General features: G+C 40.0%; 3 long non-coding RNA genes across 4 annotated transcripts in view; 1 reads left to right on the top strand and 2 right to left on the bottom strand.

Moving 5' to 3' along the window:
• The window catches only part of LOC138741921 (uncharacterized), a 35692-nt gene extending 25538 nt beyond the window's left edge, over nucleotides 1-10154 (bottom strand). The window contains exon 1 of one of the 2 annotated variants that reach the window (XR_011343886.1): nucleotides 10080-10154. This is a non-coding gene — a long non-coding RNA (uncharacterized lncRNA). Of the gene's footprint in view, nucleotides 1-7889; nucleotides 8037-10079 lie in introns of those variants that run through there. The other variant, XR_011343885.1, reaches the window with a different exon arrangement.
• LOC138741920 (uncharacterized) lies at nucleotides 9189-11604 on the top strand. Its single transcript, XR_011343884.1, has 3 exons — nucleotides 9189-9336; nucleotides 10488-10566; nucleotides 11369-11604. It is a non-coding gene; the product is annotated as an uncharacterized lncRNA (long non-coding RNA).
• Nucleotides 11605-43524: 31920 nt separating this feature from the next.
• Nucleotides 43525-69190, bottom strand: LOC138741919 (uncharacterized). The gene is made up of 3 exons (XR_011343883.1): nucleotides 68942-69190; nucleotides 53968-54077; nucleotides 43525-43725 (listed from the first exon to the last, which is right to left on the bottom strand). It is a non-coding gene; the product is annotated as an uncharacterized lncRNA (long non-coding RNA).
• Between the last annotated feature and the right edge of the window lie 2899 nt (nucleotides 69191-72089).

The raw sequence follows: 72089 nt of genomic DNA, 5'->3' as shown, positions 1-72089 counted from the left end.
AGAGAAGCAAGAGGATCCCTTCAGAGTCACTGAGTGTCTGTGGATTCACCTCCTGCATCCTCGGCAGCCACACAGACTCTTGTTTGATTCATTGGCAATCAGAGCTCCAAATTTGAGATTATGATCAGGAAATCTTCAGTCCCCGGGATCCTTTGGGAGTCCTTCCTGCCCTTAGAATCATCTTTAATCCCATTTCCAATAGCTGATTGAAATAAGCCAGTCTTTAGCAGCCTGTATGGGTCCCTCCACTGCTGAGCGCTTTGCTGGTCCACCGCTGTGGTCACCGTCCTGTAGCATCATCTCCAATGGTTCTCTTTCTCAATGGTGGCTGGGGAGGGGGGTGATCTTCTCCACTGTACCAGAGAACATGGATAGGAACAAATTTCCTTGTGTTCCTCCATAAAACTACTTGTCACAAATTCCCTTACACTTATGTTAACAAACTTGTTAACATAAATTATAATAAACTTTGGCACCTCATTCTGATTTCCCTATTTTGGTGCTGCTTCTGCACTTTGAACATCTGAAAGTTCAGTCAGGCCAGCAGCTTTAGTCAAAAATGAATCACTCCTGAAAATGAAAATCCTAGAGTATTAAGAAACAATTTATACCACGTTCTTTGGCTACAATTTGTTTCTCCACCATGCCTATAGACAGCTGAAAGTGTTTGTCACAATATTGTGATCACTATTCACTTGATGCTCTCCCCCACTTTTTTTCCTTTAATTGTTCTGCCTTACAGACACTTGTCTGAAAATAATTGGGGTGGATTTGCCCTTTGAACCTTGCTCTAAATACATAATGCAGCAAATCTACACATTTTAGTTCATTGGAAATGAATTCCATCCAAATCCAATCTTGGCATCATGGAGGCATTCAGCATAGAACAGTTAATTCATCCCACCTGATCTACACTAGTCTTATTTTCCAGCACTCTGCTTTTTTGCAGTCAAGCGCTCATCAAAATAGGTTACTAACCTATTACAAATACCCCAACTAAGGGAGAATTACTTTTCATTGAGCCACTCATAATTTTGCATTCCTCTGCACCAAACTAAACAAACTCGATCTGTCCTCACAACATCAATAACTAAAAAGACAGACAGACAGACTCACACACACACCTTTTCCAAAGTCCACAATCCACTTCACCCCATCATTGTTCCTACATTCTGAAAGTTCCTTCATACCCTCTCCATCCCCTTGTTTCACATAGTCCCTCTTTTAAAATGACTAGTGGAAGTTCATCTTGAATAGGTAAATATAAGTGTAATATGTAGTCAAGGGAACCAAATTTCAAAAGTGATGCCTGATTGGCAGCATTTCTCAGAACACATTATTGTGCAAGTTTTGATCAACTCCCTAATTTCTCATTGGAGTCGATGTGTTGTTTATCAATGTAGAAGATCATCTAATTGATAAATTAATCTAATTGTCCACCTAAACTCACATTCCAACTTAAGCAATCCCTAAGCTTAAGTGAGTGGAAAGAAAGTTTGAAAACCACTGTTTTATCATACCTAATTGACTCGTTATGTGCATGGTTTCAATACTCCAAAGGAAATAGACCAATGATATTTTTTTCAAGCAAAATGTTACAGTAACAAATGGGTCTAGAGCAGTGGTTCTCAACCTTCCATTCCTACTCACATACCACCTTAAGCAATCCCTTACCAATCACAGAGAATTTATGGTATAGGGGTTGCTTAAGGTGGAATGTGAGACTAGGGGGCCAGATAGAAAAAATACTTATCTAAATATATCTTTGTGGCTATTTTATAATCAAGGATTGAATGCGCCCAAGCACTTTATATCTGGAATTGTACTGAATTATTAGATAGCATGAGTCATGGTAGATCACAGCTTAACTGAACACTTGGTTTAAAACCTTCTAAATGGTATTATATGAGTAGCCGTTTTGAATAATTAAGTCATTGAAATAATTTACAATGAATCTTGCTACTTCAATTTGTATTTCTGCTCTTAATTTTTGTTTTTAAACAATGAGTTTGTTTTTGACCAGGCGGTGAGGGGTGAGGGATGCAGTGGGAAATGTTGTACCATCTTGATGCTTTAATGGAGTTGAATTGCTATCAATGGAAATGTGAAGCTGAAGATGTCAAAATGGGTAATCTTTCAGTGGAAAATAGAGAGAGTGGCCCACAACACTTTGTTCCATTGTCTGCAATTAAAAGGTTATTTTGTGGGAACACATGAAGGAAATGTACAGTAATCAATATACGGTCATTTCAATTAAGAAAATAAATGGGTCATTGTGTAGCTTCTGCCATATATTTATTGTTATGCATGTAAGATTCAGCTCCCAGAACTATCTCTAAAGGTTTCTCAGAAATATAATCATGCTTAAACAAAAATATCAATAAAATTAACAGATATACTGTAAAATAAACAAACATTGACCTGAAATTAGGTAGAATCATAATAAATCTAAAAAAAAGGAATAATAGATTATATAGTTACTTATGTAGAATTTCTATTAACCAGCATGCAAAACCATAAAACCCAATATTTATTACAACTTATAGATGTCCTAACCACAGAGCATGGTGAACACCAGACTTTTAGACAACTCTACAAGATGTTGCATCTGGATGTGATACTAATGAGAATATGAGGAGTGGCCTAACAGTGTGAGTATGACTGCCTCATAGATTCAAAGATAGGGGTTCAATCCTGATCTCGATTTTTGCCAGTTCTGAGTTTGTTTGTCCTCCCTGGGACCTTTGTGGTTTCCTTTGGTATTCTGGTTTTCTCCCTCATCTCAAAAACCTGCTGATAGACCAATTGGCTGCTGCAAATTCCTCTTTGGTGAAGGGTAACGACAAAATGAACCAAAGAGGTGTTTCTGGTCATTTGACAAGCATTTGTGAGTCTGAATACATTCCAGGGAATTAGAAGCAGGTCAACAAAATAGATGGGATTGCTCCTCTGGCACAGACCCAATAGGATGAATTATAACATAACATAACATAACAATTACAGCACGGAAACAGGCCATTAGGCCCTTCTCGTCCGCACCGAACCAAGCACCCCTTTCTAGTCCCACCTCCCTGCACAATGCCCATAACCCTCCATCTTCTTCTCATCCATAGACCTGTCCAACCTTTTCTTAAATAATACAATTGACTCCGCCGCCACTATTTCTCCCGGAAGCTCATTCTACTTCTGCATAAGTGTTAGATAAGATTGGGGTTTTAAAAAGTGTTGATAACTGGCTGGAATGACAAAGACTGTGAAATAAAGTGAAAGGGAGTGAAAAAGATTTGAAGAGGTCAATATGGAGCGTAATTAGAGGGAAATGGATAGTCGACATTTCAGGGTGAGACCATTCTTCAGTCGAGATGAAGAATCTCAACCCAAAACATTGTCTCTCTATTTTCCTCCTCTGCTACTGTCTGACACACTAGGTTCCTCCAACAGTTCATTCATGCTCCTGCAAGTCTAGTTTCTCTCTGTGGAGTATAATTAGGCTCAGTGTGAATATTATTTTTAGCAAGGAGAATAAGTACAATATATAGGCCCAGACAATAATGCACCAGGGTGTTTGCATATAACATGTACCAATTATCAAATGCGGGGGACTCAGTCTTGTAGATATTGCATATCTGGCACTAGGCAATTATGCATTTGTTTTTACCACTGGAATGTTTTGGAATGTTTGGAGACAATAATGTGTCCTGAAAGTTTCTTTGTTATTTAACTGGTGTCAGATCAAAAATGATAACACTGAGGTGCAACATTTAAAATTAATAGTTCACTTAATTGTTTGTCTCGTCTGTGGTTTAGCAAATTATAAATAGGCAGGACTGTTCAGCTCAATGAGAAAATATGAAGCTATAATTATCACATTGCAATTGGCTTATTAAAGATCCTTCAGCCAATCCAATACCTATGAAAATGCCACAAAATCAAATGTCAATCTAAATTTTAATGTAGTCAGTTAAGTTTAAGGTGCCTTGTGAAAAAACATTTTGTGTACATGTGAATAGCGTAACCATCATATTATTCTGCTTTTATGCCCATGATTTAGGAAAATTGTGTTGGTAACATTGCAGGATGATTCTAAAATTAGGGCATGGTCAGTGGGGTATCTTTCTCAAACCACAGAAATATATTTCAGTCTTATCATAACAAAAAGCCACAAAAAGTTAGAGTTAAAGTGGGTCATTTGGCCCCTTGAGCCTCCTGCCCCATTTCCGCTGATCTTTTACCTCAAGCATCATTTTTCTGCTCTAACTTGATTTCTCACATCGAGAAATCTATTATTTCCTATTTCACAATCGAGAACCAAGCCTCCATGCTCCACATTGATTCCTAGAGTGATACAGGAAAGAAACAGGCCCAACCCATCCATGCCTCCCAAGATGTCTTCCTGAGTGAATCCCATTTCCCTGCATTTGTCCATATCTCTCCAAACTTTTTTTTATCCTACTCAGAGAATTCCAAAGACTCATTTCTGAATGAAGTACTTTCTGCTCATTTCATTCCTCAGTGGCCTACCCCCTATTTTGAGATTGTGGCCCTTTTTTCTCGACTTCTCAGTCAAGAGAAGGATCTTTTCAGAATATTTTTAAAATCTTATTATGTTTTAATGATGTTAACTCTCTTTCTTCTAAACCTGAAAATAGATGTTGAACCTAAACCTCACATGACAGGACCTAGCCTGGTGTATCTTTGGTACAATTCCTGCATAGCTCCAAGTCATTGTCTAAGGCATGGCAGAGAATGAGGCAGCAGTGATTCATGCCTCACTGCAACAAGGACACTTAGACTAGTCACTTGAAAGCACTGGAAAAAAGTCCCAGCAATATTCTCTAAATCTCCGGACAGGAAAAAAACAAATCATCTTCAGTGTCCTCTACCAAATCAACATCTCCTGCGTTGTGTCCTAACAACATTCCATTCTGAGCACTGTTACCACGCAGAGAAAGAGAGAGAGAGAAATTAATTTTAGGATGTTCTTAGAGCCTCCTTGATAGTGTAAAGTTCCAATTGACTAGTGAGAATTCCAAATTAAAATTAATGACTCAGACTTTCTGGTTCAGAGAAGCTCTGTGGCCTTTGGATTGAAGCTAAGGATGATAAGTTCCTCCAAAGGGGATTTAGGGTGGCAGTGAGAATCTCGTCCATTCATTGGGAGGGCATAGAAGCCCAATGTAAACAGCAAAAGAGCACATCATCTCCCAAACTACCCACCCGCCCACCTTTTGAAGGCCAACTGACAACCCACCTTCCTTCCCTCACTCATCGCCATCAGGCTATCTGCAGCACCTACATTGGTCTCTTCAATCATTAAGCTAAGGTGGAAACGTCAAGATTGGCACCAAAGGATTTTCAAAGGAGAAGACATTCAGGTAATTTGATGCAGAGCACTCTGTCTCTCTTCTCTCCCTTCAGGTTGCTGTGTCTTCTAATGTGTCTCTACAGATTCCCTTTCCCTGATTTGCCCTAAACATTGTGACTTTGATTCCATTCCTACACTCAGCCCCAAATCTGTCTCGCTCTACAAAACAGATGGCGTCTACTGATGATTTGCCAGTTCTTTGTGTCTCTGGTCTTTCATCTGTTACATTTTATTAGATTCCTTAGAGCATATCACATGGCAATTAACGCCTTTTAATAGGACTTGGTTAGGAATGGACTGTAGATTTTATGGATAAACACAGATCAGGATAACTCTGCTCTGTGAAGCATAAAGGTTCTTTAGAAAAGGCTATGATTTTCGATCAGGCAGAAGTTGGTTATGCACTAATTATAACTGAGACTGTTCAAATGTTTCCTGGGTTTACCTTTCAAGGTCTGTGTGAACCTCTGTGGAGATGTGTTTAAATTGAGGTGAGGTTTTTGGGGGAACTTGTCATCCTTAGCTTCGATCCAAAGGCCACAGAGCTTCTCTGAACCAAAGAGTCTGAGTCATTAATTTTAATTTGGTGAGATGATGATTCAACAGCGGGTTTTAGAATATTTTGTTTTTCGAACAAAACTGTTGGTGGTAGTGATTCTGTTGTCACTTTCACAATCAAATAATCCTGAGCTAAATAATCTTCACTGCTTTTCAGCTTACTTTTAGCCCCTTGCTCTTCTTGATTGTGGGTATGACAACAACACCATCTACAAATTCGCTGACAATACCAGGGTAGTGGGCTGTATAAAAAGGGGCAATGAGTCAGCGTTACAGGAGGGAGATTGAAAACTTGGCCGAATGGTGCACCAGCAACAACAATGTCGTACTCAATGTCACCAAAACTAAGGAGCTGATTGCTGACTTCAGGAAGGGAAAACCAGAGGTGTATGATCCATTTATCATTGGTGAAATCAGAGGTGGACAGGGTGAGCAAATTTAAGTTCTTGGAAGTCACAACCTTGGAGGATCTTTCCTGGACTCAACACACTAATGGCATTGTGAAGAAAGCTCATAAGCGCCTCTACTTCCTCAGGAATTTGTAGAGGTTTGGTATGACATTGGAAACCCTGGCAAATTTCTACAGATGTGTGGTGCTGCATCATGGTCTGGTGTGGCATAAAGCCCTGCAAAAGGCAATGGATACAGCAGGACATCATAGGCAAAGCCCTCTCCACCAGCGCGAACTTCTACAAGGAACACTGCCAAAGATCCACATCACCTAGCACAGGCTCTGTTCACACTGCTACCATCAGGAAAGAGGTCTAGGTGCCACAAGACTTGCACCACCAGGTTCAGGAACTGATGTTACCCCTCCACTTTCAGACCTCTCAACAACAAACTCATTAAGGTATCTTATTTTGCAGCTTATTGATACTTTTCTCTCTATATTACAGTCAGTTTGTTTACTTTTCTTTTATTTGTTTATGTGTACGTTGAGTTTTTTTGCACTACCTACAGGAAAACAAAATCTCAGGGTTGTGTGTGATGTCATGTATATCCACTGACAATAAATCTGAATCTTATACCAAATTCACAGATTATCCTTGTGCATGTGACATGGAATTGAGAGTTATACTGCACAGAACAGACCCTTCGACCCCTCATCCATGTCAGTCAAGTTGGCATTGATCCCATTTTCCCACATTTGATTCATATGCTTCTAAGCCCTTTGTATCCATATTTCTGTCCAAATATTTTTTGAATGTCAAAATCATACCTGCTCCTATAGCTTCCTCCAGCAGCTCATTCCAGATATGGACCCCTTCCCCTCCCCCCCCCCCCCCCCCAGTTAAAGAGTTGCCCCTCAGATCTCCCTCAAATCTTTTTCCTCTCATTTTACACCTGTGATCTCTAATCTGGGATTGTTTATCCTGGGAAAAGACTGTGGGCATTCACTTTATCTATGCAACTGTTGGTCTCAGTCTGCTTTGCTCCTGGGAATAAAGACTCAGCCTTTCTTTCTTTCTAACACAAGCCCTCCAATCGCAGCAACATTCTGGTGAATCTCTTCTGTATGCCTTCCAACATTGATATCCTTCCTATGGCTTGTGGTCTCAACTGTACATAGCACCCCAAGCATGGTCTCACCCATGTCTTGTACATCTCTTTCGTGAGGTCCCAATATTTTCCATGGCCCTGATTCCATCCTGACATCCATGGCCATCTGTGAGAAGCCTACATGTTCTCACTGTGATCACACAGGTTTTCCCCGGGTGTTGCAGATTTTTCCGGTATCCAAATAATATGCTGACGGCCACAATAAAATTTCCTTCATGTGTAGACGAGTGATTGAATCGAGGTGGAAATTGATGGGAAGAATAAAGTAGGGTTGTGTAAAGATAGTCGGTGCAGACTCAATGGGTCATAGAGCTGGTTTCTCTGCTGGGTCACCCCATGACTCTAGAATCAGCTTTAAGGTATTGGAAGGAAAGTTGATATGTACAGGTACCTACTTGTTACCCACCAAAAGAATGAAGGTAAGTGGTGTTCCTTCCAGTTGCTTTCAAAACCTGTGCCAATTTTTCAGACTTCTTCACCAAGATTTGTTTTGATATTTTCCACAAAAAATTTTCATACAAGAAGATCATGTAAAATAGTTTAAAACAATAGAAATCTGTAATAAAAACAAAGTCAGATTTTGAGTTGGGGAAGGAATCTCTGTGACTCGTCAGTGACCCATTCTGGCTTGCAAGGAGGTAAGGACAGAGGGCTAGAATCCCTCTTGGGCAAGAGCCCAAGAGGTCTGTTATCAGAGGCAGGCTGGTTTGAGCAGCAATTAAAGCCATTTCACACATCTGTTGGCACACATTTGTTTCCAAAGCTGCTGAAACTTATAGAAGCAGAGCATCTCACTATGGCTGCAAACCAAGATGATGGGTTTGATTTAGCAAAAGACTTTGTCTGAAATTACTAAACGTATGTTCTTGCAAAGTTGAAGAAAATTTAATTAATGGCTATTTATCCTGATCAAGTAATGAAATCATAAAAGCTCCATCTTTTAACCTGTTCTAAAGGACACAACAATGAATCCAATATAATTTGAAAATACAAACTATTTTGCAAATATGCAAAATCTGTTTTTAATTGGATTTTCTTCTTAACAAAAAATAACATTTTTTGCAATTGTCAACATTAATGATACTTCAGTAAATTGTCTAATCTGTGCATATTTAACTGTTGTGAATCTCATTGGCACAGATACAAGACTGGGACTTGGTAGCAGTCAATCCTTGGCTGGCAGATAGGGTCAGGTATGATAGATTGTACTTAAACTGTCAGAATCTGAGTACTGCATTGTAAGGGTGAAACTCATGCACTACTTTTGTGTGCTAACCTAAGCATTTCAGTCTTAAGAAAGAGATTCAATAATAAAGGATGGTCATGGGCCTACTGCCACACGGGGAGTGAATTTCCACCCCAGGTTCTCTGTATGTCATTCAGATGTTGAGGATGTCATTGAGATCGAACAGAACACAAGGTGATGGGGAAAATCCATCAATCTGCAGATGGAGGAAAACTGAAATAGAGACATTCAAGAACAGTTAAAAGTGAGCAGATTGTAGCACGTCGAAAGACTCAGACTTGTTGACTCAAATTAGCAAAAGACTGGAGCGTATTACATTGAGATTGACCAGTCCAAACTGACCTGGGTCTGGTTAAGAGCAGCCCTTTATGACCTGGCAGTAGGCGTGGCTATGACTCTCAGCCAATCACTACTACTGTATGTAAATATATACAAATGTATACATTGGTGATAGTATCCTGTACTATCACATAGATCTAGCAGGCTGCTTGAAGAGAGGAACTTGATATTTGAGGCATGCATGCTTGCCACCTCTGTCACTATCGTTCATTTACATCAGGCCTGTGGACACTACGGAACACTCATGCGAAAGCAAGCTTCCATGCTTGTGAGTCCTGCTTTGTCATTAGTTCAGGAGTACAGGACTGGTGATCTCCCTTGGTGAAGTCCATTATTTGTACCCAATCTCAGGTCAATTAAATGACATACCAATCACTGTGACCATCCCTCAGGCTCCTCATCCCTTAGTCATGTACCTTAGTATCTCCTCCTCACCCCATCAAACCTCAAGCCTGACCATCCACTGTAAATCACATTTCCCATTTCCAATACCCCAGCCATCTTAAAGTTGACCTCACCACCCTCCCAGACACCCTTTCATATAACTTAATCAGACATTACATTTAGAGCACTGATCTTCTTTAACTGATGACCTGACTTTCACCACCACACTTCTATGCCTCCTTCCTCCATGATCCCTGTGACCACCATCATGACCCCCTTATCCGTTTTCCTTTATGAGCTCGACATCCTGCAGCCCTCCGTGCTTTTCCATTTCTAGTCTTCTGAGCATTCTTGAATTTATTCTTAGATGTCACCTCAGATCAAGTCCAATTAGTGACAGATATTGAATGCAGGTATTGCCAGTTATTTCCACAACTAATGAAAAATTATTTGTAGAACTTCGCTCCCGGCACTGTGAATGCATTTCCTAAACACAAAACAGAAATTCACCCGTACTTCTTGCTTTCTTTCTCCATCATTTTTCACATCCATATTCTCACTGCTCTTTGTGCTTGAATGTCACTTTCAGATCACATATAAAAAAAATCTCAGTAGTGACACCCCTACCTTGCAAACTTTATGATTTTCAGGTTGTCAGACATCCCATGAACAGAGAATAATCTGTACATTGGCAGATAAAATATACATCTGTTGAAAAAAAACAAGAACAAACATTAGAACTATGCTCCACATAACAAAATGGAATAATAAATTCAATAGTGAAAATATATAGGAATCCAGTAGTCTTACAAAATTTGTTGCATTTAAATTTACTGTCTTCCTTTTATCACTATCTGAAAAGAAAATCTTGAAATGAAACAGTTTGCAGAATTTAAGGCCTGACTGTATAATTTGGTGTCATTGATGAGTGTTTTTTTTTGTGGGAATATGCTTTTCATTTGGTTTGTAACCCTAATATCTCAATACCAGTGTCCAAGCCACTAAACCTTCAACCTCACTCCTCTGTCATTACAGCAAACCAGATTCAGAACCACGATGAGGTGTCTGATACAGCTCCAATCAAACCCAGCTATGTTCTGCAGGCTCTAAGCAGGTAGTTTTCTCAAGCTTTCTGGCTAGCCACTTAATTGTACTTTGCCTACGACTCTCTTATAAAACAACATTATTAAGAAGAGAAATATGTTCATTGCTGCAATCCAGATTGTGGCAAAGGTGGCATTGAAGCTTTGCATTTGATTTATGTGAGATTGATTGATATCTTGCACAACAACATACTCAGTAATTGATGTCAATATAGTTTCCTGTTTATGGGTGAAACTTATCTTTCAAGAAACCAGATAACTCTAGTTCATGTTTTGTTATAGCTTTACTCTGGATTTCTTTCAGCTTGATGGAGTAACGTGGCCCTTTTTGTAATGGCAGATGGAATAATTGTTGTGAAAGCCATCCTCCTGGTATCTTACTAGTCTGACATTCAACCGAAGGGCAACATGAGGAAACTCAAGTTATTTTCTTGTTGGTGCATCTAAGTGGCATGTCTTGAATTTACTGAGCTCTTACTATTTTTTTGCATTTTAAATTTATTTTTAGAGATATAGCACGGTAACCGCACTTCCGCCCCATGAGCCCATGGAACCCGAATACACCCAATTAACCTTCCAACCCTGTAGGTCTTCAAAATGTGCAAGGAAACCAGAGCACCCAGGAAAATCTCACACAGGCACAGGGGGAACTCCTTGCAAACAGAATCAAACCCGAGTCACTGGCGCTGTAGCAAACGAGTGATGCAGGGCTGTCACCTTTTGTTCTTTTTGCTAATTACCTTCATTCTATTTTCTTTGATTATTGAACCTTCCATTTAATGAGAACTGTTTCTTTCTATTTATTCTGTCTAGATAATTCCAGAATCATGTTTGCAGATGACACTATGGAGGTTGGCCTGATTGGAGGGGATGATGAGACAGCCTATGGGGACGAGGTTCAGCACCTGGCCATGTGATGTGCTGACAACAACTTGGCACTTAACACTCAGAAGACCAAGGAGATCATTGTGGACTTAAGGCGTGCTGGAAGCCATACTCATGGCTGTATTTATTTCAATAGAGTTGTGGTGGAAGGTGCATCAAGCTTTAAATTCCTTGGTGTCCACATGATCTCACAGGGTCCCTGATCAAAAAATCAACAGCGCCTTTATTTCCAGTGGAGTATGAAGAAAGTACACCTCTGTCACAGAATATTAATGGATTTTTACTGCTGCATCACTGAGGGCATACTTACCTATGTCATCTCAGTGTGATATGACAATTGTCTCATATCAGACCGCAGAGCACTTTAGTGGGTGATGAAAACTGCCCAGTGGATTAGAGGCATCCAATTGCCCACCATTAAGAACAACTACCAGGAACATTGTCTGGGCAGGGTGAATAGGATCAGCAAGGATGCATCTCCCCCTAACTATGGACTTTTTACTCTTCTCCCAACTGGTAGGTGCTACAGGAGCCTTCAATCTCAAACCAGCAGGCTCAATAAGTGCTCAATGAGGCTGTGACCCTGCTGAATCTTAAATCACAGCACTGAGTGGAACTGCACTCACATTGTACTGTGTTACGAGCCCAGAGGACCCATAAACCCAGCAGCAATAGACATTCACCAAGACAAATGGTTACTTAAACAAAAGTTGCTTTTCATTATCTTTAAACATGAAAACAGAATCACACGTTAACTTATCTCTATTGACTTATTTAACCTAACTTAACCCCCTTCTAATTCTAAGCGCACATGTGTGTAATATGTCTGTAAGTTCAGAAAAATTCTTCGTTTCACAGTCCAGTCTCACTTCTCATTTCTCCAAGTTCACTGGTTGCAGGCAATTCCTATACTGTGCACCGAATTTAACATGCATAAAGTTCACCAACTTTGATGCTTGAAAGGAAATGGTTACCATTCAGGAAGGTTCGTGTTGGTTTTCAGAGAGAAATTTGTTGTTCCAGGACATCCACAACTGATGTACTTCCATCAGCCATTCCAATGTCTTGCTGATGAAACCTGCCCCTTCAAGATTCTCCAGATGATAACCTCTTTCTTTCAGGTCACCACAGAGTTCTTCTTGGTTTCTCTTATTCCAAGTGAAACATTAGACAGGCAGTCCTCTCTTCTTGCATGAACCACAATGGCTTTGACCAGGCCATCTTCCAAATGGGCTTGCCAGCTTGTCCTGTTCCAGTCCCAGTTACTTTTGCTGGCTGTAACACTATCCAAGTGATCTCCCTCTCTCTCTGAGGGAAAGCCTGTTTGACTATCTCTGCTTGCAAAACCACATGACCCTCTTACAACAGCAAGCTCTCCTCCAGAGAGCAGTGGCTCCAGCATGCTCTTTCATCTGTTGCCTTTTGCAATCAACAATCCATTAGTGAAGTCTCTTGAGAAGTCGTCAAAGTTCTTACAAAAGCTGTTGAGGTCCCTATATGTCTAGCATGGGGCAGAGCTCCGGTATTTCAAATAAGATCTGTTTAAAGTGTTTGTATGTGACCTACTCTAACAAACCTTTTCCAATTTATCTCCCAAAAACATATCTCTATACGCGAGATACTCTGTCACAACTGTCAGTATTTTATAATTGTTTGCTTGCTGAATTCTCTTATTTTTATTTGCATGGAGTTATTTGTATATAGAACTATTTTTAACTTCTGGTTGGATGCTAATTGTATTTCATTGGCTTTGCATTTTACTTGGTTCAATGACAAGAAAGTTCAATCTGATCTAGGTCCTTCATTCACTTAACTACCTCCATTAGATTCCCTTGGATACTTTTTTGATTCAAAAGCAACCTGAGCTTCTCCTGTCTATCCACAGAAGTTTCTCTTGATTACTTGTTCACAAATCATGCAGAAACATAAGTAGAACAACTGTTTAACAACTCCATTTGCATCTTTGCAAACGCAAGTCTTTTCAAGCATGTCAGTTTAACACCTTATACTTCACTGAAGTTGCAGTTTGTTTAGTGTAATTCACAGGGTTTGCAATATTTTCCAAATTATTGTCTCTTGTGATAGCAACTAAACCCAACTATGTGAAGTATTAGCAATGGTGAGAATAAACCAAATGGAAATTTAAAGTATTGATCTGTTTACAAAATTATCAAAGATTTAATGGCAACCCAACCAACCTTTTTGATTTGAGCAAATGCAAGCCCAAAATGCTGTTCTCTCATGGAAATTTTATTTCCAAAGCAGCAAATGAGAGGATATATCTGTTTTCCTAGTTGTCCATTACAAGTGATATGGATTCCCCCTTCTCTGCCTCTGCGCCCCCCCACCCCGCCCCCCCCCCCCCCAGCCCTTCGGTTTTATCTCATTCCTTATTGTCACCTTCTCTTCTTATTAGATTCCAGTATGGGCAGCCTTTTTCCCTACCAATCTCTATGTTTCATTTTCCAAGACCTAACCCCTTTGCTTCTCTCTTCCTCTATCTGAATTCTGCCAACAGCTGCTTTTGTCTGTCATCCTTTACTTCTCCCTAGTCCTCCAACCCTCCACTAGCCCAGGTCCTACCCCTCCCACCCTGACCTCATTATACCATTACTCTCCCCTCTGTGCTTTTAGTCATGAGGAAGGGCTCTGGCCTGCAGATTAACCATTTTATTCCTTCCATTGATGCTGCTTGACTCGTTGAGCTCCTCCAACAGATGGTGCTTAGCATGGAATTATTTTGTTAGTTTGGAGCATCTTGAAGATATTTTTTTCTCTAGAGATTGAATGAGAGATTTACTAATAATAAATCTGAGCTTTCACGATTATGAAAATAGCTGAGCAGATTTATTTTAATTGACTTATGACTTTAAGAGCTGAAAATTGACAAAGTATTTTGGCTGTAATGATTCTTGATAGCATTTTGAAAAGGGATTGTCATCAATTTAAAAATAAAGTCTGACACAGTTTGATAATGAGTGCATTTAATTTGTCAAAGCAATGATTTTTTTCAATCAGCTTCCAATTTAACCAAGCATTGAAAAACATTGCATTTACTGCAACTAAATGAAAAAAAAATTACTCTGAAACTTTAGTCCATATTTGAGTTGTTTATTCACCTCCAAGAATCCAAACATTTTATTGTAGCAGCAACCATAGAGTGACCAAGACTCCATGGGTAAGAAAATCTTGGTCCTATTCATCACATGTGTATTGATGCATCTACATCACCACCCTCCCTGACTCCGATTCCATCTAATACCTCCCACCCTCTGTCCCACCCCTCCCTCACACTGTAATTGACTGACAGTCTTTCCTGTTCCCTCTCTTTCTTTTTCTGGGTCTTGGCCTGAATTGTCGACTGACACCTTTTGCCTCCACAGATGTTATTTGACCTATTGAGTTCAGCTTTTTTCTTGAATCTTGTCTACCCAGACTATCATGGCAGAGGAACCATTAAATTAGTAAAAAATCAAAACACAAAACTAAACTTTAAGTCACCATAATTGGGGTCTACTGCATGTTGGTAGAAAGTAGGAACCAACATCACATCATCGAGAACGCGAAGGGAAAGTGAGGTTCATATAAATAATATCAATGAACTGTTGTTCCTTCTGCTTGGCCTTGTGGTCTCCTGAACCCTTCCAAATGACAGCTTTGAAACAATCCTTATTGCTGGCATCAATACACATGTGCGCTGGAGAAACTCAGCAGGTCATGTGGCATCCTTAGGAAATAAAGGGAAGCCAACATTTTGATCCTGAGCCCTTTATCAAGGTATGAGCAAAAGAAAAAGGCAGGTGGCTGAATAAAAAGGTGGGGGGAGGGGGCAGGGGATGGGAGAAAGAGGAAGGGATAAGGGGAGGAGCACAGGCCAACAGGTAAGATGTATATATCCTTACTGCCTGGTTTTCTTTTATATATTGTACTTGGTGTCCCATAAGGATAATGAGACAATAGGTGGCCAATACCTCCTCCACCTTCACAACGTTGTGAACAAAACATGTCCCTTCTTGGTGCAGGTCCTGTTTCTGCTTGTGAGGGAGCTCAGAACAACCCCAAAGCAATGGAATTGGAGCAAGGATCTTTTTCCTTTATTGCTTAAATCCATCCTGAACCTATTCAACGCTCACATGCCGTTGCACGTTAACGTAACAGTAAAGCATCTAACGTTCTGCAGTTGTCAATGTGCCTGCAACCAAAGCAAACTATTGGAGGTGTTGTGGACAACAAGGAAGGGTTTAAAAGCTTTCAGAGGGATCTGGACCAGCTGGAGAAATGGGCTGAAAAAATGGCAGATGGAATTTAATGCAGACAAGTATGACGTGCTACATTTTGGAAGGATAGCATGGTAAATGGTAAGGCACTGAGGAGTGCAGTAGAACAGAGGGATCTGGGAATACAGATACAAAATTCCCTGAAAGTAGCATCACAGGTAAAGGTAATACTACATTTCTAATGTAACATACATGAAATTTTTAAACTTTTGTCTACTGTAAGGCAGATGGAGAATCATCACTTTGTCCGGCGCCTTTCACAGAAACCCGCAAAACTTGGGGTTCCTAAGCAGTGTTCCCTCCAAGAACCAACTAGCCCTGAGCCTGCTTAGCTTCTGAGATCAGACCACCTACGAACACCAGGTGCTGCTAGATAGTGTTGTAAAGAGAGCTATTGGGCACACTGGCCTTCATAAATCAAAGTATTGAGTAAAGGAGGTGGGTGTGTTTAAGACATTGGTAAGGCCAGATTTGGTCACCTGACTTCAGGAAAGATATCAATAAGACTGAAAGAATGCAGAGAAGATTTACTAGGATCTGAATTACAGGGAAAGGTTAAACAGGTTAAGACTTTATTCTGTGGAACATAGAAGAAATGAGAGAAGATTTGATAAAAGTATTTAAAATTATGAGGGCTATAGACAAAGTAAATGTAGGTAGGAATTTTCCACTAAGAGTAGGTGAGATATAAAGCAGAGAACATGAGTTAAGGGTCAATGGAAAAAAATTTAGGGGGAACTTCTTCACAGAGTGGTGGAAGTGTGGAATTAGTTGCCAGCTGAAGTGGTGAATGCAGGTTCAATTTTAAGATTTAAGAAGAATTTGGACAGGAACATGGTTGGGGGGAGGGGGGTTGGAAGGCAATGGACTCGGTGCAGATCAATGAGAATAGGCAGAAAAATAGTTCAGCACAGACTAGAAGGGCCAAATGATCTTTTTAATGTGCTGTAATGTTCTATGGTTCTAAAAGGCTGCCCTTGCTCTAGCTTGGTGGAGCAGTAAAAGTTTGTGTTTATCCAGAGGACTGGACACCAATAGACATGATCTTCTTTCAGTATTTTTCACTATGGAAATAAGTTTTATTGGAAGATCATTGTTTTATTCGTCTTCATTTCAGGATGAAGGATGACTTATTTTCACTCTGGCTTTTTGCATTGTGATGTGGCTAATGAGGTTAATGTGGGAACCACAGGCTGCTCCAGAAATGGGCCAGGGGATGGTTGACAAGGTAGATTGGTAGTTTGCAGCATACTCCTTCTGCTGCTCACACAATCTCTCTGTGCTCCTGATACATGGTGTGGAGGTTCTCACCACCATTCCAAATGTTCCTTTCCACTTTGATGGGTCATGAGGCAGAGATTCTCAGGAATTGATGAGGTTTTGAGGACATCTTTCAACCTTTTCCTCTGTCTGCCTGGTGATCTCTTCAGAAGACAGAGCTCGAAATAGGAATATGAAGTCTTTGCAAGAAAGTGATGTGGCCTGCTCATCAGAGCTGCCCAAGGCCTTAACACCCTTAATATGACAGAACATCATGAGGTTTGTCTCAACTCAGATTATAAGGGAATATTAGAGTAAATTAAACAGTTTAGATAGAGCCTAAAAAAAAGAAAGGGAGGGGATGAGGAGGGGGAAAGGAAGGGGGGGAAGAGGGAAAGGAAGGGGGTAAGAGGGAAAGAAAAGGAGGGGTGGGCAAAGAAGGAGAAGGAAAGAGAAGGGGTAAAGGATGAGTTTTGGAAAAGATTTCCACTGCTTAAAGTTGAGATATTGTCTCCAGTATGAAATTAATAAAGTCAGACCTAAGCAAACATCTATCATTGAGTGAGAATGTGCAGTCCTCTGAATGACTTTCATGGGTAGATGTGATTATAGATATCAGTGCAATTATGGTTTTTAAGTGGTTTGAGAATGACAATTTTAACAGTTTCAGCAACAAATGAGCTGATGCAAGAATAGGGTTAATCAAGTAGGGACAGGTAATCATTGTGGATGATCAAGATGTTTAGCAGATCTTTTCTCAGTCAAATATGACATAAAGGTCATGAGAAATGAGATGAGGAGAGATTGTCATCTCAGTCTGTTGGTTATTTTTATTGAGCATCCTTTCTGCTTTGGATGTTATGTGGCTGGAATTGTAACCAACACACCCTTTATATCTGCCAACATGAAGTGGCATTGGGCAGCTGGGTTTCAATTGTGTTTTTATATACATTCCATCACTCCTTACAAATTAAAGAAAGAAAGGCTAGCATTCAGATATGTGGTTCCAAACAATATTTCACTGCCTGGCTTAATTCTAATCATGTGGGGCAGGCCCCAATTTTTCCTGAATTTGAAAGTACCCTCTCTTAGCAAACCTTATAAAAGCCCAATGGAAATCAGATTTCTCTTCACTTCCACGCCCAAACAGCATAAGTAAAGCCATTTCTTTGACAAACTTGCATCCAGCAAGTTGGACTGTTTCCCTTATTTTGACATGTCATTGACCTGACTCAAAATTGCTTAGTGTGAACATTTACAAAATGATTTGGGAACACAACAGCTACCTTAGCCAGAGGAGTGGCCAATCTTTAATGGCTGAAATGGTATGTACGATGATTGGTAGAAAGAGCCACTTTCACAAATGATTCTACAGTTGGCCGCAATGGGTTCTTCCGGGACCAAAGCTGTCCAATTAACACCAAAATCAGATAGATGTGTCCAAACAATAATGAAAGCAATAAACTCAAAGATAAATACTTTGTTGAGGTTTTAAAGAAATATTATCTGGACTTGTACAGTATCTTAACAAATAAAGAATAGACTTGCTCATACCATGAATTAATTTAAAGTCCAAGGAGTATTGTTCAGGTGGGAATTAAATGTTTCTTAAACGTTGTTGTAGCTATTGGTGGCTCTGAAATTTAAATACACACACAAGCAATTTGCTTCAACCACAGCACAAAGTTTACAGTTTGTAACTACAAACTTAGTTTGGTCCTCCTTTGCACATTGTCTTCACCTCAGAATCAGAATTTATTGTTATGAACAGGTCATGAAATTCAGTGTTTTATGGCAGCATCACAGGGCAAACATTGATTTTTTAAACCATCTTACAACATTACTATAAATATAAAAAAATAGTGCATGAAAAGTAAGGCCATATCTTTTGGTTCATTGATTATTCAGGAATCTGATGGCAGTGGGAAAGAAGCTGTCCTTGTGCTGCTGAGTGCTCGTCCTTAGGCTCCTTACCTTTATCCTGATGGTAGGAGAGTGAAGAGGGCATGGCCTGGGTGGAGGGAGTCTTTGAGGATAGAGGCTGCTTTTTTAAGACATCGCCTCATGTAGATGTCCTCGATGGAATGAAGTCTGGTGCCTGTAATGTCACAGGTCGAGTTAACAAGCCTCTGGAGTTTATTCTTGTCCTGGAAGTTGGCACCTCTGTACCAGGCAGTGAGGCAACTAGCCAGAATGCTCTCCACGGTATACCTATAGATGTTTACAAGAGTCTTCTGTGACATACCGAATCTCCTCAGATGCCACAAATAGCCGTTGGCAAGCTTTCTTGGTGATGGCATCAACATGAGGCTCCAGGAATATGAAGTTTTTGACCCTCTCCACCACTGAGCCCTCGATGAGGACTGGGTTGTGTTCCCCTGAATTCCTCCTGAAGCCCACAATCATCTCTTTGGTTTTGGTAACGTTGAGCCCAAGGTTGTTGTCCCTACACCATTCACCAAGCTGATCTATCTCCCTCCTGTACACGTCCTCATTGCCGTTTGTGATTCTGCCAACAACTGTGGTGTCGTCGGCAAACTTTTAGATAGCATTGGAATTGTGCCTGGCCACAGTTGTGGGTGTATAAAGAGTAATCAGAATCAAAATTTATTGTCATGAACAAGTTATGATATTTGGTGTTTTTTGGCAGCGTCATAGGGCAAACATTCATTTTTTAAACTATCTTACAACATTACTATAAATATTTTTAAAAAGTGCATGAAAAGTAAGGCCATGTCTTTCGGTTCATTGATTATTCAGGAATCTGATGACAGCGGGGAAGAAGCTGTCCTTGTGCCATTGAGTGCTCCTGTACTTTTCTCCTGAAGGTAGCAGAGTGAAGAGGGCGTGGCCTGGGTGATGGGGGTTTTTGAGGATAGAGGCTGCTTTTTTAATACACCACCTCATGTAGATGTCCTTGATGGAGTGAAGTCTGGTGCCTGTGATGTTGCAGGCTGAGTTAACCGCCCTCTGGACCTTGTGAAAAAGTTGAAAATAAACTGTAGCTACAGGTTCAGTATTGTAACTTTTCACAGATAGATCGTCCAAGTATATTTTTGTGTTGTTGCACACAGGCTGCAGAATTCAAAGAGTTAAAAGCAGAAATAAGCATGCACGATTCTCAGTTTGCACTAAGATGATAAAAATGGAGAGCTCACGGAGCCAGTCACTCAGATCTGAACAACTCTGATACACATTTGATTTATGAGAAACTAGGCAGCTGTATATCAGCACAGAGCTAGCCAGAGATGAACAAGATAAGCAAGGCAGGAAATTGTCTGAGAACAATGTCACTAATTGTCAAATTACCAGAAAAGGTTTCGCAGAGAATGTAAAGTTTGTTTTTGCAGTTTTGTGTTTGTGTGTGGGTAGTTTGTGATGTTCTTTACTCTTTCTTCTTACCTTCAACTCTAGCCAGTCTGTTGGCTGCAAAACCTGCAGTGCATATACAGTAAAAGGTTACAGCAGACAGGCTCTTGTAATATTTGATTGATTTGGGCCCAATGTTACTGAATTAACATCCAATAGTTTCATTAATTACACTTGACTGGGGACTCATGTTTCAATTGTTCTTTAATGTCCCAAGATTCTGTTCTATTTCGAATTGGTGTTGTTATGGGATGCAACTACATAGAGAAAGAGCTGTATGGCACAGAAACAAGCCCTTCAACTATCAACTACCCATTTACATTAAACCTATGTGAATCTTTTTTCATTCCTCCCACATTCTCAACTCCCTCCAGATTATAACACTCATCAAGACACAAGGAGAAATTTACAACAGCCAATCAACCTGCACACCATTGGGACATGGGTGAAATGGACCATCAAAAAGGAAATTCATGCTGTTACAGGAAGAACAAGCAAACTCCACGCAGTTGGGATTAAGCCAAGGTCTCCAGGGCTGTGAGATTCAGGCTCTGTCAATTTTACAACCCTGGCAACATGAACTCAATTGGCGAACTACTGATGTAGGTAAAGGTCTTGAAAGTAGGAAACATCACATGTTAAATGTGCATGCCGTCTTTTGAATCTCCATGTAACATGAACAAAAATTACAGTTTTGAGTAAATTATCGGCATTTGTTGATGAATGATATTGATTTGCTCAAATATCAATGTGCCAGTGTGAGAGAAGTTCATCAATTAGATCACAGACTGACCTAAAGGACAAAAACAAGCTCTTTGGCTCATCGAGTCTTCACCAACCTACTTTGCATTCAGTTCATTTTATTCTCACCACAATCCCATCAAATTCCCCCAGATTCTACCACGCATTGCACACTAGAGGAATTTACCGCAGTCGATTAACCCACCAACCCAAGTCATTGGGATGGGGGAGGAAACGAGATAGTTCAATTGATTTTTGCTAATTGGTGGGAGCTTCATTTGTGATTTTTGATCACTGTTAATTAGCACCGGTGTAAAGTCGCATCAGTATAATTCTTCCAAACCAAAATATCATCTTTTAGAACTGTATAATTGATGGTAAGCTCATTCACTCCCATATTATATTCCTGATAGTATTCTGTACTGCTAATTCAGTCTCAAAACTTTATCTCTAAACCTTTTTTGATAATTTATTTAAAACGCTTAGTTAAAAATCATCTACATTTGAAATCCTGATTTCTTTTAATTCTGTTCCAGTTTGAGGGTGAGGATTATGTTCCTTATGGAGAATCATCTTCAAATTTATTTGCTCATTAATTTGGTCAACCTTCATCTACTTCAGTACTGTGGCACAGATTCTTTGCCATCCTTTATTAGGATACTTTATAGTTAGCACTTCCTTTATGTTTCTGTAGGTGTAGTCAAAACACCACATTCACTGCCAGGTAATGTCCAACCTCTTCCTACAACCCCTCGGCCATTTCTTCCTACATTAAGGAATCCAACTGCGCTGGGTAGGTCACGTCTCCAGAATGGAGGACCATCGCCTTCCCAAGATCGTGTTATATGGCGAGCTCTCCACTGGCCACTGAGACAGAGGTACACCAAAGAAGAGGTACAAGGACTGCCTAAAGAAATCTCTTGGTGCCTGCCACATTGACCACCGCCAGTGGGCTGATATCGCCTCAAGCCGTGCATCTTGGCGCCTCACAGTTCGGCGGGCAGCAACCTCCTTGGAAGAAGACCGCAGAGCCCACCTCACTGACAAAAGACAAAGGAGGAAAAACCCAACACCCAACCCCAACCCACCAATTTTCCCTTGCAAACGCTGCAACCGTGTCTGCCTGTCCCGCATCGGACTTTTCAGCCACAAACGAGCCTGCAGCTGACGTGGACATTTACCCCTCCATAAATCTTCGTCCGCGAAGCCAAGCCAAAGAAGAAAGAAAGGAAGTGAGGATATAACATTTGGGGTACAAGTAGTGCCGGGGCTACATTACTAGATTTGTAATTCAGAAATCTATTCAAGAGATCCAGGGCCAGGAACTCAAATCCCACCTCAGTAGCTAGAGAATTAAGATTCAATGAATTAAATAAATCAGAATGAAAAGCTAACACTGGAGATGATGAAACTACAAGACAGTTTAAAGCCCATCTGCATCACTAATATCCTTTACAGAGGGAAGCCCTCATCTGCTATGGCCATTAGTGACCTAAATTAATATGATTGGCTTAAACGCACTCTGAAATGACCCAGAGAGCTACATTCTTTTAAATTTTAAAAATTTTAATTCTTTTTTTTTATTTCAATTTTGACATACTGCAAGATATCAGGCCATTTCGGCCCAAGAGTCCGTGCTGCCCAATCCCACCCAGTTCACCTACAACCCCCAGTACATATCAAATGGTGGGAGGAAACCAGAGCACTTGAAGTAAACCCAAGCAGACACGGGGAGAATGTAAAAACTCCTTAAAGGCAGTGCAGGAATTGAAGCCCGGTCCCAATTGCTGGTGCTGGAGCTATGCCAACCATGCCACCCCATGGGTATTTCATGATGGGCCTATTCATTGTGATCTCACCATCAGTATCCCTATCTACATATTGAATAAAAAAAGAATTACAACTTTGAAAAGATATAGAATTATACCATAAATCCTGATAAAAGTATTAAAAACCTTTTAGTCAAATATTTACAGACCAATGTAAAATGCTGTCTACATTCACTGCAGGCTCAAACAAGGAAGTCACTTAAATTATGAAGCAGAGAAATCGGCTCTTCGGCCCACCATGTCCATGCTAGCACTCCATGCTTGGCAGTTTAAGTGCTTGCCGAGATATTTGTAAATTTTTTTGGGAGTACCCATTCACCCATTGAGTCGGAGCGTTAAGATTCCAACCAAGCTCTTGATGGAATATTCCTCCTCAGATTCCTTTGAAACCTTCTGTAAACCGATTCCTAATTCAGAAACCTTTGCTTCCAGAAAACAGTTTTCACTTTCTGCACTACCTGTGCTCCTCGTTATTGTGTAGGCTTCATTGTCCACTTCCACCACACCAAGGAAAATATCCTTCGTATCTGAAATGATCCATCCCAGTCTAGATCCTGGTTACTTTCTTCTGATCCCTCTCCAGTCCAATCACATCCTTGTGTAGCGACCAGAGCTGCAGACAATATCTCTAATAACCTATGCCCTGCCTGGAGAAGGCAAACTTTTTCTGTGTGTCTTCACACATTATCTCTCCCACTGTCTCTTCAGTGATTCTTAGACTTAATGCATCAAGGCTCATCAGTTCCTTAATATTACCTCGGGCACTGTACATGCACTGTACATGTCCTAACATTATTATTCCTCCCAAAGTGTATCACCTCAAGCATGTAAGGATTAAATTCCATCTGCCATTGCTCTATCACATTATCAAATCAATATCATCCCATAGACTACAACCAGCCTCTTCATTATCTGCAGACTTACCAATCAGACTGTGCTACACTCGTATCCAAATCATTAAAGTATATTGCAAACAGTTGTCCCAGATCACTTCAGTCCTTGAATAGCAAAAATAAACCTGCACAATACCAGGCCAATTTTAGATTAATTTTGCCAGCTTGCCCTGGATACATTGACTATTTGGACCAGTTTCTTGCAAGGGACATTGTCAAAGGCTTTCCTGCTCCTTTTGCTTATGTTTTAATTACTGTGCATGTCAAGACCAGCAGCAACTGAAGCAGAGCCCTTTGTGGCACTGTTCTCAACCCCATCAGTGTGTCATTCGCAAATGATCAGTTGCTTCAAATGCTTTGGACTCCAAATTACAGGACTTCCTTTTCCAGAAGGCAAATCCTTGGACGATGCAAACCCAGAGCACAATGTAGAATTGCCCAACAGTAGATGCCTGCGAGTCCTGTCAGGAATAGATTGCTTTTTGTCATTGCACAGGATTCTAAAAGTTCTCCACAAATTACGGTAGATGTACCAGAAAGCAAGTGTGGTAAACTAACTAAGGAGTTTCAGATGTGGCAAAAAGCCATGCAGCTAACACACTTGCAATCTTAGTTTCCGTAGAGAATATATTTCAAAGAAGTCAGGGGTTAAAAGGTGTTCATGATATATCAGCCCTTGAGACAGCATGATGGTAATATTTTCTGGAGTTATTTCCATGTAACACTGAGTAAGGAAACCAAATTAGCTGCACCTTTATTATTGTGCCCAGAGACTCAATTACAATGGGCATAGAGTAAACTGAAGAACAACAATTGATTAATGCTCGTTGTGGAAGCAGTCAGTCATGGTGCAAAATCTGATTTGGGTAGTATTAATGGAATGGTTCTTGAAGGGGCTAAATTCATTTAAGACAGATGATCTATCAGCTCAAAACTGGGACCAATGAGACCCTGTTGACTATGATCAGTTTAGTTCTGATGGAAAATTGGAGAATAAAATCTGTTCTTCCTGAAGTGGAGGTGGTTTGGTGGGTGGGGCGGGGGGGAGGTGATGTGATTAAGGTACAGTAAATAAAATTATGAGAGATATAGAGAGAATACAGTGAAGGAAACTTTTTTCTACATCAGATATAAATAATATTGGAGGATGCTGGTTTAGGATGAGAGGGAGGAGGTTTCAAAGGGGACCAAGGCATATATTTTTCACACAAAGAGCAGTTGATATCTGAAATGAGGTACCAGAGGAGATGATAGAGACAGGAACAGTAATAACATTGAAGAGGCATCTGGACAAGTACTTGAATGAGCAGGGCATATAGGGAAATGTAATTAATACAAACAAGTGGGATGTGTGTAAAGGGCCTATTTCTACTCTGGGTAACTCTATCTGACACCAATTACTCTGGTTGAGATGTGGTTTGGTATCAGTATCCAATGAAATGACAGCATCCCCTTCACATCAAATCCCCTTGATTTCATGTTGTCCATAGTTAAGCATTGAGTATAAAATTGTGAACTGAAATTGTGATCCCTGTAATTACAAAATCATTCTCCTGGTTCTATATGCACACTGTTACCTGCAGCTGTTGCAATAGGATTGCTTGGTAGAAGTGAAGCTGTTTACGTTGGTAACTAACGACTTATCCTTCCAATCTTCATATGATTTAGAAGGGAGCTGATATTAATGATTGATTTAAATTAAAGCATATCTGGGAGAAAGGTCATTACAAACACCAATTATACTGGACAATGAAGATTAAGCTTCCTAAACACTTTTGGGTTTATTTTATGGATCTTGGGATGCCTAATCACAAAAATCACCAGAAAATGTTCCCGTCGCATACCTTTTTTTCTTAGGTATAACATATTGTTGAGATTTCCTGTCATATTTTAAGTCTACTTCAAGCACACAAAACCATGAAGTGTAACATGTCATTGAAAATTCATTTTCTGCATTTGCACTTGGACTTATTCCCAGCTGATCTTGGTGAAGTCAGTGATGAACATGGTGAAAGGTTTATCTAGGACAATGCTACATGGAAAAGCAGCATCAGGGCAACTGGAATCCATCAATGGTGGATACTGACACTAAAGGCTTCAGATGTTGAGTACAAATGAACATCAGCAACAAAACACTTTTAGGTCAGTTGAACTAACACAAAGTGCCAGCATCATTATGCGAGTAAACATGCAAAATTCAATAAAATTAATTAAATGTTTCTCCAACTTTCTACTGACAAACTCAATCAGGGACTTACTAAAGGACTCTTAACTTTAGCACTTTATTCATTTTTTTTCTCTCTACGTTTGTTTACATTTCTTTATTTGCTTACATGTATACATGTAAGTGGTAATTCTGCCTTGCCCTCAAGAAAAAGAATTGCAGGGTTGTCTATAATGTCCTGTATGTACTCTGAATCTGAGAATTGGATTGAAGATTATAGGAATTTGGAGCACATGGCTGTAAGCCCTTTAGTGGAGAGTACAAATCCCCCAATTAATTCCCATATTAAAAAAAGACTATCTGACATGATAGACCATGTTGATTGCCTAATGATGTCTGCCTGTCCCGCATCGGACTTGTCAGCCACAAACGAGCCTGCAGCTGACGTGGACATTTACCCCTCCATACATCTTCGTCTGTGAAGCCAAGCCAAAGAAAAAAGAATTTATTCCTTGAGAGGTAAAAATCTTACAAAACTAAAACCAATAAAATCAGCAAATATAAGAAGCACTCAGTAGTTCCGGTAGCATCCATGGCGAGAGAAACGATTAACTTGTTGATCGATGAGCTTTCATTGAATCTTGATGCAAAATTAGAGATAAAAACAAGTTTTAAAATGCAGAGGAAAGTTGAAGAGGGGATCCAAGAAGGTCCTTGTTTAAAATCACAGGGGATTTCCAGCTTGAGACAATTCTACTCTTATCTTTTTCCCCCTTTCACAGCATCACCGATGCCTTTTCTTGTCTTGTTCACATCCCACTTTTTCTGAATTTATAACTTATTTTATCTCTCTCTATTTCTAATGGTAGGTTATGGTCCTGAAATATTAACCATTTTTTCTTCGAAGCTGCAGACTTGTTGTTTTCACATTTGATTTCTGTGTCTGAAATATAGTCTGTAACACAAACACGCTGTGAAATTCAGCTGGTCATGCAGGATGCGACCTGCTGAGTTTCTCCTGTGCTTTTGTGCACTACATTCGACTCCAGCATCTGCAGATTTTCTTGTTCACCTCCATTTGATTTGTTTTTAGTCAGAAAAAAAGCAAAATTCGAGGTGGGCTGATGCATCATTCCAGACTGCACGGCACACATCATTGAAAAGCCAAGGATGGCAGATGTTGGAAATCGGAAATAAAGCGAGAAACTGCTGGAGGTAATCGACAGGTCAGAGTGCATCTGCAGGAACGAAAAAAATGGAGTTCCTTTTGAAGACTAATGACCACTCATCATTTCAATACTGCTGTTGAAAAGTTTGTCTCTGTCTCACTGAGCCCTGACTAACCTTCAGGATGTCCCCAGTATTTTCTATTTTTATTTCATACCTGGTAACTTTACTTCATTTTCAATATTGTTATTAATGGCAAAGATTTTCTTCATATTCACATTCTGATTTCTGAAATTGCCTTTAAAATGCTTGCCAGCAACCCCAACACAAGACACGTGACTTCAGTGAGGATCCAAAGTTGATGTATTGCAATGGTCTGCATTTTATTTAAGATACAATGTGCTCTTTGTTGGCCTGTGTGTAGATTTCAGCAACTGCCAAAAATAATTTGATCTATTTTCTTTAATTATCCTTTGCCGCCTTGCAAAATTAGGTCCATGAGTAATTTTCTCAAAGATTAATTGCACATTTTTTTCTGTTGGCCATTGTGTCATAGGTTTGACAATTCTGAGTATCTTATATTGTTTTGGAACAATATTTTTTGCACCTTTTCATCCAAGCCAGAAAAAAGTTGATAAGGAACTGGGTGGAACGATGTGTTACACTGCCCTTTTCACCTTATAAACTACAGTTTGACCCGGACAGGAGACATAATGGTTTCCTTTCAAGCAGTGAAGTGTGAAACTCAAAGTTTGTGGGGTAAAATTTGAGATTCTAATTGAGATGAAGTAACATTACAAAGTTTCTATTATACTCAAAGAAAAGGCTCCAGTTCTGATGAATTATTTCCATTTCAATTAATATCTAGAATTTTTCAATTAAAAATATCTTATTTCTACTCATTTCACTGTCACTAAAAAGAGAGATTGTTGGGGGTGGGAAGATCTCTCTGCAGCCAAGTGAGCTGTGCTGCTTTGTTCATCTTGTTTGATATCAGGCAAGGTAAACCATGCATGCCTATGCTCTGCTAAGTACAATACTGCAGAAACTCAGCAGGTCATGCATCATCCATTGGAATTAAAGGGTAACTAATACTTGGGTCTGAGCTCTTCAGCAAAGTCTGAGCAAGAAACAAGCAGGTGTTTGAATAAAAAGGATGGGAAGAGAGGGGCAAGAGGAAGGGGAAGAGAGGGGCAAGAGGAAGGGGCAGAACATTTCTGCTAACCCTTCCCCGTCTCTCTCTTTCCCTATCCCTCCTTTAGCTCTCCACCCCATTCCCTCTCTTATCAGAGAGCTACCCCTCCCACTATCACTTCTCAGCTTTTATCTCTTCTACCCTCCCACCTGTATCCTCCTATGACCTCTTACCTGTTAGCTTGTGTTCCTTCTCCTGACACATTCTCCCTCCTCTCCTCTCCCCCCCCCAACCTTTTTATTCAAACACCTGCCTGTTTTTTTTTTTTGCTTTGACGAAGGTCTCAGGCCCGAAATGTCAGTTTCCTCTTTCCTTCCTATGAATGCTGTGTGACCTGCTGAGTTTCTTCAGTGCTTTTATGCATTGCACACAACCCCAGCATCTGTAGACTTTCTTGCTCAACTTGGTGCTCTGCTAAGAATGTCTTCAAACTGCAGCTGGGCCACAAGCCGGCAGATTTCTTTGCAAGCAAAGCATGTTAAACAATAAAAAGCTTGGCCAAAAAAAAGCCCTGATTACTCCAAAGCAACTTTGGTGCTCCTCATGAATTATAGTGTGCCTTTGAGTTTAGTCTGCCCAAGGTTGGGATTTTAAACCAGCTTTCTCCTCATTCCTGCCATTGAAAAGGTGCCGCCTCATCCTTGGATGAAGTTCCCAAACTCCCCTCTAGTGTTCCTCCAAAGTGAAATCAGAAGTTTTCTTGTGTGACTAAAAGCTGCTCAAGTAAAAAAGGAAACTTAGTTGTTCTACCTTCTTTCTAACTAGAACAAAGTAAATTTGGATTTTTAATGTTCTCCTCTGAAATGTATGCCTTTATTCTTCATGTACTAGTTATAGTTGTACGTGTTATATGGCGAGCTCTCCACTGGCCACCGAGACAGAGGTGCACCAAAGAAGAGGTACAAGGACTGCCTAAAGAAATCTCTTGCTGTCTGCCACATTGACCATCGCCAGTGGGCTGATATCGCCTCCAACCATGCATCTTGGCGCCTCACAGTTCGGCGGGCAGCAACCTCCTTGGAAGAAGACCAGAGAGCCTACCTCACTGACAAAAGACAAAGGATGAAAAACCCAACACCTAACCCCAACCCACCAATTTTCCCTTGCAACCACGTCTGCCTGTCCCGCATTGGACTTGTCAGCCACAAACAAGCCTGCAGCTGACGTGGACATTACCCCTCCATAAATCTTCGACCGCGAAGCCAAGCCAAAGAAGAAGAAACTAGAAAGGCAAAGCATTTTATTGAATTGAAAATACCTTCAGTTCAGTTTGAAGAAAGGAAGAAATACTATTTCGTACAGGGAGAAATTTTGTTCAGCGTTTCTTATAATCTCAGAATGTCCCAAAGCTCTTTGCACCAATGAACATTGTCAGTGCTGTTATGGGAGAAGCACAGCACCTGATTTGTGGGCAGCAAAGTCCACCAAAAGCCATGTAATAATAATAAGATTTGTTCTAACCATGTTGCCTATGTGATTGTTATCTGGAATTCAACAGGCAAAATAAATTGAGGAAAATAAATAAGTAAAAAATACAGGAAGTTTCAAATTAGTGTGCTTTGTTGTTTGTTCACCAATCACACAATATGCGATCTCAAGTAACCAGAAAATTCACTTATCTGGCATCTACCAAGTTCCATAGTAATTGGATACCAGGGGTTTTACTGTAACTGACTACTGCAGGAAAAATTTCCACTAATGCAGTAGATTTTTCCAGTACATGTGAGAAAGCTGATGTTGCCATGAATGTAAAGATTCACAAGATCTAAGAGCAGAAGTAGACCAATCAGCCCATCAGGTATGCTCTGCCTTATCACTCAGCCCCAGTCCCTGGCCTTCTCCCCATAACCCTTGATGCCCTGACTAATCAAGTACTGCCAATTTCTGTCTTAAATACACCCAACAACCTCACTTCCACTGCTGCCTGTGGCAGCAAGTTCCACAGACTCACAACCCTCTGGCTAAAGAAATTTCATTGCATTTCCATTTTAAATTGACACACATTTATCCTAAAATTAAATTGATATTAAATTAATATAAATTATGGCCTCTTGTCCTAGACTTAAAATGTAACTGAAACAACCATCACCACACCTATCCTTAACCCTATTGAATCTGACTTGAACGTCAGTGATAGCGTTGCTATAAGCAATCAGCCTTTACACAATCTAAACTTTGTTAGCCCATTTATGTTTAGCAGTCTATATAGAATTATGGAATTTACACAGCAGCTGCGTAATGGGAAATTTTCACAAAATTCCCACAATGCAAGCTGTTTAAAAAGTTCAGAATGGAAATGAGTGACTCATTCCTGTTCCAAAATTTTTCCTGCCATACCCCTACACAATTTTCTGGACAGCCTGCAATCTAAACTGAACTGTAGGCGATCTGCAATAATGGGCTAATGAGTACATGATGACAACATTCAGTTCACGACACTGCAATGAGGGATTTTTAAATGTGCATGCATGAAACGCATGATATTAAGGTTCACTTGAATAATGCTATGCATACTCGCTGCTAACTTTAACATGACCTGTGGACCGAGTGCCATTTTGCTCTTCTGTCTGGAGGCTTTTTTGGATGCAGATGAATGACGTCACTGACGACGTCGACGCAGTGATGATGCTGTATGTTGCACGCAGGATCTACATTAAGGTCGTCGTTGACCCATGTCCAGCCTACGAAAATACTGCACCTTAGGTATTTAGGGTAACATCCTTCCTGCGTGAACAGCCAGTCCGGAAGGCAAGTGTGAAAATTATTGATGGGAAATTATTACAGCGGCTATATAAAAACCATAAATGATAAATGAATCCTGAATAACAGAATGAGAATTATATCAGCTTCATAAATCTCACACCATACAGTTCTGAAACAAAAGGATATAAGCAGTTGACAGTTAGAGATAAAGTGGATAACATCTTCATAGGAAGGAAAAGGAACAGACAGCATGGACTGCTGGTATAACTGCCTGCACGTATAAAGCATAACATACCTGCCAATTAAAAGCACTTGTCTAACTGACAACCACATATAATTTCAAATGTTTATTTCAATCTGAAGGAGCACTTCTAACCCTCCCCACCACACTACATTTATGACCATTCAGAGCAAGCAAGGCTTTTGTGTCAATTTTCTGTCAGTTTGTCTCAAACAGAAAACACTTTCTTTAACATCTATCATATAAAACCATTAAATAATTGGTTAACAGGCATGGAGACACCAGGATCCCAGGGTCCTGTGCTCAAGGAGCAAGAGGCGAAATGGCGCTGCAACGGGTAGTGCTATTTTCTCCCTGTTCCAGTTTCTTGTTCTTATATTGCTGAGATGCATTTTTACCTGAAGGAATTTTGTAATAGTATTAACACAGAGTGGAAAAAGAGCCTTTATTTGCTTCTAACAGCCACTTTAACAGGCTCGATAAACCATTCACGCAAACAAAATGTTGCTGATCAGAATCTTTCATGAGGTAAACCAGAATTTCAATACTGGTGGAAGGAAAAGCAGATAGAAAGAAAAATAAATATAACTGGATGGATTGTGCAGCATGAAGTCACCTTCAATTGATTGGTTCTGCTGTATTTCATGAAATTTAGATCTCTTGTTTTGATTTTTAAAAAGTACATACTTCCAGAATTGGAAAATGGCACATGACTGTTAAAATTATTGAGTTTAAATGACATAGAAATACACATATACCTTCAGTACGGTAACAGTCCCTTTCAGCCCACGACCACGTGCTGCCAATTACACCCAATTGACTTACAACCTCTGGTTCTATACTTCGTGATGATTTTTATTCTAGGTATGAAATGAATGCCATATTCAACCCCAGTTAATTGTTGAGAACTATGCTATGATTTACTGTTTGGGTTATTACATTCAGGTGGTTCAAATCATCAACGGACAACTTCTCATCCATCCTGATCCATCACGTAAGAATCTGCAAATATCAATTTAAATTCAAATGAGCTCCAATTATCCCATTTACGAAGTAAGTAGGTTCCAACAGACGTTAGAAACGCTCTGCAGGTAAGGCAGTTGGCATCTTTACATAGAAACTTTGGAATTATTCTGAAAAGAATTAGCATACTTACCTCCGTGTGTCCCGATGTGGTCATTTACACAGGGGAACTTTTAGGGCACTTATACACAGCCTTCCTGTGTTGCAGAATTTGTCAGAGGGGGTATTCATTAGGAGTGGCTGCAGTCAATTTACACTGCAGCCGCTACGTAAAAACGTGTAGGAGTATGAGTGGAAAAATTACGGGATGGAATTTACATAAAAAATTCCGTCCTGACATTTTAACACTGCCACTGGAGCAGAAACTTTCCACTGTTCAGTGGCTGTGTAAAAGTGCCAAGTGTCTACGATTTGAGAAATCGTTCTCATTCATTTGCAGGTCTGTAACTAGTGTTAATACCAGTTTTTCTTCATTGCAGATTTGTATTTCCAACCTTTATCATATTGCATTGCAAAATGTCTCCAGTTATTATTTGAGATAAATTAATCATGTGATAATCAGATTTTCAAAGAATTAATCCAGTGTCAAATTTTTCAAATTGAAAATTAAAGTACCAGATATTATATTTGTCTCCTTGATGTCATTTTCTAAATTTGAAGTTTCTGTGCATCAGAACAAAGATATGATATTCAGAATAAAAATTAATTGAATGGTTCTCCCCTTCCCATCCTCATCAGTAAAGTGCTTTCCTGAATTTTAAAGAAAATCACTTTAATTTTCCTACCTTATTTCTCTTTACCTCTCATCAAAACAATGGTAGTACCAGTGCGACAAAATTTAACAAGTATATTACTGATTATTTTAATTTCTACTGTTGGTTATACCATTAAAGAAAATCAGAATTTATTGCCATGAGCATGTTACAAAATTTGTTGTTTTGCAGCAGCGTTCAGAGAACAAATATTCTCATAAACCACCTTGCAACAACAAATACAAACAGTGCATGAAAAGCCAAAGTAGGGCAGTGTCTGATGTTCATTCGGAAATCTGATGGCAGAGGGAAAGAAGCTGTCCTTGTGTCACTGAGGGCTCATCTTCAGTCTCCTGTACCCTTTTCCCTCATGGTAGGAGAGTGAAGGGTGAGGGTCTTCGAGTACAGAGGCTGCTTTCTTAAACCACTGCCTATTCCTCGATGGAGTGAAATCTGGAGGTCGTGATGTTGCAGGCCAAGTTAGCAACTCTAGTTTTTTTTTCTTGTTCTGAGCAGTGGCACCTCCAAACAGCCAAAATAATCTCCATGCTACCTGTAGAAGTTTTCGAGTGTCTTCGGTGACATCCTCAATCTCTCCACCAAGTACATCCTCCGGCGAGCCCTCTTGGTGATTGCATTGACATGTCGGCTCCAAGATATAACCTCAGAGATGTTGACACCCAGGAATTTGAAGTTCTTGACCATCTCCACTCCTGACTCCTCAATGCAGACTGGTTCGTGTTCTCCTGACTTCCTCCTGAAGTCCACAATCATCTCCTTGATTTTGCTAATCCAGTACAGAGTAACATTTTTCCTTAATAATTGGACAATTTAATCTGTTGTTTCAGTTGAGGCTCCCTTTCCAAATTCATGCAATTTTTAATTTGTTTCCCATTATTTGTCTTTTAATGTCTGCTGGGCATTGGGGATAAGAGGGATTAAGTGAGCTTTTGGCTGAGAATCTGGTTAGTGGTTAAGGTTTGTTCTATTCCCTCATATTTGAAATTCAGAGGTGGTAATATATTAAAAACACATGCAAAGGAAAATAACTAACTATATAATGTAATTAATACATTGCTTAATACATTGAAACACCAGGAGAGGTGACATGTCATGTAGGCAACATTCAGGATACCTAGAGCTTTAGTTCAGTCATTGAGTTGGAGTCTGAACTGCAGGCACTAAGTTGCTAAGGGTTTTGGGAAGTGGGGAAGTTACCTGACTGCATTTTAAGGTACTATTTTCTGCTTTGGTCAGTGGTCAGGGAGTGAGTACAAATGAAGCAAGTCAGTGGATCAAGGCAGCAGAAGTGGAGGACCATTCAATTTTAAAATTAACTGATAGGTTTGGAAATTTTTCAAACTGGTTGAGAATGGAGCTTCATAGTGGGTGAGCTTATTGACAAATACATCATGGGGCAGCTCACCATTCAAGTGGCAGAGCATAGGATAATGAGGAGCAATGGCAAGAATTCTGGCATCTTCTCGGAGAGGATCTAGTCCTCAAAGTACATATAGGCAGGACAAAGAAAGAGGTTGTGAGTAGAGTCAGAAGAGCCAAACACCAGATTAAGAAGCAGGGCTTCAAAAAGAAAAATTTCTGCGGGAAGGTAGAGTTGGAATAATCCATATCTGAATTATGATGAGACTAATATTCAAAACACATAGCTAGGGAAGTAGAAAGGACTTTAAACTAAATAGCAGGGCAGGGCAACCCATCAGTTGCTATGAGGTGATACGTCAAAGAGCGGAAGCAAGGCTGGAGGGTAAGATATTCATATGGGAAATCATGAACAAATTGCGATGGGAAGTGATAATGAGTACAAATTTAAAGTAAACCAGTAAACCCGATGCTTGAGGTTACAAAAATAATAAAAGGACAAGATATAGACCCTGAACCCATGTAGCAGTCAAAACAATACAGATGAACTGAGTGCTCAAATAGAAATATGCAATTCTGATCTGATTGCCATGGCTGCAGGATTACTGAGTATGGGTCCTGAATATTGAAAGGTGCCTGATAGATGGGAAGGACAAGAAGCAAAGAAAAGGTGGAGGGATGGTTCTGTTCATTAGTTATGGACCTAGAGTGAGAAAGAAAGGTGATCAAAGTTCAGGAAACTCGCAGCTTCTTTGCTTATATTTCTCAACTCCACCCTGGTGGTTTGGGTGGGGGTGAGATGTAAAGGCAGGAAGTTACTTGTGGGGGTAGCGCTCGTGCCTCCCAACAGTGGCCACATGGTCAGACCGAACATACAAGTAGACATAAAGAAAGCTTGTTAGGAAGGTACAGAGATGAACATGGGACATTTTCATTTACATATGGCAACGAAAAATCAGATGGGCAAAGGTAACCTAGATGGTGTGCTCAGTGTTTGGTGGATTGATTCAAAGAACAGCCAATTATAAAGTCCATAGGGAGCAGGCTATATTCAAGCTCATTAGTGCAATGAGATATGATCAATGAATATCCTTATCATCATATGATTGAATTTTATTTTAAATTTAAGGTGGGATGGGGGTGGGGGGGGGGGTGGAGGAGAGAAGAATTTGCCCAAGCAAACTTAAATCAGAGAATATATCAGGACAGGAAAGGTGGCTAAAGTACAGTTGTGAATTAGAATAAGGCTTAGACTGTTGAGTTATGACAAGGCATACAATATCTTTTAGATTCAACAGAATAGATACAATCCAAAGAGAATCAATAATTCCAAGGGAGGACACACTATTTTGCAGTCAACATAGGGTGGTTAACTGCAATGTCAACTAAATATCAAACTTTAAGAAAAAGTATGTTATTTAGGGTTTTAAGATTATCATCTCTGTAATGTGTTAGTAATATTTTCACAGCTAAGAACTTGTAATTTAAAAGGAAGTCATGCCTAATCTAGGAATAAATAGATTTTAAGAAAGTTCAAACAGCACAAGTTAGTAGGACCATAAGACCACAAGATATAAGAGTTGAAATCGAGTCTGCTCTGCCATTCCATCATGAGCCCCACTCTCCTGCCTTTTCCCCATAACCCTGGATAACCCAACTATTCAGTAAGGTGGATAGTAATCAAGGAAATGTCATCAAGGAAAATTTAAGGTATTTTGTGGCATTAAAATTAAATGTGCTGCTTGATTTGTGGATTGAGAACAGAGCATTATTCTGAGGTGTGTGCAATGATGGTGACCAATAGAGAACAAAGGCCACAAGCAATCATTTTCAATTAAATAAAAAATATGTTTAAACATAAAATTGTCCAACTGTGGCTTATCTGAACCAAAGACTGAAATACAGATTAAACGTGATAGATATTTGTTGCCTTGTGATTCATTTGCCCACAGCCTACGTCCATTCTATGCACACAGGCTTTTCACAGAAAAAGTGACTCAGAAATTAGATTAACAGTGAAAATCAAGTAGTATAGAGTGGAATATCTTTATTCTTTGTGTCAGCTAATGGGTAAAGTCACACAATAATGTAGATTTGGGAACTAAGATAGCAAGTAACAAAAGAAACATGTTGTTTCAACATGTGACGAGTCTGGTGGATTATTGAAAAGCTTGTAATTATAAGTTGTAGCTTGCAGGTAATAATACCTGCAAAGGTTAATATGATCAAAAATTATATTACAATGCATATCAATGCAAGCCTTAGTTTGAGTGATTACTGGCATAATGCTACTTATTAGCTTTCGTTGAGGCAAGAAGGATCACTGTCTTAAGTTCTAAATTTTAGTTGGTTACCCTAAAATTGTGTGCCTTCATCAGTGTATAAATTCTTTAAAGGGAAAAAGAATAATAATTTTAATAAGAATAAAGCAACTATAGTCTTGGAAATAAAATGGAAATTAAAGAAACGTTTTTGTACAATATCTTAACAATCCTGTTGATGATTTCGGAAAATAACAAATATAGATGAGAACAACGAGAAAGACCAGGATGGAATAGATTTGGTTTGTTCCAGTCCTAATAAAAGAGCTGGACAGGATACCTGATGTAAAAAAAAATTAGAACCCCAGTGGAGCCACTGGTGAGATCTCTTCTTCATTTTCGGAATGCCCATGAAGTTGTAGATGATGAGCTTCCCTCTAAGCCCCCACCCACCCCATCTGAGATGAAGTGACTGAGAAGCCCAGTATGGAACCTGTAGCCTTTGATTAAGAGTGAGTGAGTCGTTTGGGGGAGCAACCGATTCCTTCCTTTGTTGGTGCTAGGTTTCTCTGTTTTCATGAGAAATAGATTTGAGGTTATATCTCCTTTTTGAACAGCCATTGGCCAAGATTCTTGCACCATCTATATCCTCATGGATCTGCCAACAATGAAGATATCTCACCCATGGCTCCACAGTGCCACTGAATATTTTGACATCAGTCATTCAGACCAAATGAGATTCACCAGCCTAACTCCTATTGAGACGAATGTCCTTTTGAGACTGGTTCTGTATTCTTTGAAGTTTTGAAGGGCATTGAGACTTAGCAGATGCTGAGGAAGGATTAATGTCAAGCTGTTTTCACTAAGGCAGTCTCTAAATGAGAGGACCCAGTTACAAGATAAGGGCCCAGTCATTTACAATGAAGGTGCATACACATTTATTTTCGCAGAGAGCAATGAATTTCTTACCTGTGATGGATTTATGCTAATATTAATCTTTAGATATGTAACATATATATTTCTTAGTAAAGTTATTTTGTGGATTGGATTCAGGGCACACTTACAGACAAACACAATTACACTCAGAGAATCTTTTGAAATGGCAGCTGGCAGATTTCAGAGACCATTTGTCTGCTTATTCATTGTTCTGCTGGGAGTCTGCTTGCTTGAAGAGACAGTGTGACCACTAATTCAAAGCTGTAAATAGTCATAAAAGTCTCATGACTATTCTCCATTGAAAACTCAAAACAATAGGCGTTTGCTCAGAAATATCTATGTACTCACATTGCCATTCTGCTGTCTGATCTCAGCAGGCAATTCAGAGTCATATCCACTTATAGAATCTTCAAAGACAGCAATGATGCCACATGATTAAAAACATTTTCAGAGAACATATTACTGAAACAGGGACATTTTGAAATCAGAAGGTGTTTGATCATTCTTGTAAATAACACAGGATTGAAATGCAGTAACAATCCTTTGGAGAAGGAAGGCTGCTTGTGTTCTTATGAAAAGGAAGAACACTGAAAAATTGGTTGAAGGATTTAGCGACTTCAGCTGTCTCTTTGACAAGAGGACCTGTAGATTCATTGTGACCATTTCTATGTGGCCTCTTTGGGAAACCCTTACCTGGGTTTGTGAAATAATCATGGAAGAAAAACAAGTTCTGAAATTTTCCATGAAAGAGAGGAAAATCATTCGGATGAAGAAACAATTCTTTAAAAACAACTCTGCAAGAAATTTGTGAGTTTTAAAAATTCGATCCCTCACACTTATGCCATAATTGCTTTTGAACGGCAGTAAACACTGAATTTCAACACAAACTTTCTGAGACTGAACTTTAAAATCATCTCTTCAGAATTAAGCTTAAACTGTTTGGGTTTTTTCCCCACACACAAACACATTTGCGCAAGGTGGGGTTAAATTAGAGTTAAGTTTAGAGTTAAGTAAGAAGTGTTATCTTATTAGTAGTTATTTATAAAAATCATTGTTTTGAAGATACCATTATCTTGGTAATTTCTATTGCTGCTGGTCTGGTACATAATAACTACCCCAGAAGATTATGAATGCTAGATCGTTAGAAGCATTTCAATTAGAGATAGATGAATTTTACTAAGATCAGGGAATTGAATGTTTATGGAAAACTATCATTAAACAGAAGATGAGAATTGAGACAGACCAGGATGAGTGAGTGGGCAGTTTTGAATGTCTGTAAGATGATTATACTGTTACGGGTTATATGATATATTATATATAAATATATTTTTAAAAGAGAGAGATTGTAGGGAGTTTAACGTAGGTCACTTCACAAACAGATACTTGCACTTCACATCTCATTTAAAATGAAGAGCTTTTCTGAAGCCAGACAAGCAGGCACCAGGGGCTTGGCAAAAGACAACAGAATTGCTTTGGAAGGAACTTCAAAGCAGGTGCAAATGAAGAAGTCCAGCCTCAAGTGCAGATAAAGATCTTTCAAGGATTAGATTTGGAGCCTTGGTTTTTTAAAAGCAGAGAGAGAGAGGAAAGAAAACAGGATTTATCTCTTAGAGAGAAGGAAAGAGAGAGAGAGGGAGAGAAAAATAAAGTCAGTTCTACAGTGGCTTTTCAGGCTGCAATATGATAATCTGGCAGGCTTGTTGAAAATCCCATTTTGAAGATGGATTGTGAGTTCTGAGTTCAACCCCTTGCAGTCCTTACAAGTGGAAATGGCTGGCTAGAATCTTTTTCCTGAAATAAGGGAAATGAGGAACTCTGTGGTGGCCTGGAAGAAGTTATCATTTGGAAAGGCCATGATGGGGCAAATTTCTTCAGCAAGACACTGAAGTGGCTGATCGGAGGAAATCAGTTTGTGTGTGTGTCCTAGAAGCAACAAACATCTCTCTGAAACTGACAAGAACCTTCCGGAGTGGTAACCATTTAACTTTAAGCACCAAAGCCTGCTGAAAATTCATAAATGTTGAATTCTATGCAGGGAACTTGGAGGAGTGAGAAGTGAGATTGGACTGTGAATCAAAGAACTTTCCTGAGCATATACAGTGTACTTAGAATTAGAAGGGTGTTAAGATAAGTTAATAGTAATAAGTTCAAGTTTGATCCTGTTTTTATGTTTAAAGAAAATTAAAAGCAATTTTTGTTTAAGTGACCATTTGTTTTGGTGAATTTCTATTGCTACTGGGTTTTGGGGTCCTCTGGGCTTGTAACAATACGTTTTCCTTGTAATCTGCATGGGTTTCCTCTAGGTTCTCTGGTTTCCTCTCACTGTTCAAAAATGTACAGGGATTGTAGGTTCATTGGTGGTATTTTGGCAACAGGGGCTCCTGGGCCTGATGGGCCTGTCACTAGGCTGGATATCTAATTTTTAAAAATAAATAAGTTGTGAAAATTCAAGTATCTCAACCAGCATAAGCATTTTGTTTATTTTATTTACCAGCTTTGAGTTGTGCATCTTCAATCTGTTCTGGGATATTTATTAAGAAACTGGGAAGTGCTTGTTGAGTACTTGACAAGGCTGTTCAGAAAAGCCTCAACGATCAGCTGAAAAGACCACATCTTCAACGTGATACTGAATGGAGATTTGGGGACAGAATATCAAGTGTAAAAAAATTGGGAAGGTTTAAACTCGCTGACCCAAAAAGAAACCCAAAATATGAAAATGAAGGAGAAGTTGCCTAAATACAAGGCCACGTTCAATTTCTAAGGATAGAACATATGAATATGGTGTCTGATGAAGTTTAGAGGATAATCAAAGATGGTGGGAAAAGAGAGTGAACAAAGTCCGTAGATCTAGCTGCAATTTCATAACATCCTCAAGCTATTTGAAACATGTAAAATATAGAAGATCCTGTGATGGTTAAATGGCTTTAGGCCTAATTAAATAAAAAGGTATGTACTGACAGCTTTTCTCACCATTGCCGCATTTAGCTGTCCCTTTTGTACACCAATTGCAAAAAAAATAGGGTAGAACTGAAAGTTAGGGGACAATTTGGGAGAACGGAGAAGGATAATAATTCATATTAATTAGCATTCCAATGTCAGATTGCTCTCCAATAAAACCAGTTGAAGAGTATGCACATGTCAATTATAGTTAGAGCATGGTTTATTTTAGGTCCAACCTACTGGGAAGTCAAGAATTGGCAATATACAGCATCTTGTCACTGGCTGCAAAGAGCCTTATGCACAGAAATACATTATATTTAACAATAAAATCGTGCTTTGTATACAGAAGGCATTCTATTTGAATTCCTACAAGATGAGTTCTGCTACCAAGAAATTATATCAAAAATCACCACCTTCCCCCCCCCCCCCCCCCCCACCCTCCACCCTCCACCTCCCCACCTCCCCAAGGTAGGAAGGAGAAGACAATCATAACGTATAAAAGCCTGGAATTTGGAGCTGATTATTATGTCAAACTTACAAAGGATACTTTGGACGTGCAATCTTCTCTGGGTGAAATTACACCCAACAGATAATTGGATCGCAGTCTTCTGTGAACCGTTCACATTAGTTCACCTGACAATTTTCTGGCATCAGACATGCACCTAATGACTTCACCATTCACACAACCTCCATTTCCAGCATCACCAACATAATTGGAACAAACTGTAACATTTTGAAGTCATGTCCAGCACAACTAGGAGTACATGTGATCTTGTTGTTTTATGCCATTTCAAAGGTCACTCTGATGCCATCAGTTCTCAGACTAAGCAGCTTCAAAATGTGTAGGGAATGCTTTATACAACACCTCTCTGTGGCATCTTTATTCATCGTGTTACAGTGATGAAGCTCAAATACACATCACGTTGGAGAGGGTGTTCAGTGATGTCAGTATGTGCCACAGTGGTATTACTTATGGGGATGAGATTTGGTCTAAATAAAGATGAATTTCAACTGAACTAATGTAATTAGAATTGGTTACAACAGCACAATATCAAGTCATGCTAAAGTTTAAAAAAAACATCTGAACTTTATCATCAAAATGTCTTTTCCATTTTATAGCTACATTTGAATTCTTTGTCTAAAGATCGCACTGGCCACCTGTGACTATAATCTGGCTGCTTTCTTTCCATTGAGTGAGCAGTCTAGCGTGACTAGGTGTACATCAATGTGTTGCCAGAGAGGTTGAATTAGTGAGGTGGGCAGCAGTGTGATTAAATGTGAAATCCTTCATGTTGGCAACAAACATTAAAAATAGTTGCATATTTTCTCAAAATCAAGAGATTGTACTCTCTATGGGGTGGGCCAAGAGCATGACTTGCTAAAGGCTTAAGAAAGCTAACAGAATATCAATGTTTATTGCAAGAGGAATTGAAGGCACAAGTAGGGAATGTTATACTTCACTTACCAATCAATGAGACCACATCTGCAGAGCTGTGTACACTTTGTTTAAGGAAGCATGTTAAAGCATTGAAAATAATTTAGATAGGGGCTTACTACTGATATTTGTTTGGACAGGTTTTCTTATGAGGAAAGGTTGGACAGGCTAGTTTATTTAGAGAAGAGTGAAAGGTGACCATTGAAATATATAAGCTTCAACCATATTGGATGTAGGGATGATTTTCCCTCATTTGAGAGAATCTAGAACTGAAGAGTTAAAAATAGAAACCATTAAGACGGAATTAAGATGTTTTTTTTCTCCTCAGCAATTTACGAGTGTTTGGAACTTTTCTGAGTAGAGGAATTGAAATTGAGTCTTTGAATATTTTTAAGTCAGAGGTTGACAGACCTGCTGATAAGCAAAGTGTCAAAAGGTTACCACAGGTTGAGGTTGCAATCAGATCAGTCTTATGGAATGGCATAGAAAATGTCAGTTTTCAATTGGTTGATTCCTGTTCCTACTTCAACTAGCTTTTTCCTTTAATTGCATGTTCATAACTGCATCAGCTTTGATCTGCATCCAATCTGAGCTTTCTGAGAACAAAGGGATGTGTGGAGACCTGCTCTAGAGAGTTCCCACACTGGGTTCCTGAAATTTTGTGGCAGGTCACATTCCACTTGTCCTAGCTTATCTCCCTGTCATCTAAATCAATCTGCATGTCCCTCAAGTGCCAGACTCAGCTGCAGCATCCCAATCATGTATGTACACCCTTCAAGTTCACTCACAACCAAATCCATAACTTCATTTTGAAGCTAAATCATCCGACGTTTACATCGCATTGCGCTGCCAGTCCCATTACTCAATGGCTTAAAGTACATGCAACTGTGTCGGAAGCTGAATTAAGGGAAGAACAAGGAGAGCTTGCTGCCAATACTGAAAGACTGTTCCAATATTTAAAATTAAACTAATTGTGTCCCGAGTCAATTTTAATTGGACAGCAAGATTCTTGGGGCAGATCATTTCCTGGCACATTCCATTCCAACCCCTGGCTGCTCAGATCAGTTTCTAGAGCTGCAAGATTGTTCTATGTTTGATTACACTTGTGGGCGTCACTAGCAAGGTTGTTATGTGTTGCCCATTATTTGTTGCCATTGAATGTTGTGGTGAAGGCACACCACAGTGTGTTGTGATTTTGATGGAAATAAATGCTTGCTAGGCACCTTCAGGGGTCACAAGCCCATACGGTCACGACTTGGTAAGAACAGATTTCCTTCCCCGATCTTCTCAGTCTATTACAGCAGAACCTTCCATGAAGGCGGTGTTTGCATATTTCAGTTTTGCTGGAATTTGCAAAGGTGACAATATCTCATTTAGGATCAACCGTAGCGGCTAATTATACAAGGCAGTGACTGTGAAATTAACTTCACACACAGAATCCAAAAGTATGAGACGAGCAATTAAAGCAGGCAATATTGTTTGATGAACACTATGTCCATTCATAAAACATTCCTCTGCTCTTTTATTGCAAGTGTTAAAGAAATATCACATGGAACCATTCACTGCTTACTTCGCAAAATACTACAATCAGTATTTCATGGGTCTGTGACAGCCATTCCGTCAATGTGACCAGTTCTTCAACCACTGGTACTTTGCTGGCCAAATAGCTATATTGTAATTCTTACATCAAAAGTGAATCAGCTTCAACATGTTCAGAATCTAAGGAGAACAAAAGGATACCGACAGATAATTCTATTAAATAATTACCAAAATGTTCTGAGAATTCATTTCTACTTTTTTTTCCCTTTTAAACTTTAGAAATAATTCAATTTGCATGTTAAATTGCATCTTTGCACCTGATCTTGATCATGAATGTTATATTGATAATCAAACAAAAATGACAGAGCCACCTGAATTGAAGGAAATGAAGTATTCAATAAAATTTATTTAGCAGCTACTAATGGAGAAGATTCACCCCCAAAAGGAAACCAATGTTTCTTCATTTTACAATTTAATTTTTTAATTTAGACATAATTTACCCCTGGGACCTGACAGTTCCTGGCATATTATGGTTAATGCCAACTTGAGTAAATATGCCATAATCTAAATTTGTCCTCCCAAGCAGCATATAACATGGTCATGGATGCATGGCGCAACTCTGTTGCATCGACTTCAATGAAGATGCAGATAGTATATTTATTGGGCTGCTGACCACCTCACCGACAAAAGGCAAAGGAGGAAAAACCCAACACCCAACCCCAACCCACCAATTTTCCCCTGCAACCATGTCTGCCTGTCCCGCATCGGACTTGTCAGCCACAAACGAGCCTGCAGCTGACGTGGACATTTACCCCCTCCATCAATCTTCATCCATGAAGCCAAGCCAAAGGGAAAGAGAGAATGAGGATGAATTTCTACCCCAATAGCTCTAGTTGCATGCATAACTATTATATCTTCAGAGTTTTTAGTTATCATTTATCATCTCAGAAATGCATTTGCATTTAGATCATCCAACCATTTGTTACTCATCAAAATAAGAATTGCTAAAGCCTCATCTAACTGATTAAAGTCTAGCAAGGTGCAGTAAACTTCTGGTTTGAGATGCACACACTGCCTGAACTTCAATGATACACAACAGGCTCATGCAAAGGGCCTCATCTCTGAAGGAGTTAAGTTCTGAAGCGTGTTAAATTTATTTAGCAACCATTGATAGACAATAGGTTATACAAAACCAACCGTTTCTTCTTAATGTCCTTGTGACTACACGAGTGGCAGTTTCCCATGATTGCCACTTAAAATAGATGACTGTAGCAGCATATTGAAAAATGTTCATTATTTACAAATTATAATGCAGCAACATACAAATGACACAAATTAACTCCCCCAATGCAAATCGATGAAAATAGTTATATTCTTTTTTATGAGTTTGTTTATTGTGCATTGGGGCCTCCAGGTGCGTGCAGACCTTCACTTCTGCGGTCAAGGATGTGGTTAGCAAGCAGGCTCGATCGTTTTTGCAGGCAAGAAAGGAAGCAGCTCATTTTTGCAGTGCAGCAGGCTCAGTTCTGAACTGCTTTTTTTTTTTTCGCTCAGCTATCTTCGATTCAGGTCACCTGATACTGGTGGCCCAGTTTCGTGACAAGGCAGCAAGGGCCAATTTCCGGAGCAAGAAGAACTGATGACGTGTACATGCTGGCAGAATAAGGAACGAGCTGTGAGAAAGGAACCGGTGCTCTCGTGCTTAGACCCTTTCCAGTAAACGAGTACAGCTGCTGTTCATCAAAAGCGATAACAGAACTGGCAGGCGTCTGAGAAATTAAAAACTGTTCCATTTTGCACAAAATGGTCCTTCCAGCAAGCAAATAGATATAAAAAAATTGACATGCAAAAAAATTGAAATGCAAAGCATTTCGAATGTAGATTCTATTCTCTCTTTTTTTTTAAAAAAAGAGATACAGCACAGTAACAGACTATGCCCAAATACACCAAACCCCATACTTTTTTTTGGAGGGTGGGAGGAAACTGGAGCACCTGGAGGAAACCCATGCAGATACGAGGAGAACGAATAAACCCATTACAGACAGCGCCGGACTGAAACCTGGGCCGCTGTTACTGTAAAAGCGTAACTCTGACTGAACAACCTGTGCTATCAATACTTGAAATATAAAAACACTCCCAATTAATTGAATTTCTAATTCTGCTATTGAATTAAAAGTCAATGCCTTCAAACTATTTTTCCAAGTGTTATGTGCACTTTTATTGCAGAAGTTGTCAGTTGAACTACACTTTTAACATGCAGTTTTTACTGTATTTGATCACATCAACTACTCAACCGTACTCCTTCTCTTTGATATACTGTAGTGATTATCTCTGGTTTCTATTCTCCATCAAGACTGTCAATGTAGGAATATTCTTCTTTGGCTTGGCTTCGCGGACGAAGATTTATGGAGGGGGTAAAAAAGTCCACGTCAGCTGCAGGCTCGTTTGTGGCTGACCAGTCCGATGCGGGACAGGCAGACACGATTGCAGCGGTTGCAAGGGAAAATTGGTTGGTTGGGGTTGGGTGTTGGGTTTTTCCTCCTTTGCCTTTTATCTACTACAAAATTAAAATTGATTTATCTTGTGACAGTGAACCAGAAAGGCTGATTTTTCAGCCACTTTTTCACCCAGCGATGATGTTGGAATGACTTACTATCCTATGATGTCCCAATCCCAGTGTCGAAAGAGAACTGAAAATAATTAAGTACAATAAACTTTGTTGACCATGAACACTTGTTCAAATGCTTGAATTCACCATGGTTTCTATGCTTTCTTGGGCCACAATGCATGATAGAGTAGACAATATTTCTAGATACAACCCTGATGTTAATTTCATAGTAAGAAATTGCAGGATTGTGCAATCTTGGAGATCTTGGTGCTCATTGGATGGAATTTGAGATCATAGGATTACATGACAAAGTGGCTTTAAAATTCTGAATGGACATTTTGAAAATCATCTCATGTCACTGGTTGGAAACAAATATGGTGAGAAGTTTGCCAAGCAGGCAAGAAGTTAACCCATGTTTCCAATCACTTGCACAAGATCATTTTAGTATACATGTGTTCTGTGATTTCCCAAAGTTTTGCTCTTGTCAGTACATTCTCTATGTAATTTAGAAGGATCATGGATTCACATATTGGAGGATCTCGCCAAAAGCTAACACATTGAGGAATCATGAAGAAGGCAGTTCAATATATTTACTCTCTAAGAAGTCTGAGGAGATTTGGCATGTCATTAAAATCTCGATCAAACTTCTACAGGTGTAATTATGAATTTGTACCAACTAGTTGCATCACAGCCTTGTTTGGAAATTATGTAAACAGAAACACAAAGTTGCAGAAAGTGGCAAATCTAATCCATTCCATCACAGGCATCAACCTAGCATCCACTGAACATGGGACATTGCTCATAAAAGGCAGCCAACATCACAAGGGACCCCTATCACACTGGTATGATCTCTTCTTGCTGCAACCTTCAGGTAGAAGGTACTGATGTCTGTAGTCCAGCACCTCTAGTTTAAAGAACATTCCTTTATTCCATAGAACATTACAGCACAGAAACAGGTGCCTTCAACCCTTCTAATCTGTATTGAACCACTTTTTTGCCTAGTCGCATTGCCTTGCACCCAGTCCATAACCCTCCATACCTCTACCATCCATGTACCTGTCCAAATTCTTCTTAAATGTTAAAATTGAGACCACTTCATCACTTCAGCTGGCAACTCATGCCACACTCCCACCACTACCTGGGTGAAGAAGTTCCCCCTCATGTTCCTCCTAAACATTTCCCCTTTCACTCTTAACCCATGTACTCTGGTTTGTATCTCACCTACCCTCAGTGGAAAAAGCCCGTCTACATTTACTCTGTCTAAACCTCTATAAAATCACCCCTCATTCTTCTATGTTCCAGGGTATAAAGTCCTAACCTGTTTTAACCTTTCTCTGTAACTCAGTTCCTGAAGACCGGGCAACATCCTAGTAAATCTTCTCTGCACTCTATCTTATTGATACCTTTCCTATAGTTAGGTGACCAAAACTGCACACAATACTCCAAATTTGGCCTCACCAATGTCTTATACAACTTTACCATAACATCCCAACTCCTATATTCAATACTTTCATTTATGAAGGCCAATATACCAAAAGCTCTCTTTACAACCCTATCCATCTGTGACACCACTTTCAGGGAATTATGTATCTGTATTCAATGTCCCTCTGTTCTACTACACATTGTTCTACCATTTACTGTGTACGTCCTTTGTTAGTTTATCATTCCAAAATGTAACACCTCACACTTGTCTGCATTAAATTCCATCTGCCATTTTTCAGTCCATTTTCCCCAACTGGTCTAGATTCCTCTGCAAGCTTTGAAAACCTTCTTCGCTGTTCACAACACCTCCAATCTTAGTGTCGTCAGCAAACTTGCTGATCCAATTTACCATATTATCATCCAGATCATTGATATAGATGACAAACAGTAGTCCCAGTATTGATCCCTGAGTGACACCACTAGTCACAGGCCTCCTGTCTGATAAGCAATTATCCACCTCTACTCTCTGGCTTCTCCTGTCCAGCCATTGGTGAATCCAGTTCACTACTTCTCCATGAATACCTAACGTCAGAGCCTTCCTGACTAACCTCCCAATGTGGGGCCTTGTCAAAGTCTTTACTAAAGTCCATGTAGACAACTTCCACAGCCTTTCCTTAATCAGCTTTCCTGGTAACCTCCTCAAAAAACTCTACAAGGTTGGATAAACACAACTTCCCATTCACAGAGTCATGTTGACTAATTAGTCCATGGCTATCCATATTATTGTATATCCAATCTCTTAGAACACCTCCCAAAAATTTACCTACTACTTACTTCAGGCTCACCAGCCATAAATTCCAGGATTACCTTTGGATCCCTTTTTAAACAACAGAACTATATGAGTTACCCTCCAATCCTCCGGCACCACACCCCTGCAATTTCTACACTAGCCTCCTTTAAGGTCAGAGGGAATATCTTGTCAGGCTATGGGGATTTAGCTACCGTTATTTGTCTTAAGTCATCAAGCATTTTTTCCTCTTTAATCTGTATAGGTTCCATGACCTCACTGCTTGTTTTCCTTACTTCCCATGACTCTGTGCCCATTTCATGAGTGAATACTGATGGAAAAAAATTAAGACCTCCCCATGTCTTTTGACTCTGTGCAAAGCCGACCACTCTGGTCTTCAAGGAGATCAATTTTGTTCCTTACTACCCTTTTGCTCTTAATATACAGGTACACAATCCTTTATCCGGACATCTAAAATCAGGAAAGCTCCAAAAACCAGCATTTTTTCCCCTGGTACTGGTAGAGTGGAGAGAGAGAGAGAGAGAGAGAGAGAGAGAGAGAGAGAGAGAGACAGAGAGACAGAGAGAGAGAGAAGTGTGACTAGGTTGATGGGGGAGAGACAGGAGCGCGCCTAGGTTGGGCGGGGGAGGGGGAGATGGCAGTGCGACTCCGGTGGGCGGGGGGAGAAAGACGGCAGCGCGACTCAGGTGGGCAGGGGGAGAGAGACGGAAGCGTGACTCGGGTGGGCAGGGGAGAGAGATGGCAGCACGACTCAGGCGGGTGGGGGGGAGAGAGATGGCAGCACAACTCGGGTGGGCAGGGGGAGAGAGACGTCAGCGCAACAGGAAGTGGGTGGATACAGCAGCTCAATTCAGGTGGGCTTAAATCTGGGGCAGCTGGCTTTTGTTCTAAAATCCAAAATTCAGAACACACTGTCCCCCAAGAGTTCCGGATAAAGGATTGTGTACCTGTACCTGTTAAAACCCTAAGATTGTCCTTCACATTTCTGTCAAAGCAACTTCATGACTTCTTTTAGCATTCCTGATTTCTTTCTTGAGGTTTTCCTGGCAATTTTAATTCTCCTCAAGTACTTCATTTTCTCTATGTTGCCTATACCTGCTTTTTACCTCTCTCTTCTTCCAAACCAGATCCCAAATATCCCTCAAAAACCAAGGTTCCCTATACCTGCTAATCTTGCCTTTAATTCTGACAGGAACATACAAACTCTGTGCTCTCAAAATTTCACCTTTGAAGGTCCTCCACTTACGTCGTACATTCTTGCCCAAAAACAACTTATCCCAATCCACACATTCTAGATCTTTTCTTATTTACTCATAATTGGCTTTTTTCCAATTTAGAATCTCAACCTGAAACCCAGACTGATCTTTCTCCATAATTAACTTGAAACTAATGACATTATGATCACTGGATCCAAAATGTTCCCCTATACATATTTCTGTCACCTGTCCTGTCTAATTCCCTAATAGGAAATCCAGTATTGCATTTTCTCTAGTTGGTACCTCTATATATTGATTTATAAAACTTTCTTGAACACATTTGACAAACTCCAAGCCATCCAGCCCTTTGACAGTATGGGAGTCCCAGTCAATATGCGTTAAATTAACATCACTCACTATCACAACCATAAGTTTCCTGCAGCTGTCAGCTATCTCTCTAATTCTTGTTGACTATTGGGCAATCCATAATACAACCCCGTGAGTGTGGTCATACCTTTCCCATTACTCAGCTACACACATATAGCCTTAGTTGGTGCACCCTCTGATCTGTCCTGCCTAAGCACAGCTGATGATAGTTTTCCTGATGAGAAATGCCACTCCTCCCCTTTCACCACCCCACCCCCCCCAAATTCTATCACATCTAAAGTAATAGAAGCCCAGAACATGGAGCTGCCAGTCCTGCCCCTTCTGCAACCAACCTTCACTAATGGCCACTATGTCACAATTCTACATGCCAATCCACACACTGCTCATCTGCCTTTCCTACATTGAAATAGATGAACCTGAGAACATTTCCACCACGTACAACCTGTTGACTTCTAATGGTGATGCAATTTTCACTTAATCTTTTCCCTCATCTGCTCCTCTATCTGCTCTAGCCCTCTGGTTCCCATCCTCCTTAAAATCTAGTTTAAACCCAATGGGGCAACACCAGCAAACCTACCACAAGGATATTAGCCCCCCTCCAGTTCAGATGCAAACTGTCCCATTGGAACAGGTCCCACCTTCCCTGGAAGAGAGCCCAATTCAGAAAACCTGAAGCCCTCCCTCTTGTACCATATCTTTAGCCACATGTTAAGCTGCATTATCCTCCTGTTTCTAACCTCACTAACACATGGCATGGGTAGCAATCCTGAGATCACAACCCTGGAGATTGTGTCATTCAACATAAACCTAACAACCTGAGCTCTCCTTGCAGGACCTCCTCACCCTTCCTACCCATGTCATTGTTCCCTCTATGGGCCACAACATCCAGAGGCTTACCCTGCCTCCTGAGAATGCCATGAACTCGATCTGAGATATCTCAGAACTTGGCACCAGGAAGGCAACGTACCATCTGGGATACTCGATCTTTTCCACAGAACCTCTTATCTGTCCCCCTAACTATGAAATTCTCTTTCACTACAGATTACCTCTTCCTCCATTCCCTTCTTAGCCACAGGACAAGATTCCCTGCCAGAAACCTGATCACTGTGGCTTGTACCTGGTAGGTCATCCCCCCAACAGTATCCAAAATTATGAGGGGAACAGCCACAGGCATACTCAACAGTGCCCGCTTGTCCCTTTTCCCTCTCCTGAGTGTCACCCATCTACACCTCTGCCTCCTAGGTGTGATAGTGTCCCTGTAATTCCTGTCTCTCATCCCCTCTGGCTCTCAAATGATCCAGAGTTCATTCAACTCCATCTCCAACTCCTTAACTCAGCTTGTCAGGAGCTGCAGCTAGATGTACTTCTTGCAGATGAAGTCATCAAGGGTGCTGCTGGCTTCCCTGACGACTCACATTCTGCATGAGAAGCATTCCCCTGGCTGCCATTCTTGCTGTTTATCACTAGAAGGAAAAAAGATGATATATAAAACCTGTGCCTAACTGCTGAATCATTTATGTTCCTTGAAAAGGGTGGCGCTTTCTTACTTCCACTCCTACAATCTCTCGCCTCTTACCAGTTCTCATGAATCCCGTTGAGCCAAAGTTTTACCACTCTGACTCAGCCCACTCCGATAATGATCGTTCCCTCAATTCCAACGGCTATCCAGCTGAACTACCCTAACCAGATTCGTTATTTCTTTTCTTTTCTTGCATGTTGCAACTGTGATTTTTTTCTTGTACCTATCCTTTTATCTTTATCTCTTTTTCTGCCTTGGCATAATTGTGGAAATGTAATTTATACTACGCTGGTTGGCATACTGTTCATTATACTTGTGTGTATGACATAAGCTTTCATATCATATGCTATCCTGGTTAAGGACTGCATTGTTCATCTAGTAAATAGGACAGCTATTATTCCTGAACCTACATATTTCTCCAGTTATTGCTGAAAGCCAACTGAAAGATCCAGAAATATTCCGCATGTGTCTTGAGTCATTCCAGGGTAAAGATTCAGCAAGCTCCAAAGGCCTTAATTCTCTGAAATTCATTGTCCTTAAGGTTTGAAACTCAATAGTTTTACTGGGCAAAGCAATCGTAGAATGGGGAAAAGACATATTCCCATCATACACTCTAGAAGGCAAATACATGTGAAATTGATTATATCAAAGCAATTTCAGATACCAGAAAGAATTCTTTGCTGAAATTCAAGATTAGCCAAAGCATATTCTGCAGAGCATATATAAATATTAATTACATCAAGCTCAATGTACAATATCTTAAATCTATATATAATGTTTGTAAAGCAATATTTGCATTTCATGGTTACCCAATCAATCAAACATTGGGAATTATGGTAAAAATACAATGCTGGAGAAACTCAGTAGGTCAAACAGTGGACTTTATGCAAGCAAAGATACATCACCAATGTAAAGCCTGAAACATTATCTATGTCTATGCTACAAAGTTCACTGTTTGACCTGCTGAGTTTCTCCAGCATTGTGTTTTTACTTCAATCACTGTGTCTTCAGACTTTCATGTCTTACTATTGGGAATTATGGGTTTTTTTTCACAATTTAATCTAAAGATCTTGGAAACATCTTTGAAACACTGTGAATATTCTTGTCTATAAATAGTTTGGTGAGCTAAAACTTTTGCATTAAAGCTAATCTGATTCAATAAAATAATTCAATATTGAGCAAAACCTAGTTGGACATGGTGTGCGGGTGATTTACACTCGTAAGGAAACATTAAAATGGTACCTGTACAGTTCTCAATAACACCAGGCTCCACTGAATGTAGATGGCAACATTTTTCTGGGAAGCTACCACAGATGAACATCAACCCTCAATGATACACTGCCAAAGAGTAGCAATGGCTGCATGGACAAAAGACATCCTGCAGGGGAGAGGATTAAACCTCCCATATTCCTCATAAAGGATATTGAATCCCATATGAGATAGATGCCATGCACTTGTGGGAGATGGGAGAGGTTGGCAAGAGACCCACTTAGATCACAACTAGGACCCTGCTCAGAATACTATTGTTCCAATCTAGAGAAGCAATTACAGCAGAAACAGGAGGTACAAGAACAAGGGAAGAACTGAAAGGAAATGAGTGGGGTGATAAAGATAACAGTGACTTATTGCACCTCATATCCCATAATCTCAAACTATACCATAAGCGATTGGTGGAATAGGTCAAATGGAAGAGAGTTGAAGGGAGATTTGTTTGGCCCTAGTGCTCTGTGGCCTTGCATGAGATATGGTGTTTTGGCCATCCAGTGTCTAGATTCAGGGTACAGATGATGTAATGATCAAGTCAGTTTACATCACAGCCTCTCAGGCAATGCACTCACTTGTAGCCCACAGGAAGCCATCCTTCTCCAATCGGCCCTACTCAGCACTTTGTAGCCTGAAGCCTGTTGAACCAGGTCAAGAATTCCTTCTGGTTCATCAAGGCCATGTGTGACAAGCTAATTTAAATGAAAGGTTACTGTGATGTCATAGCTAGACATCAAAATCCACAAAAATATTATTAAATGGAAAAGTGTGTAATATATTATTTCAATTTGCTGTTATAAGATACTTTGAATATACTGGCAGTTTGAAAATGAGTCCTAGTTCAGTGCAAACAACATATTTAAATGAAAGAAATAATTTAGCATGTTGTGATGGCTCCTGGGAGTGCCTAACCTTGAAAAACTCTTAGCATCACTCATGTCACAGAAATGTACCAGAGGGAAACCTTGTCTACAGTATGATATAGAACACGGAATATAGAACATTTCAGCATATTACAGCGCTTCAGCCCTCAATGTTGTGCCGACCAATGTATTCCTTCCAAAAAAAGTACTAAAATCTTCCTACCTCATGACCCTCTATTTTTCTTTAATCCTTGTGCCTTTCTAAACATTTCTTAAATGCCCCCAATGTTTCAGCCTCTACTGCCAATCCAGGCAAGGCATTCCAGGCATCCACAACTCTGTGTAAAAAAACTTACCTCTGATGTCTCCCCTTAACATTCCTCCCTTCACTTGTAGAGATGTCCCCTTTGTTAGCTATTCCAGGCCTGGGAAAAAGGTGCTGCTGTCCACCTTAGTGAGACTTTCCCTTGGATAAACAGAGCCAGCAAATTATTCATCAAATATGTCCAGTTGGTTGCACTATCTTGGAAGGCTCTCTTCGAGAAGGCACTTCACTGACAGGCATTTATTTGTTTCCTGCCAATAGAACCCAACTTTCCATGAGTACTTAGCAACTGCCATAATCAACCCTTCCATAGCAGGTAACAGACCCTTCCAGCCTTCAAGTCCATGCCACCCAATTATATCCAATTAACCTACAAGCCTTGTACATTTTTGAAGGGTGGGAGGAAACCAGAGCACCCATAAGAAACCCACACAGACATGGGGAGAATGTACAAACACATTAAAATAATGCTGGGTTCAAACCCGTGTCACTGGTGCTATAACAGCATCACACTAACCGTTCCACTAAGTGAGCTGCCCTTATTGTTGGCAGCAAGACTGCAGAGGCAACCACAGTAGGGTAATCTCAGCATCTTTTGTCAGAGGAAATACTCCTCATCAGCTGTTGCATACTTTGTAGACTTTAGACAGTGTTTCAGCAGTTTTCTGCCCATTCCAGAGCTGACAGTTGAGTCTCACAGTGTAAGCAGTGTCCCTTTGACAACAGCAATAAACAAGCACAGAGGGAATATTGTTGACCATTTTGTTGATAATGTTGCAGGGCTACAGTGAAAGAATGAGGGGGAGGTACAGATTGGAATGCTCCTCAAGAAGCTTCAGTCAATCAACTAACAAAATGATTCTATATTTCTACAAACCACAATGTTCAAATGTGTTTTTGTGTGTGCACCCTGGTCTGGAGAAATGCTGTTTCAGTGGGTTGTATATGTACAATCAGATGATAATGAACGTGAACTTCAAATTGAAATATGTACTTTTAAAGTATTGAGTGAGTGACTGGGAGTTGTATATAGTGGGCAATTATGGGTTTAGATGTGATAATTGGCTCTTTTACATAGATACCTCACTAAATTTGCGGGTCAACGACCCATGTTTAAAACTAGGTTGGATTGGATCAGAGCATTCACACTGAACCAAGAAAAGCTGGATCAGTGTAACCTTTTACATAGGGACCCAGCATCCTGGTCCTGCAGCTTTATAGCGTTGGATTCCCTGGAAGGTGCCGAAGCCTTTTACACTGGAGCCGATATGAAACACATCAGTTCTGATTCTACCTACCTTGGTGGGTAAGTACACGGATGAAAATGACTCCCTCCCACCCCATACCATGTTTGTTGCCTTCACACAGGTAAGTGAAGTGGTTAAAAGGTGGCCAATTACCATCTTTCAAGGGCAGTACAAAAGGGCCTATAGAGGCTCAACACTTCTTCCTGACTAGTAATATCTCTGAATCTCTCTCAGCCTCCAATCTGCAGGTTTTCAAACTGGAGTCATAGGTCCTCAGAGGGTATTGCAAAAACCCAAGAGAGTCTGAGAGATTTTCTTTCTGTTCCAATTTGGCTGACTTGCATTTTCTATGATAAAAGCCACTTTTTCTTGTCCGACAAGGTTTTTCAACCATTGGATTTTCAGATTGCTGTAATTGTGTCATTATTATGACGGTTTCTCCCACCAAGAAAAATTGGGAATCGGCTAACTTGCTGAAATTTAAAGTTGTAAAGAGCACATTTTCAGAACTGAGTGATTCATTAATTTTTACAGATATTCATTCAATTAAACTTATATGACTAAAAATTAGAATTTTTCTATCTTCTGCTTTTTTTTAAAGTTGTGAACTGTAAAAAACACAAGGTCAGAAAAACGCACAAAGTAGAAAATATTTACACTTTGTTACACACTCCACCCTCACTATCAGCTTTTCAGTTGTTTCTGTTACCTACTCCACCCTCCAACCTTATTTTTAATCCATTTACAATGTTGTCTAAATTCTGCTCAAATTTTATGCAAAAGCTTTTGATTACGCTGAACTTGCCTTATACCATGATTATTTTCAATCATTTAAGTAAACATCACAACATACAATTTATTGGTCTTGTGGTTACTCCACATTCCCATCCACTTAATAATTTATTTATCTGACGGGAATTACAGAGTCATTCCCATATGGAATGTTTAAAATGGATTTCTATTTTGACACCTAGATAGTCGCGCAGACTCCCAGACTGTGCACTGGAAAGGAAATCTAATCTTAAATTCTTACTTATAAAATGATGTCTATGGTTAAGAGTCACCTTGTTGTAGAACTCAAAAAGAGTGTCTGTAGCAGTTTTCCACACTAAGAATCACCTTAGAGTTTGCAATTAGAGCCAAACAAATGAGCCTGAAAGTCAGTAGAAAAAGTCTTAGTTGAAAGTGTTCTCCAAGGTGGGATAACAATAACTAACCTCCATACTAACTTCACAATACGAACTTCAGTCACTCCTAATACCCCTACTTCTTGTCTGGATTAGAGCTGCGCTGAAAAATGCATCACATCCATGTTCATGCCAAGAGCCGGTTCTTTTTCAAGGACACCAGTCATTGTCAATTAGAAGAACACATTATTAATTTGTAAATACATATATATGCAAGTGCTTGTGTATATGTGTGTGAAAATACATGGGTGTTTACAGATAGAGAGAGATAATTGAGGGGGAGGGGAAGGGGAGGGGAGGGGAGAGGGGGAGGGGAGAGGGGGAGGGGAGAGGGGGAGGGGAGAGGGGGAGGGGAGATAGAATCAAAGAGAGATTGAGAAATAGATATAATGATGTTTCTATCAGAAAGGCTATTTTTAATACATGTTTGTGTAAAATTGGATTGACTATTTTAAAGATGCAAAAACCTCAATAGTGAGCAGAAATTGCATCATAATGAACTTTTAAAAATCTTTAAATTAGAAATTCATTGAGATATATAGCATGAAAAAGACCCTTCAGACCAACTCATCCATAGCAAACAGGATGCCTTCCTATTCTAATTCTGATTGCCTGCTTTTGCCTTATATCCCTCTATAATCTATTCATGAACCTGCCCAAATGTCTTTTAATGAATAACTAAACTATTCTGATCACAGTCAGAGATACCAATTTTAAAATACTGTTGTGTTCGAATACCGCAAAAGCAAACCAAATGAAGGAGTAGGTGTGGTCTGTAACCTCAAATTACCTCCCAAAACTCCATATAGCTTCAAACTGTAGACATTGTGAACACAATGCACTGGGCCAGAGTTACAGCAAATGATAAAAAATAACTGATTTAATTTTATAAAAGTTTAATTTAAATCTCTTCAAAATTCTGAGCTGCAAACGAGGCAAACTATTTCCTATTTTCATTCATTATTGCAGGAATGCTATTCTTGTAGCTAACACTTGATTTGACTCACATGGCCATTTTGCAAGACGATCGATAAGGTAGGAAGACCAGAATCCCATTATGAAATTGTTAACAAGGGATATAAAATGCCAGAAGAGCACTGCAGCTTCTAGATCATATCTGCCTCAGTTTACAGTTCACATAGAGCATTTTAGGCTCACACTTGTCTATTTCGGGCATGGCATTGAAATGTGGCCAAATTTTTTCCAGCGGGCATTCAGACCTTGAGAGGAAGTTTCTTCTATCCTCTGTCATGTACCAAAGTGTCCAAAACTGTGTCTGTAATTTGGAGTAAAAACACAATACTGCAGATACTCAATAGGTCAAACAGTAGACTTTATTTAGCAAAGATAAAGAGACACAACCAATGTTTTAGGCTCGAGTTCTTCATCAAGCAAAAATGTAGGCAGGCACCATGTATTTTATAGAGCAAAGATAAAGATACATAACCAACATTTCAGGTTTGAGCACCTGCCTACATTTTGTATACACCTTGATGAAAGGCTCAAGCCCGAAACATTGGTCGTGCATCTTTATCTTTGATCTATAAAGTCCACTGTTTGACCTGCTGCGTTTCTCCAGTATTGTGATTTTACTTCAATAATGGTGTTTGCAGATTATCATGTTTTATTTCTATAAATTGGAGATTCACTCTGCCATGGCTGACAGTGATTTGCCAAATCCTATTACTTCTACTATTAGTTGTAGGCAATTGAAGCAACTTAATAACAGCACTGGTCAGTTTTAATTCATGTTGAGGGTACACAAAATTTGGTCCTTCTCGTAAGCATTGAGGCAATAAACAGGCATCTAATTAGCTTTACCTGGATATCTTTTATGCAGCTAGCACCAGGCATTCAGGCTTGTGCTATTTGAACACACATCTTTCATTACAATTGAAGTTAACTTTTTCATTTGTTTTGGGGTAAGGGCTACAAGAGAACATGTGTCTTCAGTCTGAAAATTGTATTGAAGTAGGCTTTTCAAAGCAGAAGAAAAAAATGTTCACTGAATTAAATTGGATTGTAGCATTCTTTTGTTACATTGTAAAGGTCTTTGTCTTTCATTTCAGTTTCTTGAACTACTTTAGAATTTTTGATTAACAGTACATGGAATTGAGCGTAACATTCTCACACTCTCTTTCTGTTGGTGTGATTCATGTTTTGGTTATAATCATGCTCAATACTAAGAAATTACTTGTTAAGTCTGTAAAACTGCATCTATGTCCTTGCATCTTGTAGTATTTCTAGTTTTCAGAAAACTATTGATGATTACAGTGAAAAATATCTGCCAAAAACAAACAAAAACAAAAAGATCAGACCATCTTGTGGCCATTTCTCATGAGCAAACAGCACAAAGCCATTTCACACTCACTAGATTTTAGCAATGATCTTTTCCCAGTCAATTAACACCATTGGGAAGCAAACTCAGGCACTTCCAAGCATGCTTTACCTTGATTCTGTTGATGTTTACCCATGACCATTTGTGCAGCATGTGTTTCCTCCACTGGTGGTTGAAATTGGAGCTTTTTAAGGAGAAACTCTAAGCTTTGATTCCCACTCACAAAAAAAGAGGCAATCCTGGTAAATAAGAAATCTGCAGATGCTGAGCTCCAGTGCAGCACATAAGAATGTTGGGATAAGAGGTCATGTGATGAGGAGGAAGTAGTAGGATATTGACTCCTAGAGCCACCTAAACTAGGAGAATCAAAAATAGTTTAAAAAGAAAGAATAAATGCTAAAAATAATAAGAACAGATAAATAAAGATCTCTACCTGAAAATAATGGGAAAGGAAAACACCAGCCAAAGACAGCCAGAAAGGTAGGAGGAACGGTCAGCACCTGATCCAGCCTGCCTCTTGGAGCCCAAGGTGGAGAATAAAATCAATGAGTTCCTGTCAACATTTGACCTACTATATTTAAACCTAGAAGAACAGGAAGGGTTAGATCTCCCTTTCATGGAGGAATAGAAAAGGCATTGAGTTCATTTCAGCTTAACAAATCTCCAGAGGAGGATGGGTTCCTGCCTGAGTTCTACAAGGAATTTAAAGATTTATTGATACCTCTTTTTATGGAGGTGGTAGATCAGGCAATTGAGACCCATTCCCTCCCAAAATCCTTTTTAACAGGAATTATTCCAGAGATTCCTAAAAAAGACAGGGATCCATTGAAACTGTCCTCTTAAAGGGCAATTTCATTATTAAATATGGATTTAAAGATACTTGCCAAAGGCCTGGTGAATAGATTGGTGCAACATTTGCCGAAATTAATAAAATAATCAAGCAGGCTTTGTGCAAAATAAGGCAGGCTGCTGAGTATAGCACAGTCTAGGGAAGAAAGAAGGGTACTGTAGCCCTGGATCCAGAGAAGGCATTTAACAGATTGGAATGGGACTTCTTGTTCAAGGTTCTAACTTTTATAAATTGGATAAGGGTGGTGTACCATGTGCCCAAGGCTAAGGTTGTGACCAATGGGCAAATATCTTCACCCTTCTCACTTTTAAGAGCCAGTAGACAATTGTGTCCATTATCTCCAGCTCTATTCATATTAGCTATGGAGCTATTGTCAGAGGCCATTTGCCAGAATCCAGACATCAAAGGATTTAGAGTAGGTCAAAAGGAACACAAAATCAACCTATTTGGTGATTATGTGCTGATATATTATTTGGGATAAGAGTATAGTTATGCTACTTACTTCAGGGGAATTATAGTCAATATGAAGAGAATTTTCATTTGAAGAGGCCGCAAAATGGGATCAAATATCTGAGTTAGAGTGAAGAATATCCTAAATAATTTATATGAGCTAAACTATACCCCCTTGCTTAGGAGATTAGAGGACTAAAATAAGTGGATGACCCTGACTATCACTGGTGGGCATGGTCAACTGTGTTAAAATGAATGTGTTTCCAAGGCTTCAGCATCTCTTCCAAACTTTGCCCGTGGCACTGCCCAGGGATTCTTACAGAACTTACGTTCACACATTAGAAGGTTTTTGCAGAATGGCATGTTAGCCAGGGTTTCTATTGAAAAATTAACTTGAGACTTTAGTCTGGGTGGCTTAAGGTTACCAGACTTTAAGAAATATTGTTGGGCAGCCTAGTCAAGGTATATCGCCTCACTATTTGAGGGGGGATGTGTACCATCATGGGCATAAATTGGCCTGCACAAGATGGATGAAAAGGTAGCAGGAGACTTTGTTTACAAATGGGACGCTAAATTATGATCTGGTTTTAAAAAAAGACAGTGCTATATTAAAACACAATTTTTATATGGAACAAAATTAATCAATGCATCGGGTCTAAAGTGGGTCTGTCCCCAAAAATCAGGCCTTCACAAATCAAGGCAAAGTTGGGAGTCAGGCTTAAGAACAACGATTGATGAGCGGTGCTGGTCAGATTTGTGTTGGAGCAGTGTAACCGCGATTATTAATGCACGGTATAGGCTGGTACAGTACAACTTTCTCCACCAGCTACATTTGACACTGAAAAAATTGAATAAAGCTAAATCAGAAATTTCAGACCAATGCTTTAGATGTGGCATTGTGACAGGAACCTTTGTGCACACCACCTGGACTCACCAAGGTGAGTGAGACCCTTCTGGGTGAAACTAGGCACAGTATTAGGAAAAAACAAATCATAGGTAAAGAATTTCCACAGGACCCAGAGATGTTCTTGTTGGGAAATATGATGGACATAAGGTTTAAGATGAAGTGGTCCAAATTCCAAATCCAATTTGTAATGATCACATTGGCAGTGGCCAGGAAGTGCATAACGGTTACCTAGAAATCTAACTCTCACTTGTGTATTGCACACTGGAATACAGAAATGCAAAGCTGTGTTCCCCTGCAGAAATATAACATTTTCCTAAAAATTTGGCAACCATATTTAAATTTTATATAATTGATAACTGTAATTTGTGATTGATTACTGGAAATTGAGTTTGAAAATTTGTAAATAAAATATTTTTTTCAAATGTTGGAGAAAGTCAGCAGGTTATGTAACATCACTCCAGAAGAAGCCCTCAGGCCCAAAACATTGACAGCCTTTTGCTGGATTGATGCTGTGTGACCTGCTGAGCTCCTCCAGCACTTTTGTGTTCTACAAGAACCAATCCTCCATCATTTGAATGGGGAGGGTAAAAAATCAATGAAAGGAACTACACTGTCACATTATTATCCAAGTGCCTCACAACTCAACTTCCAATGACCAACATCCTGTTGGAGCTCCATTCTCAGGCTTCAGGATTTAGAAACTACTGCAATAGAACTCCAATAATCTGGCATCTGATTATTTGGAATTCTCGATAGTTTGACTTCTTGCAACTCATTGATTGGAATTTGAATATGGGGGGTTCCTAAATGCAAGTGCCTTCCATAATGTTTAGGGCAAAGATGTTTTTTTTCCCCCTTATTTACCCCTGTGCTACTGGTGAACTTGGAGGAGTGAGAAGTGAGATTGGACTGTGAATCAAAGAACTTTTCTGAACTTATACACACATTACATAGACGTGCACTTAGAATTAGAAGGGGGATAAGTTAGGTTAAGTTAAAAGTTTGATCCTGTTTTTATGTTTAAAGATCATTAAAACCAATCTTTGTTTAAGTAACCATTTGTCTTGGTGAATATCTATTTCTGCTGGGTTTTCGGGTCCTCTGGGCCCATAACACAATTATATCTGCTGGTACCACCACCACCACCCCTGGCAGCCTGTTCTAGGCACCTGCCATTCTCCAAGTAGAATATTTCCTTTAAACTTGCCCCCTCCTTCGATATTTTCCTCTCTCTTTCAATTATCTGGTTCACTGGACAATGCATTCCACTACTGTGTAACATTTAAAAAAGTGTTTGATTATTAATAAGTTATCAATAATAATAATCCAATAGTCTGGAAAATCATAACACAGCAACGATCAAAGGATCCCAACAGGAACCCAAGAAGTTCCGTCTTATTTACATGTACTAGGAACATTGGGCCAATTTTCTCAGATTTCTGGCTACTTTTGTGAACATTGTGGGAAAATAGAAGTGGATGTTATCACCACAGCTTTTTGTGACAAAAAAAAAGCTGGACTACAAATTTATTGGCAATGAGAATTTTTCAAGTGAATAGCACAACAGTCTATTCCCATTCTGGGCACCCTGTATTAGCATAAAACCTCTTGAAGGACCATGGATGAATAGGCCTGATACGGAGCAAAGATTTAACTCACCCTTGTAAGAGGATAGAATTGCCCTGAACAAATGTTTGCATTTCTCTTTTCAGAATATTAGCTTATGCCAGATCATGATCAGGTTTGTACTTGAGTCCTCTTCACTACCAACCTTCCTGATTGTGCTGTACCGTGGTAAATATTAGGTTTTACTGCCCTTGGCAAAGAGCTTTATTGGCTGCATATATATCCACATATATATTTATGTACTAGCAGGATACCCAGCATTACCCAGGAAATAAAACACTCAGTTGACTACCTGGTTGAAACATGGAATGCCTGGTGGCATCAGCACTGAGGCTGGCTTGACGTTGTTCCTCAGTTTCCTGCTGCCTGCTCCTTGTTTGTCTGGAGGCCTGAGCACTGAGGCGAGCCAGGTGTTGCTGTTCTGTTTCCCACTGCCTGTGTGGACATCTGAGCACTGAGACGGGCGTATCGCTGCTGTTCTATTTCCTGCTGCCTGCTCCTTGTATGTCTGGAAGTATCAACAGTGAAGAGAGGCTGATGTTGCTCTGCTGTCTTTGGGTTTGTGAAGAGCTTCCGCCAATGCTGCCTCACTTTTTTGGGCCCTTATTGAACTGGGTTTGGCCACTTGTTTTATTCTGAATGCACATTGATGCACAGCGCTGTACCTAATTGAGATGTCCCTGGTGCAAGCTCAATTTTATTTTGAACTTTTGAACTTCATTTGACCTTAAAGGTTAAATTCAATGTGGTTATGATATTCAGCATCAAATGTTACCCCTACTGAACCTCCTTGGACATTTCTAGAGTGCTCCAAATTGATTTTCACAGAGAACAAACAAACAGACAGACATCCACAAATATATATTCGATATCCATATATACCAGGAAGTCAGGTACACTCCTCTATTTCTGTCCCTGCTCCCATTTCCTCTCCTACTCATCTGAGCCTCCCCAACAGAATTCCAAACCCCTGAGTTTCCAAAGTTGTGGAACTCAATTTCCATGATACCCTGCACTGTGCTATGCTTTCAGCATGGGCAATGCTGAAAATACATGGAATCATACATGATTCCAATTGCTAATCTGCATGTAGATCGGTCCTGTGAAGTGTAGGCTACCAAACTACCCTGGATGGCATGGTTCTCAAAATCTTCAGTGTGGAATTTTTCAAGATCAACACCACAGTTCAGACATAGAAACATACTCATTGAGTTGTGGCAGGATTTGGCCGATGAGTTATGTCACCACTTGGATTGATCTATCCTACCCTATATTTCAGTCAATCAACACAACTTTACTCAGCAAGTCATCTACAGGTCAAAAGATGCAAACTTGCACACAGAACCACAATGTGGCAGCCTTCTCCTTGGTAGGGTAAAAAAAAATTACAGGTGCAATGTTTGGCTTTAAGATAAGAACATTTCTACAAAATAAAAGTTCTGAAAATATATATACTTCCACTATTTCACTTTAGCAATTAGGATCGCATTTACCAAGTATTTTTTAAATTATTTTTGCCCTAAATTCGTAATACTTGGTATAACTCCAGCTATTTTGATTCTCATAAAACTCCACCTTTCACCCTCAAGGAAGTCAAGTTTGGCCTTGTTGGGGTAGAATTTCCTTAAATATTTTCTCTATATCAGGGAAACTGTATTTTATTTTATTCTGAGAATTGCAGGAGGCAATATTATGAAGTAAATGAATTCCAATTCCTCAACAGTGATTTCAATTTTTAAATGCAAATACAGTAAAAACCCGTTATCCAGAATTGAAGCAACCGACAACTTCAAGCATAAAAAGGAAAATAAATAAATTTCAAAATTGAGAATAATAATAAATAAAAATTTAAACATTGTAAGAATGAGTTTCAAGCAACCAGAAAACTTGTTTATCTACCAATCCCCGCAGGTGCTAGACACCAGGGGATTTACAGTACAGGAAATCCAAAATAAAGATTCTGGAAAAACTCAGCAGGTCCATGGAAATGGAAACTGAGTTAATGGTTCAGATTGAAACCCCTTCATGAGATTCCAGATCAGTTAAGTGTCTCTAGCAGGGATTTTGAAGTCTTTCTGATCCTGATTTAATGTCAGCTGATGGCTGCTCAAGGAGCGAAAAAAAACCTGTTATCTATTTTGAAAGTTTTACAAGCAATTGAGAAGCAAAACTGTGACCAGACTTTAATTCTATGTTACCAACATGGAGGTGGATTTTCAAAAAATTCCTTATTCCATAGTGATAATGTCACATTTGTCTTTCACAAATAGATTTCTTCTATTTGACTTAATTCAGCTTTTGTATTAGCATCCTGTAATGCAAATGACACCCATGGTATTGTTGTAAAACAAAAAATATAACAAATGCTGGAAATGCTCAGCAGATCATGTAACATCTGTGGAGTGAGAAACAGAATTAACGATTCAAGTCACCTGCAATTTGTTGTTGGTTTTGTTTAAAGTCAGGCACCTGAAACCTCGACAGTCTCCCCTCAGATTCTGCCTTACCAGCTTAATATTTTAGCACTTCCTCTTTTTATTTCAGGTTTTCATCATCCACAATATTTTATTGTACTTCGTTGGTGCTGCAACATGCTTCTTCTTCATAATATTTCACACCTTTATTTGTTTGTTCAGAATCACTTGCTATTCAAGTGCTTTGAGGGAATGGGAGCTGAAGGCATTTCATTCACCAGGACCACTTAGGTGTGATTGCCAAAGAATCACTTGAGAGAACTGCTCTTCACTCTAATTTCAGGTGATGTCACCTCAGGGCAGGGAGTCTAAGAACTTATGCAAAGTATCAACCAAAGTTCCAGATCAAGCCACACAATAAGATAAAATTTAAAAATGTAAACATAGTTACTTCAGGATGACACAGATAGTGTAACTGTTAGTGCAATGTTATTAAGGCATCATTTATCCCGATTCAAATCTGGTGCTGTCTGTAAGGAGTTTGTATATTCTCCTCACGTCTGTGTGGGTTTCCTCTAGGTGCTCTGGTTTCCTCCCACCCTTCAAAAACACACGGGATTTGTAGGTTAATTTATGTATTTGGACAGCATGAGCTCATGGAGTGGAAGGGCCTGTTACCATGCTGCATCTCTAAAATCTAAAAAAAATTAAAAACTATAAGGGCAAGAAGATGTGACACTTTAGATGCTACACTGGTATTGTTGTGGGCCAAACTTGACTGAGGTTGAGGATTAAACTCTTTACCAAGGTGATTCAAAAGAAATCCTTAATCTGACCAGTGACATGGTTGAAATCCTTACAGTATAATTTCATTCTCTTGCATAGATTTTTTAACCATATCAACCACAAATACACATCTTTAGATATAAATTAAAACCTGATTTGTTACATCAGTGCCAAAAATCTTTGTGTAACTGGGATTTTAATCCCTGTTGCAATCAGAAAGTTTTTTTAAAAAAAAGCTTAAAATCACTTAATTGCTACTTCATGGTTGACCTGGCTTTGATTTTTACTCTTTCATCCATAATGGTGACCTGAGCTATATGCCTCAACTCTTGACAATGGTTTTTTAATTTTAAAAATGTCATCAGCCTTTCTGTTTTATCCTCTCAATTCTGCCTGCCTGATCTGAGCTTTTATTAGATCTTTTCAGTGGGAATATGTGGGCTGGGACTTAAGCACAAGCTTTTACAGTAAAACCTAATGTACATAGAGTTAAGGTATAAGAGATAACCTCAAGCCTCAGAGTCCCTGAGAGAGGCAGAAATGTGGCCACAGTTGTAAGAGAAGTAGCTTACAATCAGTCTGTTAAAAGGATCCGTGGCTTGAAGCCACCAAGCAGTCTAACCTCTCTCCTCAAAGAAAAACACACAAAACAGCAAGTCAAAGTTGAAACCATTGCTTCAATCTTTCCACAGTGATCTCAGTAAAGCATCTGTAAACCCAACAATGTGACTTAAACTGACAACCAATTAAAGAGATAATATGGGCTAAATTGAATAATCCCTGAAAACAAGCACCTGGATTGCGGGGCACAGTTTATCCATGCTCATTACTCAGGATGGAGGCAACATGCCAATTTCAGGCTGCCTGTAATTTATGGAATGCCACATGCAGCCAGCATTAATCATGCTGTTAAATGGGTGAGTGTTTAAATAAGAAGCCAATGTCTACTGCATCCGGTCCTCCCTTTGTGGCCTTCACTACGTCGGAGAGACTGGACGCAGACTGGGAGATCACTTCACTGAGCACCTTGGCTCTGCCGCAGCAGTGACAGGGATCTCCCAGTGGCCAACCATTTCAATTCTGCGCCCCACTCCCGTGCTGACATGTCTGGGCATGGCCTCATGTACTATCCCACCAGGACCACACAGACATTGGAGGAGCAACACCTTATTTTCTGCCTGGGCACTCTCCAACAGGATGGCATTAACATTGATTTCTTTGGTTTGTGCTGGCTTACTTCCCGTTCTCCCCCTCTTTCCCATCCCTCTGTCTTCTTTCCTCCAGCTCTTCTCCCCTTCCCTCTCCATTCACAGAACCTTCCCCTCCCCCTGCTTGCTGATGTGCTCTCCCTCCCTTATTCACCTGTTACCTCCTCCCTGCTCCTCCCCTTGCCCTTAAATTCCCCTCCCCCACATTTTGTTCAGGCACCTGCCTACATCTTGCTCATACTTCAATGTAGGGCTCAAGCCTGAAACATATGCATATTTATCTTTGCTGCTGAAGATCCAGCTGCGCTGGGTGGGTCACGTCTCCAGAATGGAGGACCATCGCCTTCCCAAGATCGTGTTATATGGCGAGCTCTCCACTGGCCACCGTGACAGAGGTGCACCAAAGAAAAGGTACAAGGACTGCCTAAAGAAATCTCTTGGTGCCTGCCACATTGACCACCGCCAGTGGGCTGATAACGCCTCAAACCGTGCATCTTGGCGCCTCACAGTTTGGCGGGCAGCAACCTCCTTTGAAGAAGACCGCAGAGCCCACCTCACTGACAAAAGGCAAAGGAGAAAAAACCCAACACCCAAGCCCAACCCACCAATTTTCCCCTGCAACCGCTGCAACCGTGTCTGCCTGTCCCGCATCGGACTTGTCAGCCACAAACAAGCCTCCAGCTGACGTGGACTTTTACCCCCTCCATAAATCTTCGTCCGCGAAGCCAAGCCAAAGAAGAATAAAGTACCGTGTTTGACTTGCTGAGTTTCTCCAGCATTGTGTTTTTATTTCAACCACAGTGCCAACAGACTTTCATGTTTTACTCCAGCCAATATTGGGGATAGCTATAATCACTTAATGCTTGCCGACCTAATAAACCAAACAATACCTCTTATTTTCTTCACCTTCTCCACCAAAGCTTTCACTGAAAGAAAAATTGAGGAGCCTGCTTTTTCCAATCCTGTGTCATTATTTTCCTGTCAGGACATCCACTACACCAGTTTCACCCATGTCACACTGTTCAGTTGGGAGGATGTAGTGTAAGTGCCCCTATGTGTTCCATTAGTGGAGTAACACTCAGACTGTACAGAGGAATGAGAGAGAAATATTGAAAACTTCAGAAGTGCAGCTGATCTTTTAAGGTTTCTCTCATGCATGAATACATTATCCAATTCTTCATTGTAGTGACATCGCGCACTACTCCATCATTCAGAGCTGTATGGTCCAACCACAGTGGCTGGGATTATATGAATAAAGCTGGCTTTGGAGGTGACTAGGAAGAAAGCTGAAGGAGTTTTACTATTTGTTGGAATTGTCTCCAAAAAAAAAATTTGTGGAGCACTGTCTCTCAGGAGTAGTGAAACTGACCATCATCCTAAACTTCTCCTGCATTGAGATTTTCCCCTGATTACCACTGGAGGCTGTGTGACTACAATGACCTTGTCAAGTATAGTCCACCAAGTTGGTTCCTTACCCTTTAGCATCAGGACAAATAATATAATTAATTTCAACAGAGAAATGAAAACATACAATGCTTCTGGTTTCAAGGGGATTTTTCCAGCAATAAACTTTACTGATAAAATTATATCCAAGAAATACAACAAGTCTGTGACTTTCCTTACATTCAATGTTTTAGAACACTATGGCACAATACAGGCCTTCAGCCCTTGACATTGTGTCAACCTATATATTCCTACCAAAATAAAACCCTCCTTGTCATCAAAGCATTACGTTTATTCTGCCATGAAACCAATACTGTCCATTGACAACACTTCAAACCCACTCAATCCTCCACTTTGAATGGCACAGGAAGTACTTGAGAGGTTATTACAAAGAATCCAGTCCTTCAGTGACCATTGGAGGCAGGATCCGTGGTCCCTCCTGACAAAATCTTTACGTGGCTGCACATCAGAAACCTCAGGCAAAATAATTGGTAATGTGAACATTCATACAACCCATCAGGTACCTGGTGGAAAGATCAATGCTATTACCTATAAGCTGTTCCATTCTGTTATTGGGCAGTTGCCAGCAGAAAACAATCTGTCAGCCTAACGCCGGTTTCCCAATTAGGTCTTACATTTCAGACTGACAACTATGCCTAGCTTATCTGGAGGACCAGGCAGGTAGACAAAAGGAATTAGTTCAATCGAGAAAAAGTCACAAATATGCAGGGCAAACAATTTATCTGCAGGTGAGAGGACATCTAGTAGTACTATCCCAGAATTGACTCTCTTAATCACTTCACAGTCTGTTCATCCAAATGAGCTTATTGTGTTCAGAATAGGTTCAACAGGTTCAAAGTGACATGTGTTATGAACAAACAATGGTCTTTATTTGCACTCAGGTGAATTCACATAAAAAGACAGTCAGACTAACATATACAGCACAAAGACACAGTATACCTAGAAAAGAGGGTTTAACTTGTTCAGCACCCACCACCCACAGGCATAACTAAGTGAGTACATAAACATGGACCAGATCTCCGGTGTTGCGCTGCTTGGGATCCGGAATGGGCCCATTGCAGTTGGCCCTCCAGAATTATCCATGGGTCGCAGCTGGAATTCAGCAATGGTCTCAACTAACGAGCACGTACATCAGGAATAATGCACAAATAACTATACGAATAAATCACTGGTAAACATTCTCCACACCCAGATGGGAATACAAAAGTTAAACACATGATATCTACTCTATCTCCAGCAAACACAGCACATTAATAAATAGTAAATTAACTACAGCTCACAATTATATACATATAAACCTGGTTTCCAGCATCGACCTGGACTTCAAGGATGGATTGAAGGCAGCAGCAAACAAAGAGAGAGGAGGGGGGGGGAGGGGGCAGAGAATGCACATATTCAGGTTTTTCAATGCAGGATCCCTTCCAAGTGATCTGTGGGGACCAATCGTGCATCAGCCTCGCCTGTTGGTAAATCTAACCATTGATTTGCACCTGGAGGATCAATCACACGTCAGCTGCCAGGGGTAATCACGTATCAGCCTCACAGGTGGGAAGATCTAACCCTTGATTGGCTGGTGAGGTGACTTCTGATTGGGCTCCAGCCAGAGAGATCACATGATTCTCCTCAATCCACATTCCCACCAGATTCCAGACAGAGAGGCCACATTATCCTCCACAATCCCACCAGGTTCCATATGGAGAGGCCACAAGAACCTCCACAATCCACATTACATCTATCAAAGCAGAGTGCAGGGTGGGGGTGGGAAAAATCAGGGGATATGCATGGCTGAAGAGAATGATAGCTATAGTTAAGCATCTTTCTTGAACTCTTGATATAGTATTGGCAACACAATAGTGCAGCTAATGGTGCTGCTGTCAGAGACTCAGGTTCAATCCAGACCTTGAGTGCTGTTTGTGTGGAGTTTGCATGTTCTTATAGTGACTGTATGACCGTGCCCTGGTTTTCTCCCACATCCCAAAGGTGAGTAGGCTGGTAAGTTAAGTTAATGTTAATTGCTCCTAGTGTGTAGGTAAGTGGTAAAATCTGTGGTGGTCAGGGGTGCAGTGCAGCCGGAGCTCGCTGGAGCGCCGCTCTGGCTAACCATGGGATGGCTCTGGCACCTCCTTGTCACCATTTTTTAGTGAGCTCTGGGACCTAAAACATTAGCACTGCACCCCTGATGATGATGAAAGATTTGGGGGTGGGGGTGGTGGTGGATGGGTGGAGTTACGAGAATATGGGATGAGAGAAAATGGGTAATTAATGATTGGTGAGGTCTCGGTGAGATAACAGGTCTGCTTTCAGGTAAATACTTGGGGAGGATAACAGGGTGGAAGTGGAATGGGATCATCTCAAATGAGAGAATGCTGTTTAAAGATGAGGTACATTTAAAACAAAGGTTGCAAGTATCTACAACTCTCTGACTATATGACTCCACAAATATATTGTTATATTCATCATTTTGAGCTTTACTTACTTTATCCTTTGAAGACATTTAAACATGAGCAAGATCACTGTGAAATGAACATTTTGGATTACAAGTATTTTGATGAAAGGCCATGGACTAAATCATTAACTCAGTTTATCTTTCCAAAGATTCGACCTTTGTTGAGTATTTCTGTTTTCACTCTGAATATTTTGGGAATTATTCTGGTTTCAGTACATAAATATATACAGAAAAAGGAGTCTGGATTTTTAAAAATGCCCCAAGGTGTTTACGTAAGGTTTACTGAGGCAAAGATGGCACTAGCCCTCTACAATTCACCTATTGATGCAACAAGTCCACAATAGATGCCATCTCCCATTCAGCCCAACAACTGGACAACTATTTATCAACTACAGCTCTGCCTTCAACATCATAGTCCAAAACAAACTCATCCCCAAACTCAGGGACCTTGGCATCAGCATTCCCTTCAATGACTGAATCCTCAACTTCCTGTCTGGCTGACCACATCAGCACCTCACCTATGATCAGCCTCAACAGTGGTGCCCGAAAGGCTGTGTACTCAGCTGTGCTCCCAGTTCACCCGTGACAGCATGGCCAAGCACTGTTCCAAGTCCATCTATAGGTAAAATATTTTAGTGCGGGTCTTAAAGCAGAAGAGGCAAATGAGCAAACATGGAAGGCTTATATGGGCAAACGTCCTCATAAATAGGATGAAAGCAAAATAAAACAGTCACAAGACAGAATTTTAAAACGAAATAGAAATGTTTAGAAGGTCAGGCAGCATCTTTGGAGACAGAAACAAGGTGAATATTTTGCCAGGTCTCTGACTTAAGATGATAGATTTTGGGCTGGAGAAAATCATGGAAACAGCAGTAATGATGAATGTCCTATCAAGTATAAACAGGTGGCTCAAAATATTCATATTAAAATTAAAGTATTTATCAACTGGAGGCCAAGGCAACTGAAGTGGAATCCCCTGAAAATGGACCAAGTGACCACCATATCCCACATGGACATCCCCAGGATCCTCTCGACTCTTTTCCCTCCAAATTCTCTCAAGAAGAGAAAATATTGTGCACATTGTGGTGCAACTGGAGTAGTCAGAAACTTGCTTCTCTATAAGAAACCTATTGTTGGGAGGTCAGAGCTTAACCAGCCCATGGCGTACAATGGGTTTTCATTGGAAACAGTGAGAATTCACTGTGGTATTAAATGGGTTTTCATTGGAAT

Source organism: Narcine bancroftii, chromosome 8 (assembly GCF_036971445.1).
Source record: "Narcine bancroftii isolate sNarBan1 chromosome 8, sNarBan1.hap1, whole genome shotgun sequence".
Taxonomy (NCBI): Eukaryota; Metazoa; Chordata; class Chondrichthyes; order Torpediniformes; family Narcinidae; genus Narcine; species Narcine bancroftii.
The sequence above is the reverse complement of the archived record's forward strand: the minus strand, read 5'-3'. Positions and strand labels throughout refer to the sequence as shown.